The sequence below is a fragment of the Mytilus galloprovincialis genome, chromosome 3 (assembly GCF_965363235.1).
Source record: "Mytilus galloprovincialis chromosome 3, xbMytGall1.hap1.1, whole genome shotgun sequence".
NCBI lineage: Eukaryota > Metazoa > Mollusca > Bivalvia > Mytilida > Mytilidae > Mytilus > Mytilus galloprovincialis.
Window position 1 is genome coordinate 29,498,853 of NC_134840.1, and position 54,849 is coordinate 29,553,701.

The 54,849-nt window shown below is 31.4% G+C and overlaps 3 protein-coding genes across 8 annotated transcripts; 1 reads left to right on the plus strand and 2 right to left on the minus strand.

Moving 5' to 3' along the window:
• Positions 1 to 1,662: 1,662 nt before the first annotated feature.
• LOC143067644 (complement factor H-like) lies at positions 1,663 to 20,804 on the minus strand. Its single transcript, XM_076241056.1, has 11 exons — positions 20,750 to 20,804; positions 16,027 to 16,129; positions 14,900 to 15,091; positions 14,238 to 14,392; positions 13,149 to 13,293; positions 10,078 to 10,290; positions 9,259 to 9,420; positions 8,387 to 8,593; positions 7,430 to 7,639; positions 6,384 to 7,037; positions 1,663 to 5,622 (listed from the first exon to the last, which is right to left on the minus strand). Exons 2-11 carry the CDS (start codon positions 16,109 to 16,111, stop codon positions 5,540 to 5,542), a joined length of 2,106 nt encoding a protein of 701 aa, XP_076097171.1. The 5' UTR covers positions 16,112 to 16,129; positions 20,750 to 20,804; the 3' UTR covers positions 1,663 to 5,539.
• LOC143067646 (beta-1,4-glucuronyltransferase 1-like) lies at positions 20,784 to 28,125 on the plus strand. The gene is made up of 3 exons (XM_076241061.1): positions 20,784 to 20,876; positions 23,510 to 24,594; positions 26,172 to 28,125. Exons 2-3 carry the CDS (start codon positions 23,575 to 23,577, stop codon positions 26,361 to 26,363), a joined length of 1,212 nt encoding a protein of 403 aa, XP_076097176.1. The 5' UTR covers positions 20,784 to 20,876; positions 23,510 to 23,574; the 3' UTR covers positions 26,364 to 28,125.
• Positions 28,126 to 34,059: 5,934 nt separating this feature from the next.
• Positions 34,060 to 53,508, minus strand: LOC143067647 (putative 2'-deoxynucleoside 5'-phosphate N-hydrolase 1). Of its 6 annotated transcripts, XM_076241063.1 has the most exons (8): positions 49,516 to 49,700; positions 45,578 to 45,700; positions 43,199 to 43,303; positions 38,716 to 38,829; positions 38,109 to 38,285; positions 37,197 to 37,262; positions 35,370 to 35,480; positions 34,060 to 34,509 (listed from the first exon to the last, which is right to left on the minus strand). In XM_076241063.1, the coding sequence occupies exons 5-8, from the start codon at positions 38,242 to 38,244 to the stop codon at positions 34,400 to 34,402; spliced, it is 423 nt and encodes a 140-aa protein (XP_076097178.1). In that variant the 5' UTR covers positions 38,245 to 38,285; positions 38,716 to 38,829; positions 43,199 to 43,303; positions 45,578 to 45,700; positions 49,516 to 49,700; the 3' UTR covers positions 34,060 to 34,399. The 6 variants fall into 6 exon arrangements, with proteins under 6 accessions (XP_076097178.1, XP_076097180.1, XP_076097183.1 ...); XM_076241065.1 differs by lacking the exons at positions 43,199 to 43,303; positions 49,516 to 49,700 and adding an exon at positions 53,456 to 53,508; XM_076241068.1 differs by lacking the exon at positions 43,199 to 43,303 and having other exon boundaries at positions 35,370 to 35,468; positions 49,516 to 49,704.
• Between the last annotated feature and the right edge of the window lie 1,341 nt (positions 53,509 to 54,849).

A 54,849-nucleotide genomic window follows, 5' to 3' on the forward strand; every position in this document is an offset into this window, starting at 1 on the left:
TGTTTAATAAATTGCTTCGCCCCCCTTTCCCGTATTCCAAAAAAAAAAAAAAAAAAAAAAATCATTCATAGTCATAATCTCAATTCAATTTTAATAAAGTTTGCAACCAAAATAACCCTTTTAAATACATGATACAAGTCTTAAAATATAAAATGACATACATAGTCATGGCTAAAATAAATATTAATTAACAGTTACTTTTAAAAATAAATTGACAGCTAATAACTTCAAGACAATCATCATTTCTTAATATATAATTTACAAGCAGTGTAAGGGAGGTAATCAAACATTGTTGTTTTAAATTGGGATTGGATTACCTCCCTTAGACTGCTTTTAAATTGTCTTAATAGATAACAGGATTTAAATTTTATATGCCAGACAAGCGTTTCGTCTACAAAAGACTCATCAGTGACGCTCGAATCAAAAAATGTTTAAAAGACCAAATAAGGTACGAAGTTGAAGAGTCCTTTAACCGAGAAAAAACCCTTGTTTTCCCCATTTTTGCCCATTATTCCTAAATGGTTTGAGGCATAACTCCCATAGTCAATCCTAACCATCCATCCATCTGTTGTATGGATCTTTGTGGTATAATGTGAGAGAGATTCATACACTCTAACACAAGTTATTGTCTAAAAACTACAAAAATGCTTATTTTGGTCCTTTTTTTGGCTTCTAATTCCTAAACAGTTGGGACCATGACCCCGAAAATCAATCCCAACCCTTCCCTAGTGGTTCTAAACCTTGTGTTAAAATTCTATTGATTTCTATTTACTTATATTAAAGTTATTATCCGGAAACCATCCGTCTTCTGACGCCGCTGACGACGACGTGAAACCAATATACGACCAATTTTTTTTTAATTTTTGTGGTCGCATAAAAACTGTATTATTCCTTTAGTAAATTAACTGGATACGCAAAGCAGGTTTTTGATATACAACTTCTTAATGGGATATTTTCAGTTTATGTAGACATACTCAGTGTAATGAAAATCGAACTGTATATAAACATTATTTATATAACATATAAATACCTATTAATTCGGTTACATTTACAATGTCAGACTACATGATTTTTTTCTCCAGGTTAGACATATTCCTAATACTGATCTCATCAAATTTTATCTTCTTCTTCCAGCACAGTGCATGATATCATACACTACAACTTTTACAACATACCTGGCACCATGTTACATGTATTTCACATACTACTTTATTTCCATGTCCTAAATTATGTTGAATGTCATTTGCTAACAGTATGATGAGAGTTTTATGCTTCGTTGTCATTATTTTTTTTAATTTTTCGTCATTGTGTAATATTAATGAAGCTAAAAGTGTATCAGCATCTGATTGAAATGAATTCTACAGCCATTTTCTGCATAGAAATAAATATATTTTTTAAATGAACTTCTGCTCTATGGTCGGGTTGGTGTCTCTTTGACACATTCCCCATTTCCATTCTCAATTTTATTCTGAGCTATATTTTGTAAATATATTTTGTAAAATATATATCAACTGCTCCAACAGATCATACCTCTTTCTACCGAAAATTAAATTCGATCCATTGTTTGTCTCAATCAGTGTACTCTGACAGCTTTTCAAAACTGGTGGGCCCAAAGGAGCTGTATTATGTGCAATAATATTACATTGAATGATAAAAAGATAATGAATATTTTATATTTTATTTACTTAATATTTGATCACAGTAACAATTGTACAAATGAAAGAACAGTGATCTAATGTCCACTACTGATGGACATTGGCAATAACTCTAATATTATTTTTGAGGGAGTTCTTTTTAACTTTAACATACATACCATATTAGAATTGAAATGCAATTTTCCATATAATTTCTAAATCTAAGGTGCATAACTCCTTTCATAATCATTGATTAATTCTATCCTAATCATTGCTGATATAAACCTCTTTAAATTTCATTACAATCTGACAAGGTGAGCTTAAGAGCATTTACAATGAAATTTCTTTTCCAAGGAGCATAACTCATTTTTATAAATAGCAAAACAGCACTGATTTGCTGATTAATCCGAGATATTGCAAATGTAAACCTCTGATGTAATGTGTCTCTTATAACGCTTACAAGACAGGACAGACCTATTACAAACATTTAAAGGAACACAAATTTTTCAAATATAATTGATCAGCACTGAACTCATTTCAGACATTGCTGGTATAAACCCTTTGTCACAAATTTCATAAAAATCAAGGAATTATTGAACCTGTGAGTGCTTAGAAGGCCAAGCAGACATGTGTACAGCATTTTTATGGACAAAACTCCTTTAAAATGCAAAATAATTTGGCACTGATTTTCAAACTCATCTGAGATACTGCTGTTATAAACTTTTTAAATAAATTTCATTAACAAAAAATAAATTGTAGATGTGAGAATGTTTACAATATAGGATGGATGGACAAACACAAGGACGTCGGCAATTCCATATCTATGGACAATCTTACAGACAGGGACAACTAACGTTGAAATAGACATTATTTAAAGATTAACATCACAATAAAATATGTCTCATAAAGCTGTATTTCTTACATCTGTCATAACATTGTATTTTTGTTATCCTTTCATTAAACTTAGGGGATCAACATATCAACATATTAATATTAATGACCAAGGTTTACTGAGTGAGAGTCAATCAAATCTAAATACTGGGCAATTAATATAAAATTGCAGCAATAACAAATTTTAATGATCTCAAATGAAATTGTTATACATGTATAGAGAACAGCAGATTTGCCATACCTTTTTTCTTCAGATAAAATTTAAGTAAGAAGATATTCTATAACAAAATACTGCCTTACAAATGTCTAATTTAAAGAAAACAAAATATTGTCCTCTCATGTCAGAAGGGATTCATCATTGACCTTTCTGTTATATTCTGTTCTGAAAGAAGGTGTGAAATTGTGACACCAAGTAAAATGTCCCAAAACTGATGCTTACAGCTTTTAATTTTTATTTTTGTATAAAAGTGAGGAGAAAGCTCTTTAATAAAAAAAAATCTATACAGATTTTATTATGTTTACATCGATGTTTTATTGAGATTCATAAAAATGATCAGTTCAAATGTAAGAAAATTATGCAAAAGGTAATACCCCTTCATTTCAAAGAAAAACTAGAAGAACTGAAGGACAGATCAATATGCACTGATAGATCATAAATGTATAATGTGACTTAAACCATTATGCAAACAAGTATAAATGTAGGTCAATATGACCAAAACATTTAGTAAGTGGAGAATTTAATAGGAACCTAGTGATTTAATCTCTTTGATGATACCTAAGCATGAAATGAAAATCAACAGTTGGTCCAATTGACATGAATGATGTTTGTACTCAATTTGAAAATTGATGCAGAGAAATTAAGATTGTTATCCCATTGTGAGTTTTGGAATGGATATACAACATATACATGATATACAACCACCATTGATTTTGAAGATGATCAACCAATATGCATTGTTGAGTCAACACCTGATAAATACAGTCAAATCCTTTTCTAAATTAGAAGACACTGATAAATCTTTGAAATTTCATCTAAGATGACAATTTTACACACCATACCAGTATTCAAAATATTAAAAAGGGTGTATAAGTATAAACAATTGCATTATATATAAAAAGATGATTAATATACTACTTATCTATAATTTACACAAAACATCAAATTCTATAGGAAATACCTGCAGTTTTACATTATAATTTAGACTGCCAAGATCAATTAAAACCTCATACATATTTGTCACTACTCCCAATCTTCTCAAACAATTCTTTTGCAACTTCTCTTACAACACAGATACATACACACACAAAAAAAAAATAACTGATAAACAATTATTGCTTCTATATGTAAGATAGGGATTCCTTAATTTAAGTTGTTGTAACAATTGATTAAACTTTCAGTGAATTCAAAAGCTGCTATTAAAGCAATTTTTTTTATGAACCCAGCATTCTACATGCAAATTAAGCATTTAAAAACATTGAAAAGACGTTTTATTCTTCTCTTTCTGTTAAATGGAATATAAAAGCTGGAAAATATAAGGTGGGAATGTTACTTTTTCCTGGAATACTGAAAGTCCATGTACAAAATGATGTAACTAACCCTATAAATGTGACTTCTGATGGGACCCTGAATGAGTATTGGAAGACTTCTGAGAAAAAAATTGTCATTTGTCAATAAATGAACAGGGTGTACAAATCCAATTTCTTGGAATGTTGAAAAAATATACCAAATAGAAAGAAACAAGCATCAATAATTTATTTAATTTTCGATCTTTTATGCATATCTAATCACCTGTTGGATTTTAATTTCACTTGAATGAGGATTTGTCACAGAATTTCAATGATGGCTATTTATAGTTGCAAACATGTTTAATTTATTATGAAATATATAATATAATCTACAACTTTTCTATTATTTGTAGTCTATTTTTACAAATTAACTGGTACAACCAAGCATGCCACCTAACATATTGATATACAGCTGGTTATCAAGTAGAATACCATGTAGTTGAAATAAATTCATGTTTTTTTTATATAGAATGAAGGCAGTGATAAATTAAAGTTTACAGTTTTTTCAATATATATGATTATTCTAAATATTTTAAAATGTTACCAATTTTCCCTTTGCTGAAATTTAAGGTGGTACCAAACACCTTGAATATAATCAATTTAGCTCTTTTAATTTTCATAGAATTTTGACAAAATGTTTACTTTGACCATTTGACAAAAATATAAAAATTTCAAAAAACTTAAACCACACAATTTATCGGAAATATTTCATTGGATGAATAGCAGTTTGACAAACACCAATTTTGATAATTGAGAAGCTTAATATTTCCTAAATAAAATGTTCAGCTGATTTTTACAGATTTATCCCCCTATAGTGTTATGTACCACAGATGGTCAGTTTAATGTGAAATTTATCATGGTTTATCTAAACATTAAAAAGAAATCAATATCTCCTGCTACTGGTGACTTTAAGTTTGGTGAACCATATATGATCATATAAAATATGCCAATGAAATTAAGAATACATGATTACAAAATTATTTTATTAAAAAAAAAAAAAACCCCAACAACCCCAGGATGTGTCTATAGCACACCATGCTCAGCTCACTACATAAATTTCCATGTTGATTGAATTGCAGAATATGAGTAATTATTTGGCAAATATTTAAAAAAAAAAATAAAAAAAATATCACATTATAATGAAGAAGTGAACCGGTAATATAGATTCAAGTTGATAAGATCACAATTTCATGAGAAGACTATCTTAAAATTACACTTTAACCTGATGACCTTACAGATGAACAGGTGAACAAACAGATGGATGCAAAGACTAACAAATTTAACATCCTCCATATTTCAAATGCAGGGCATTACCAATAACAATAGCTAGCCTTTTTTTCTATTTTCTAGTTTTCAAAAATCTAATGAAATATGTAATGATATCTTGGGGTTAAACATGATACAAAATTGGAACATACAAAACATTAACTAATACATATAAACAATGATCAATTCTTGTCTTCATCTTTGATCTCCATATCTTCACCTTTGTCTTCAGATTCTTCTATCTCAGGAACTAATAATGGTGCTTCTGAAATTACAAAAAAATGAAAATCGTCTGAAACAGCATACTTATGATGATATTTTGGGATTTACACTTAATGAATAATTTAAAGTTAAGGTAGCACAAAACAAAATACAAGGAGTTTAAAATACATCACTATAAGAAATACAGTTATGATGTCATTTAAAAGCAACTCCTTCTTTTGATGAAAAGAATACAAAATTTGGTCATTTTTCAAATTGTTTATCCCCAAACAAATATAAAGCACATCTTGGTCCTTGCAAGTAGTTGCAAAAATCATTAAAAGTTACTTTTGTGTTATCCTTCCACTTTTTAAATTCAGTTAGGATATCTGAAACCGTTACAATGTAAACTTCCCACATTACAACCCATGCTTTTAGGCAAAAAGGACAAGATTTATATTACTGGTACTAATCTATAATTTAATTTTGGATGTAACGCTTCTTCTGATTGGCTGACGTTGTGTTATTTATCAGCTTATAGACATCATTTTGTCATGTGACTGTGACATCATCAATGTTTTTTCATGGTTTACTCCGGTTTAAAATGGAATTTAGAATTAAATTATAAGAAATGACTCATATTTTTTCTGTCTATTCGAAATAACATAAAAAATGTGGTGCACACTTCAAATAAAAAGGTTATTCAGTGTGCACCACATTTTTGATGTAATTTCTTCATAGACAGAAAAAATATTAGAGTCATTCCTTAAATACATTCAAAATATGGTGTCTTAACTTTTTCTTGTTTGGGTCTTTATGACTTACCTTCAGTGACTATATTTTCTTGTGAGGTATTGACACTGCCAGCAGTGGCTGTACCTGACCCATGAGATGGCCGTGATGCAGAACTGTCAAATGTATCCACTGTGACAGAAGTAGACGCATCACTCATACTATAATTGACTGTATCAATGGAACCAAACACTTCAGATATACCGTCTCTGTTTACAGTACTCATCGTTGTAATAGAATGTCGATTCGAGTGCACAGATTGAATGTCACTATTTTGAGTATTACTGCCTCGGACAACATGTGGAATGCTTGGCAATGGCCTGAATTCACCATTAACTGAAACTTCTGACAACCCTTGTCCCCTCTGAGGAACAGATGAAGAGGAATTATTGCGCACAGCCTCTTCATAAGTTGGTAATCTAGCAGCATCATACCCAATTAATGCAACTCTGTCTAGCTCATCAAATGAGCTACTGTGTACTCTAGTGTATGGTGGCGGCACACCAACTTGGTGATAATGACGGGGACGAGGCTTACGTCTGCGTATGATCATCACAACCATGACTAGTAAGAGAATGCCTAGGACACTACATGCTGTTGCTATGACAACTGCAAGTGTATTCATTCTTGTTGTAGATCCATTAGATTCACTGTTATATCCTGCAGTATCTATGGAAATAGCGTCAACTAAAAATCAAGCAGAAATTGTAAAACATTTACTGGTTCCATGTTATGAACTCCTCTTGAATTGAGAAAAATGTGACTTGAGACTACACAAGATGGTATAATAAAAAAGAAAACAATTATAGAACACTTTATGAGTTTTAAAATAAGCCAATCAAGAAAAAAAATGCAGAAGTTGTTTTTGTCTTTAACTAGAAATTGCAACAGCCTAAAAACAAAAAATAAAAAAGGTAACCGTTATTGTCTCTATTTTCACTTAAATGTGCAACATTTGTCTTTTATGAATTTATAGAACATCTTACAAATACAAGTACTTTTTAAGTCAATTATACATGAATTTCTACACCTTGAGAAACATTATTTCCTTATCCATCTGTTTTCATAGATATACATACCTTTAACACAGGTAGGTTGATCATAATTCCATAATCCTTTGTCAGTACATGTCAATGTCCTTTGTCCCACAAGTCTGTAGCCTTCATTACACGAACATTGTATTTTCATCGTAAGATAGAATGGCTCACAGAAATTGATGTCCTTTTTAGGATTACAGTAACATTTACCATTTGGTATTGGAGGTATTGCAGGACAAAACCAGTCTTCATCTGGAAATATATTATATTTTTCTATTATGCTATTATTTTTTTTTAAATCTTATTTTCTAAGCTAGAAGGCAACATTTAGATGGACATATAAATATAACTTATGCTTGTATGTTATTTTGATAGTACAATGCAAATGTTGAAATTAAAAAAGAAAAATACTTTAACATGTAAAATATGCAAAACATAGTCAATGAACCATGCCTGGCCCACTCTTTTGTGGAAAATTTGGTTGATTATATAGGGAAACATGAAGCATGACTTAAGAACATTTCTGAATTCGCCACTAAATAAGTTATTGAAATCATTTCAATTTTAAAGTGTTTCATTTCGGAAATCATTCTCCAATGTTTTTATATAATCAGGTACAAAATTTCCCAGTACCCATACTGAACAAAACTGTTGATTTATGTCATAACTTATGAAGTCAAGTCCTCATGAAAATGACAAAAAATTGTGTCAAAATTTTGACCCTTGTTTGAAATGTATCAGTTATAGTTATAAAGGAGATAAATAAATCAAAAATGTTGATGTAGCTATTATTACCCAAGAAATTGATGAAGGATTTTTGCAGAATCTGGTGAACCATTTTAGAGCTCATGTGCATGTACTATATTATTATGAAATTTCTGTGATGGACTTTCAATAAAAATAACCAGTTTGATATTTTGTACTGGATATAACATTAACTTAAGATTTAACAATGAAGTTTGACCATATATTTTTTTTTCTATTACATTCAATACATACTAATTAAGCTGGAAGACAAGATACATGTAGGCTGGTATCTAGACCATGTGAAGTCATCCAAACACTCCATAACTGGATTCCCCAATAACTGGTATGCCCTTGTATTACATTTATATGTTATTTTTGATCCAACATTGTAAGAATCTTGTAGATATATTTCACCATTATCTATTGATGGAGGAGCTGGACACTTATAGTCTTCAAGTTCTGAAAAGATAAACAGTAATCACAGCATTCCAATCTTTTAAAGATAAACACATATTTAAAGTTAACAGTCTTTCGAGCCCTCAATAATAAAGGAGGAGCAATAAGAGGTTCACAGTCTCAAAGGCCTGAGAGGGTCACAAAGAGTTGATTTCCCCCCAGCTAATTAAATGTGGCGTCAGAAATAACTTTAAACATATCTTTTTGTCAAAAATGCCAATAATATCACAAAATTTAAACGAAGTCTTCTCCAATACAATTAAATCTTACATTGGACAATATATTACATAGCATGCTTGACACAGAAATATATGATATTTGATTATACAATAGCACAAAATGAGTTTGATATAGGAGAATTTTGCTGCAATCTGAGAAAATGCAGAATTTACTTACACAAATCGCTTAGTTGATTCATATACATGCAATTTTATACAGCTGTAAATAACATACTGATTGTCCTTGGCAATAATCCAGACGTATACATTTTTAAAGAAGGGTGATTTATTCTCAATTGAATCTATGTAAATGAATGAAAACAATGATTTCTTTTCATTTCCTCCCCAAACTTGATATGAACTGATTGCTTTAGTTTCTATAAGTGTACACCTTATTCATCTGTTATATCTTAAATATTAAAACTAATTTGATATCAAGAAAATACTTACTACATTTAGGTGTGCTACCTATCCAACTGGTTCCTTCACAAAGTAAAATGGCAAATGGTTCTTCTGTATAATATCCAGCATCACATTTGTATTTCACTTGGGTTCTACCAGTAAGACTGTATGTCCCATGGAGTATTGATGGAGGATCACCACAATCAGCATCTACAAACATGTCAAACAGGACATTTATTTACCCAGAAGTCATCATTTTGTTTAAGAACCTTGACCAAACAAACAGTTATCTGTAAGCAGTACCGGAAATGTTCAAATCAGGACAACAGAAGATAATTTTCTATTAAAGACACACAGGCTTTAATATCTGATAGATTTGGCAAGGGTTAAATATGAGTATGCTCTTCTTATAAAAAGGATTTTTTTATATAAGGCCTAGAGCAAACATCATCAATGAATCAGAAACAGTCAGTTACCAGGACATTCATATTCAATATGTGTTCTACAAGGAACACCACTCCTGCAAGGAACTATTTTGTTTTAAATATGTAATACTTAAATTTTCAGTATACCGGTATTCTTTTTTTTAATGATTTGGTGGTGTTACATCTTAAAAAGTCTAACCAAATTATTCTTGCAACGAGTTACGCTCCAGCCAGTGCTAGGAACTGTTTTAAATTTGAAGTGAGGTGAAAGTTTTTTGCTCCGTGTTGAAGGTATCATTGTGACATTGAGACGAAGAACAGAAATAAAAGCACCGTTCCTTTGCCATGTGTTTTTTTTGTTGTTGCTATGCATGACCTGATTTTGTGTTATGGATAGATACCCATATCCTTTGTTTATCTAGTACATATACATATTTTGTACCTGTATCTCTAACACACTCTGGTAAATTTTTAATTCCATCTGCCGACATCCACTCTCCATTCTGACATTTGATGCTTATGCTATGAAAGGCTATCCCATTGACATGGATAAATTTTCCAGGTTCACACTCTACTAATGCAGCTCTAAAAGATTTTTCCCATCGAACTGTTGAATGTGGTATGTCTGGATACTCTAAACATTCTTCAGTACTTCCTACAAAATATCACAAATTTATGTCTTTGTATTAAATATGTATTACAATGAACTATCCTGCACAGACTAAGGATAAATTAAGGATCAAAATAGCCATTTGTGAACATTAAATTTACTATCTTGAAACAATTGTAAAAAGAACTACAGTGAGCTAATGCTGGCTTATAGTTTATAATACCCTCCATTCAAATGGCATTTGAAAACACTATACGTTGTTAGTAAGATGCAACATAACTGAATAAAATTTAGGGTGATTTTCTTTGAAATTTCCTCAATGTTGTTGCATCAAGATGAAGCTTCTTGTTCACCAAAAATTTCCTACATGGCCATTTTGAATGTTTGTATGAATTTATAAATATCATTTAACATAAAGTTGGGGTAAAATGCATAGTAACAGCAGTGTTCTCCCCAGGGCCTTTTACCATCATGGTAATGTGATGCTATAATCTTAAATGTGATGCTATCTGAATTAGTTTTCCTATAGTTTGTGTTATGAATGTGATGCTATAATTTTAAGAAACAAGATGGTTTTTCAAATCTTCTTCTTTACCAGGATGCTATATGAAATGTCTGGGGAGAACACTGAACAGGAATATGGATAGCTAATTTGTAGTTGTTTAGAAAAAATTGACAAAAAATTTCATACTTGACCATTATTTGTAAAGATGTGCATAGAAACATGAAGTTCACAAGTTTTGAGTGTAAAAATGCTTGACATTGTAACAAATGATAATGTGAAGCTGGCTTGCAAATTTGAGGTAGCTATGCAGTTTTTTTTGGGAAAAAATATGAAGAAAGTATCATACATGTACCTGGTCATTATGTGTATGAGCATGGGTATAGTATACATGTACCTACGTATGGATGACCTCTTACAGTCGCACTGTGAGCAATTTTTTCTTGTTTAGGTCACTGACTTCGTAACCTATAATTCATGTCTAAGCATTAGATAATTTAGATTTAGTTTCATTCATACACAATTAATGAGTGGGTTTGTTAACAGTAACTGTAACACTATCTGTAGCTTGTTCAAACCTGGTTTAACAGTTGTTGTAACACTAGCTGTAGCTTGTTACTAACCTGGTTTAACATTAACTGTCACACTATCTATAGCTTGTTACTAAACTGGTTTAACAGTTGTTGTAACACTTTGTTTTACATTAACTGTCACACTATCTGTAGCTTGTTACTAACCTGGTTTAACAGTTGTTGTAAATCTTTGTTTAACAGTAACTGTCACACTATCTATAGCTTGTTACTAACCTTGTTTAACGGTTGTTGTAACACTTTGTTTAACAGTAACTGTAACACTATCTGTAGATTGTTACTAACCTTGTTTGACAGTTGTTGTAACACTTTGTTTAACAGTAGCTGTAACACTATCTGTAGATTGTTACTAACCTTGTTTGACAGTTGTTGTAACACTTTGTTTAACAGTAGCTGTAACACTATCTGTAGATTGTTACTAACCTTGTTTGACAGTTGTTGTAACACTTTGTTTAACATTAACTGTCACACTATCTATGGCTTGTTACTAACCTGGTTTAACAGTTGTTGTAACACTTTGTTTAACATTAACTGTCACACTATCTGTAGCTTGTTACTAACCTGGTTTAACAGTTGTTTTAACACTTTGTTTAACATTAACTGTCACACTATCTATAGCTTGTTACTAACCTGGTTTAACAGTTGTTGTAACACTTTGTTTAACAGTAACTGTAACACTATCTATAGCTTGTTACTAACCTTGTTTAACAGTTGTTGTAACACTTTGTTTAACAGTAGCTGTAACACTATCTGTAGCTTGTTACTAACCTGGTTTAACATTAACTGTCACACTATCTATAGCTTGTTACGAACCTGGTTTTACAGTTGTTGTAACACTTTATTTAACAGTAACTGTAACACTATCTGTAGCTTGTTACTAACCTGGTTTAACAGTTGATGTAACACTTTGTTTAACATTAACTGTCACACTATCTGTAGCTTGTTACTAACCTGGTTTAACAGTTGTTGTAACACATTGTTTAACAGTAACTGTAACACTATCTATAGCTTGTTACTAACCTGGTTTAACAGTTGTTGTAACACTTTGTTTAACAGTAACTGTAACACTATCTATAGCTTGTTACTAACCTGGTTTAACAGTTGTTGTAACACTTTGTTTAACATTAACTGTCACACTATCTGTAGATTGTTACTAACCTTGTTTGACAGTTGTTGTAACACTTTGTTTAACATTAACTGTCACACTATCTGTAGATTGTTACTAACCTTGTTTGACAGTTGTTGTTAAACTTTGTTTAACAGTAGCTGTAACACTATCTGTAGCTTGTTACTAACCTGGTTTAACATTAACTGTCACACTATCTATAGCTTGTTACTAACCTGGTTTAACAGTTGTTGTAACACTTTGTTTAACATTAACTGTCACACTATCTGTAGCTTGTTACTAACCTGGTTTAACAGTTGTTGTAACACTTTGTTTAACAGTAACTGTAACACTATCTATAGCTTGTTACTCACCTGGTTTAACAGTTGTTGTAAAACTTTGTTTAACAGTAACTGTCACACTATCTATAGCTTGTTACTAACCTTGTTTAACAGTTGTTGTAAAACTTTGTTTAACAGTAACTGTAACACTACTGTGGATTCATTAACTTTCGTTGGATACCGATTTTCGTGGATTTCGTGGGTACAGGTGAACCACGAAATTAAATGTTCCACGAATGACAAATTTGCTATAGGCTTGTATGTAGACTGCATCAAAACCACGAAATTAAATATCCACGAACATGCAAGTTTTCCCTTATCCACGAAAATAAATGAATCCACAGTATCTGTAAATTGTTACTAACCTGGTTTAACAGTTGTAACACTTTGTTTAACAGTTACTGTAACACTATCTGTAGATTGTTGTCCAACTGAATTTATCACCTTCAGTATAAATGTATATATTCCTTCCTGCAGATTATATACCTGTAAATATGGTGTTCTTCTACCCTGGAAATTAAAAGGTGATTCATTTAATGGTGCCAAAATACATATTATTATTACAGTTAAAAAAGTTATGGATGTGTAGTATAATCAATTCTATTATCTATCAACTGATTAGGAAATCAGGTAATGTATACTTCACTTAAATCTTCAGTTTAAAACAAGAGACAACTTTTGAGTTTGATGCATTGCTGTCAAAAACTTTGGTTTTAGTGAAGGTCACTTCCGTTTCAATGTTGAGCAAGTGATTGGAAAACTATATTGCTATACATGTATTGTCCGAATTCTGAAAATTGAATTCTGAAAATTGACAATCAGCACTGCTGTCATTAGGGAATTGTGATTAAGTACCTACATAACAACCCCTATTTCTAGTTTATCCTGCACAATGACGATCACTAAGCGCTTGATGAATGTTAATAGTGCAGGGATACAGGCGATCCCCATTATCTGGTAAATGACATCAGAAAGATGCGCATAGTTAATGAGTTTTTTCCAGTGAAGGACAAACTCGAAAGTGGTCTTCTCCATTTCCAGTAAAACCAAGGGCAATAACTTTTAAAATAAGAATGGAAAATCACTTAAAGTTTAGCTAGTGATCCTAAGACTTACCCAAATAAAGGTCAGTTTTCATATCACAGAAAAAACTACTAAATCACATGAAAGTCTTCGCTAATACCTTAACACTGCAGCAACATACAAGTGTAAAATGTATAAAACAATTACACTGCTGGATTGAGGATTACTACACAGTAATGCATTATTCTTTAATTTGCATATACATAGAATGATAAAACTAATAATAATAGGTAGCATAATAACAAGTTAACATTCTTTTAGAAATATCATATAATTTCCTTCAAAAGATATGGAGCTTTATAACAATACTGACCATTGAACAGCCCTTTACTTGGTATCAAAGATTCAAACAACATTACATTATAACATACCCTTAAATCAAGAGTACGCTGTGGATCTTTATTCCACCAATGGTAAGTGATCGTATCATCATTATCGTCATAACTACCATTACCATTTAAAATAATGTAATTTTTAGGTAAATGTATCACAACATCATTACCAGCATCAGCATGAGGTTGGTTATCTATAGAAAAAAAGATGAAAAACAATTCAATCTTTCATTTAAAAACAAGGGACACAGGCCATTCATTAGGAGGCGGTACCTGGTACTTTACCCTCCTATGCTATTGACAAGTACCGCCTAAATATAGGAATTTTTATATAAGATATTCATGGAATAAATTGAAAAGTACCACCTAGAAACCTGGAAAGTACCAGTCAACATGAAAGATAATGAAATCCCTGGTCTCAGACACTAACTGATGATACCCCTGCTCAAATACTTGACAGCAAACAGGAAGTTGTATAGTAATGAATCTGGAAACACATCACATGGCAAAGCTGACTCATATAAACACTGAAACCAAGTTTCAGAAATCCTTTTAATGTACTTCCTGAGAAATATGCGGTGAAAAAATTCATGCAACGGACGGACAGAGGTAAAACAGTAATAGCTGGTGTATAATAAAAGAAATATCAAGAAATACATGTTAAGAATATACATGTAGGAGAAAATAATGTAACAACTTACCTATTATTTTACAATATGGCAGCTTGACAGGACTCCATTTTGAATTATTACAAGTAAGCTTCATATTCCCTATAAGCTGGTAACCATCGTCACATATAACTTGTGCTATTGATGGTTTATAATGGAATCTCTGAACATGTCCATGTTCTATAATTGGTAAAGAGGAACACCACTTCAAATACAGAGGTTTTTCTGAAATAAAGGACACATTTCTATATTGGTGATAGGTACATGAATGTACGGTATATCATTCAATCAATCTACTCTGTCTGTCCCTTACTTCAAGTATAATTAAAACATAAATGTCTAAGTCTATAAAAACATACGAAAAAGAGGGAAACTGAACAAAAAACACTGTTACAGTCTGAATAAGACCAATGAGTCTCCTTACACTTGTAGAACAGAACAAATTTTACTTGATGAACATCCTTATGGTAATAAAGTGTAATCTATTTATTGCCAACCAAATGACTCTTTTCCACACATTCAACTCCTATTGTTCAATCTATATAAACTTTTGTCAGCTCTATTGTCCCATTGAATAAATACAATACTGAATAGCTATTGTTATCAGTGTAGTTTATTCAATAAGACCTTTAATTTTCTTCTAAGAGAAATTTATCACCCAATGATTAATTTGCCTAAGTAAAACAATCATTTTTAAAACGGTATGTGATCTACGTTGTATTTATTCAATATCAATAATATATTTTCAGTCTGTTCAATCATATGTAAACACAGTTTCATTTTGTTTGCAATAGGTCTAGCTGTTCTGAATGAGTTGGTCTTACAAAATACTATTAGAACAAATTGCAGTACTGAAGGAGGTAAATTTAATTATACCCCTTTTAACAAATGCACTGGTTTACAAAAAAAAAAAAGTAAAAAAAAAAAATCTTCTAGAAGACAAGAGTTCCTTTAAACATGTTTGAAAGGAGAATTCTTTGTCTATATTCTTAATTAGTGTTCTACAAATTTGGTAAGTTTTGTCTAGTCTTATTTAGCAAGAGTTTCTTAAAATTCTTAATTAGTGTTCCATTTTTTTATATGTCAAGATCTTAAACTGTCTAAAAGTGTGTGTTCATATTTTAGTAAAATATGTTAATTCTATCATAAATATATCATACCATTAAAATTAACTGCATCCGCAAGATAATCCATGAACTGCAGCCATATCAACAAAGCAGTGTAGATCCATTCCTTACAAATCATCTTTTTAAACTATACAATCTGCAATTATAAATTAGAAGCTAAGCAGATACATTATATATCAATGTAACAAGAGATGGCACTCAAAAATTCTGAGTGATGAAATATTAATTTTATTTTTATTTTTAAGGTAAAATGTCTGCAGAACCCTGTATTTCACCATTTTTTGCTATGGTCAGTGCTATTTAATGTGACTGTACAGCTTAGCAGTGTTATTTAAAGCGACTGGTAGGAGTAAGTGATTTAGTCAATTTATCAGTGAAATACAGAATTAAAAAAAAACAATAGATGTGATTTAATGACATGAATGATCAGAAAGATTTGCTTAACTCATAGTTTCATAACAATCCTTTTAGGTCACAGGCATTTGTCTCAAAGACATAATACTGTTTATTATAAGTGTTATATTAAGCAATACAAGTATTTTTTTCCTGAGACAAATGCCTATGATGAATCAAAGATTTTCAAACTTACACAATGTATCAAGTGAAAAATGTAATCCCAGAATGTCTGTTAACATGGTTAATGTAATATATATTTTCAACAATTTGCTTCAAACTGTATCTATTCTATTTATCATTGTTAATCATAGAAAAACTTCATAAAACTCCATGAAGGTTTGACGAAGTTACTGATGTGTAAAGCAAACTTTAAGACTGCCTGTACACTGTATCTGTATTTTCTAAATTATTTTATATCAGAACAAGAACAATGTCTAAATTTGCTAATTTCACATTTTTGTGCTGATATTTAGAGTAAAAGGCCCCTTCACAGTTAGTTTGGTCATATTGGATAGGAGGATTTTTTTGAAGAGGTGGAAACTATATATACATGTATTGTATGAAAGTATGGGAAATCCTATGCACGTTTCCAAGCAACTGCAGCTGTAATTAATTATGTTTTCCCGTATTTTTCACACCATATTTATCTCCATTGTGAAATCTATCCCCCTATCATATATGGCTGAACTAACCCTGAAGGGGCCTATTATGAATCAAATATGTTTTCAGCTGACTATCACCTACTGACACGGGTGATCCAATGTACAGATGTTGTAGAGCTGTCACTTATTTAGACATATTTAATAACTTGATTTATATCAGGTTAATTAGTGTAAATGTGTATTCATGTGGTTTTTTGTTTAAATGTACTTTAATCATTCTAATCATTTTCTGTGCTTTATTTTGTAATTCATTTGATTGTATAGCTCAAATTTTGGGCACCATAATTGGTTAATAAAATTATCTTATCTTATCTTATTTATACATGTACACAATATATATGGAAGTCTATAAAAAGGACCAACCAGCAAATTTAAATGTTCTGGATCATCTAGAATAAAGGATACTGTGCCGATAAGGAAAAATTATGGGTCTAACAATTTGAATCGCAGGACTAATAAATGTCTAAAGATTTGCTTTACGGGACTAATATAAGATGGTTATATATGAAGATGCATGTTGTTATAAAATAGTATTGACAAATATTTCAGATTTAAGGAATAACAGTACTGTAGTTGAAGAGTTGCCACCGTCAATTGTAGATTTGACGGACGCAAATGCAGTTTTACTGGCGACGCGTAGCAGAGACAGTAAAACGGAGATTTGCGACCGTCAAATCAAAATTGACGGTGGCAACTCTTCAACTACAGTACTGTTATTCTGATTCTGATGCATTTCAAAAAGAAAAAATACGATAAAACTTGAAAAATTGTCTTAATTTGACAAATAGAAAAAAATCAGTGAAACTTCATGAATGCTTTTGGCACAAAGACGTCATGGCTAAACGTGACGTCATACAAATGAAAACTTACAAACTGGAGGTTATTACATTTGTACATTACCTGTACACTTCAAATTCGGATAGAATTACATTAAAACGGCGAATTCGAGGTAGGTGTTGTTTTATTTTCGATTATATAGTAGTAATCAAACATTTGTTGATTCAACCAATTCAAAATGGCGGGTCCCTCCTTAGATATGCCTGGTCAACTGTGGATTTGACGGCAACTTTAAGCCAATGAAAAAAATTGTTACATGTACATCCAAATTGCATTAGAATAACAAATAGCCTTTGTCAGTGTCACCTCATGGTTTCCAAAACAGACATATATTCCGGACAGTTACATTTTTACCGGACTTGTCCGCCTAGGATAAGCATGATCCAGACATCTACTTTTTAGTGGTCAATGCTTTCCTAAAAGAGACTTTTTGCCTTAAACAATCACACATTTCCGGTCATAAAAGTGACACGATAAAGAATTATTATCAAAACAACCCCTACTTTAATACCTTCTCCTTTTAATCAAACCTAATTAGTTGAAATGTACCTGTTCAAGTGACAGTGTACCAGAAATTGATCGATCTGTTCATTATTTAAGTTATTTTCTTACATTTCAATGTTTTGCATATTATTAAATTAGTCCAACAAATTAAAATTATAAGAAATACGTTTATAACAATGATTTTATGAAAAATTCAAAAAGGTTTTAAATGAAAAATCATTAAAACCACATGGTTTGAACAAATACCTTTGTGGGCAGGTGGGAAATTTAGCTATGCACCCTAATTTCTTCAAAAATGTTAAAATTATACATGTATATGATTGATACCTGTACATGCATCTTGTGATCATTTCGAGTATTTTGTTGAAGAACTAATGTGGAAAGAGCTATTCACACACTGTCGTGCTTTGAAAACATACACAGATTTTACATATATGTCTCTGGTCCATGTTTTACCATTGTCAAGTCAACATCTGGTACATGTTACTGTATCATGTTGTGCTTTTTAAAACGAAAGTCAAGTTTTTGACAATTTTATTTTGCACAAATAAAGAGTCTAAGGCATATATTAGTAAGCTGATGTTGCACACTACGAATGGAAGCAAGTTAACTCGTACCAACGGAAACTCGTACCATGTTAACTCGTACCAAAAAAGTTAACTCGTACCAACGTAAAGTCGTACCACTGGGAAGTCGTACCATTAAAAATATATTCAAAAATACGAATGTTTTATGGTGTTTTTTCTTTGTAAACTTAATAAAAAAAAAAGTTGAATTACTGGAATTTTAAACTGGATTTTAATGAAAACTTAGACAAAAATACGATATTTTCTTAATTACCCTGCTAATTAATATTAACAACTTTGATTGTGTGATTAAATTAATACATTCCTTTGATTGTGTGATTATTAACTAATCAACTTGTTTAATCATATTATTACATTTTGATTGTTGTTATATACTTTAAAAAAAAGTTGAATCACAAAAATACTGAACTCAGAGGAAAATAAATTCGGAAAGTCTATAATCACATGGCAAAATCAAATAACAAAACGCATCAAAAACGAATGGACTAGAACTGTCATATTCCTGACTTGGTACAGGCATTTTCAAATGTAGAAAACAGCTTGGAATTAATTATATAATGTTTATTATTAAATGAAATTCCTGATTATCAAAACACAAGCTGATATGAGTTTACTTCATATTTTAAAAGAATTGTCATATTTTGATAACATGATGTCGACTATTTCACAACCTTGTGCTGAATATTATATATAATAGATTTCATACTTTTAACTGTTGGTCATAAACAATTTACAACCTTTAAAACACAATAAATTAATTCTTTCAATGAATAAAATTCCTTTGAGAAACAAAAGAAAAGTACCCAAATCTATTCAATGTAACTACTTTGGAATGATTAAAAATTAAATCCAATAGTTATCAGTAAAAGTTTAAAAAAGAGTGTATTCAAGGGAGACAACAAAGCAAATCTGCCACCGCATTGTTTATCCAATACACAAGGAACATTAGCTACAAATTGTTCATTGTACTTTCAAATTATATACATTTTACAGACTTAAGAGGTATTGAGTGAAATAACATTATATATTCATCATTAAACACCAATCAAATGCATTTAAATAAGTTAGTACGAGTTAGCAGTGGTACGAGTTTGCATTGGTACGAGCTTTTTTTTAGTGGTACGAGTTGACGTTGGTACGAGTTAACAATGGTACGGGTTAACTATAATTCCTACGAATGATGTACTACCAATTTAACAGTTTGCGTCAGAACATCAAATTTATATCAAAGTAAAGTTTAATATTGGTTTTTTTTATATTGTCAATCATTGGGATGGCTAACTGATTACCTTTTGTTAATTAGTCTTACAAAATGTCTTAAGGGATTAAAATCAGGATTAAAATATATAATGTCCAGCTGGCTCAAATATGTTTTGAAAGCCCTGGTCCATCATCCCATGGATAGAAACAAGTGCCTGTGATTGAATGTATTTTTTTGCAGTAGACTAATCTGCTAATTGCTTGACATCAATTTGCCAAATTTTGGTCTCTGGTAGGATCTTTTATTTTTGACAATCATACAACATCTCCTTATGGTATTTACGTTATATTTAACGTTAAAAGCATGACTGTCACTATGTCTATGTTGTGTTGATCTATGTTGTCATTTTTTATTTATCGAGTTGAAGTTAATTGAATTATTTTGAGTCAGATACTCATCTTTATAATTCAAGATTTGGTGAAGTGTTGACTAGGGACACTTCTTCTATTGTATTCATGAATAAAAACTACAAGCCACCTCAATATTGAAAGTACAAGATATTTCTTTACCTTGCTCATTGTTTGTCAATTTTTTTCTTATTGTTACGCATGCCCAAGAAGGCGGAAATTGGAATTGTAAACAATGGAATCATTCGGAACGGACACCTGCATTTTACCCTGTTTCTAAGGGAATATGGTTAGTTTTATTGCATAATCGCATTTACTGCATCATACCAGAGACCATTTTCATGTATCTACTCTTACCAATGTATACAGCTTACCAATAAGCATAATATTTTCCAAAAATCGGTTTATTCTCTGTTGGTTAAAACATAGTAGCTTTTAAAAAAAGCTTGTCTGAGATTATCATCAAATGTGAAAAGTGGTAACTGGGAGGTAGTGGAAGTTCTTGTATAGGTTTAAGCTCGTTATATCCTCAGGGTGATATGTCAAATTTTAACCGAATCAATTTGTAGACTATGACATTATTTCCCCTTTTGAATTTGACATAAATGAAGTATCACATGAATGGTAAGTAATACAGAAGGTACTTGTATTTGAGTAGCCTGTGTTCATAAAATTAAATTTGTGGTCAAAGGTCAAGGTCATTTTCTTAGTTTTGACCTTTCATTCCGATATCTCCTTCATAACCATGATAACCGTAAAAGAAAGCGACAAATTTGTTTTACTAAATTGGTCGTTATAGATCCTAAGGATGATTTGTCAAATTTAACAGAATCAATTTGTAGACTCTGTATGACAGTTATTTCCCCTTTTGAATTTGACATAAGTGATATGTCAATGTATTACATGATTGATAAGTAATACAGATCTAAGGTACATGTACATGTATTTGAGGTCCTGGGTTCATAAAAATCATAATTTGAGGTCAAGGTCAAAGGTCAAGGTCATGTTTTAAATTTTGACTTTTCATTGTTTCTTGATCTCCCCTGTTACTTTTAAAGATATTTAAAAATAAAACTAGTGCAAAATATTTGCCAAATTGTGATTAAGATATGACAAATTTGTTCTGCAACAATCCAATGACATCTTGTAAGAGTTATGGGAGCTGAAATGATTCAATTTAAGGTTAATTGATTATCACTCCAACTTGGTACATAATAAAGCCGTAGGGTCTTTTGCAAATTGTTGATTGACATATGACCTTGGAAAAAAATCAACCTGAAGTGATCTAGAGTAAACAGGAAATAAACTTTTTTTGCACTTATTTCATGAAAAGTACCTACACAAACCTATAATTTGAAACTGGAAGTGAACTTCACTAAACTGGCTGTACCTAATATCTCCCGTTTTACAGGAAAAAGTTAATAAAAACCATATTTTTTTTTAATCAGTGTAAATAAAGTTATCATGTGTTACACTTACATTTAGATTATGGAAATGAAGATAAGAACATAATTATTGAAAGTATGGTCAGAAAATGTGTCTTACTAGCCACAAAATTTGCTGAATCACAGAATCCATGATGCTTGATTGTATACATGTACATGTAATACATCACTCTGCAAAAATATGGCTTCAAAAAATTTAATCAGTCAACACATGAATTCTCCTTCCTGAAGCTGATGTTTGCAAATTGAATATAAATTAACATATGTTGGGTTTTGTGATTTCAGCCTTGTTGAAGCTTCAATTCCCCCCCCCCCCAAAAAAAAAAGACAAGTATTTAAATCAACAACTTTGAGATGGTAAGCTTTTGAATTTTAACATTGATCATGTTGATCAACAAAATATACGCCCAAATTCACTGCTGATGTATTGTTTAGTTGCAATTCAAGCCAAATACAAAATGCCAATGGAAATTCTGTAAAAAAAGTAAACCATTTAAGATCACAGAGCCTTAGCTCACACGAAACAGCAAGCTATAAAGGGCTCCAAAATGACTAGTGTAAAATAATAAAAGCAAGAAAACCAATGGTCTAATCTATATAAAAAACAAGAAACACTTATGAACCGGATCAACAAACGACAACCATTAGGCTCCTGACTTAGAGCAGGTGCAATGATTGCAGTCAGGGGTACTTCTTGTACAAGTTATTTTTATTTACTTGGAGAAGTAAATAAAAATATACTCATATAAGTTAATTTGTAGGGTACTTATACAAGTGAATTTTATTTACTTGTATAGGTAAAAAAGTCATCCTTATCTTCATTTCTTAAATTCTTAGGATTTCTTTGCTCTACTAGAATTTTAATTTGTCTGTCCATTGCAGATGTCTATACTAATCATTTAAATGTAATTTCATGGACAATGAAAATCCCATTTGTCTGTTATCATCAGAACACCGAAGGAGCAATTTTTGAAGGCTTTGCACAAATACTTAAGATCTTTGCGCAATCAGTTTAATTAATGAGATGAAACATTGATCTCTAAGAAAAAAAATTACGAGCTAACCTGGGAAAAATCATTAAAGGCATGAATTTTCATCTCAAAACTTGAGAATTTTGGTGGGATTGTAAAAAAATTTACTTATATTATAATTTACTTAATATGTAAGTATATTTTTTTTCCTTTTTCAAGTGAATAAAATAACTTGTACAAGTAGTACCCCTGACTGTCAGTGATTGAAAAGAATGTTAGCTGAAAAAAACAACTTTGGAAGGTGGCAGCGAGAAAATCTGGTGCAACACAGTGCTATTCCAAAACAACTACTGTCTGATACCATGCCAGCCAGAAGGAGGGGGAGATTATATATGCCTTTTTTTAGAATATCACATAGGAAAGAAGTGTTCAAATTTGATTATTTCGTTAAGTTTAAATTTATATACACAATGTGCATAATTATATTTCATTTTATTGTTTGGTAGATATGTCTCAAGACACCCCAACAAAATACAACTATATAGTATGATGAATATAAAAGGATGCTAACATGGTATTTGGTTTTGGAAAGATTGGCATCGGAAAAGTCATAGCGTTCTTGATTTTAATTATAGTTCTTATTCAAATCTGGCACATAGGCATGTTGACAAAACATGAAAGGATGACATTACCAAACAACCAGAAAAACGAAGGACAGCATGGAAAAGTTCGATTGCTGATATCAAAAATTGAAAACGCACATGTACTTGATAGCAGTGGTTCTTATAATATTATAACCGATATTTTCTGCCATGAGGATTCAAGTCCCACTCTACATAATGATGTTACGCTGGTTTCTCAGACATCAAGCAATAATTTAGATGATGTGATTGCCCTCAGTGAAAGATGGGATGGTGCAATCTCAATATCCGTTTTTACTCACTTTAAAGATTTACAATTTGCTATGGACAAGCTGTTACATCTGCATCTATGCTTTCCCAAAATACAAAATCGTGTTCATTTTCATCTCGTATATCCTTTAGATAATGACATTTCGCTAGACGAATTAAAACATAATTTTGTTAGCTCTAATTGTGAGAATTCAATGAACACTTTTCACCATCAAAATTATGAAATTGAAGGAATAGAATACCCACATAATCTTTTGAGGAACACGGCAGTGAAATTTTGTAAAACAAACTATGTGTTTCTCATTGACATAGACATGCTTCCAAATAAATATTTGCGAAGAGAATTTAATGCGTTTGTGCAATCTTTTAAAAATGATTCTGTTGTGTTTGTTGTACCGTCCTTCGAATCAAAAGACGATACCGTAATTCCAACAGATAGGACACAACTTTTAAGAAATTGGAGATTAAAGAAAATCAGACCATTTTATTTTGATGTTTGCCAAAAGTGTCAAAGGCCTACAGACTATGACCAGTGGCAATTTCTACCAGACTCTAGTCATTTGAATATAGCTTACTTTGTACAACGGGAGGATGCTTACGAGCCATTTTATATCGCCAAGAAAGATTTCCCATTGTACGACGAGCGGTTCAAACAGTATGGATACAATAGAATAAGTCAGGTATGATGCACATGCATGCACAGGTGCGAGAAGCGTTTTTTTTCCCTTAGAGATGTATTTACACTGAATACACCAACAAGGTCGACAACCTACTTCTTTATGAAAATTTACCAGCTATAGTGTATTCATTATAGGAACATATATATATATATATATATATATATATATATATATATATATAAATCTTTTATACACGTGAAAGTTAGAATTAGTTTATGTTTTTGAAAAACGAACTACTTCTACTACGGAAAGTCCATGCAACTTATGAAGATCTAAGAACAGAACTTGGAAATATTTTTTAGTCTATAACTGTTTACCAACAACAAACAAATGCACCACGTCCAGTTTAGTTTTCTATGAATTACAAGAGCCGCGTGGAGAAAGCTATGTCACGCTTTGACACTACAAACTTATTGAAAAAAAAACACACCACATATATACACAGTACATTGCATATATACGGCAGTTTGTACGATCTATATTTCCATGTGAATACATGGACGAAAATCCTGTAATTCAGGTATAACAGTAAACATGTTTAATTGAGGTAGCACAATACAAAGATTTTTTCACTCCCAATCAGACAACTTTAAACTGATGTAATTCATTTCATCCTTCTTTATATTTTATAAATGAGGTACCAAAAGAAAGAAGAAAGATTAATCTTATTATGTAATTAGTTGCTATATTGTGATGTCCACACTTGAATGAATTTAGCATCTTTGCTCTTCATAGCATCCCAAAATATTTTATAGATTCTTGTACAACACAGCTTGACCTCCAAAACCGTGTCTTAGATTTCCAAAAACATCAATAGAACAAATTTTATACCCAATTGAATTTAGTGGTCTCTTATGAATTGATGTTGCAAACTTTATTGAAGATTTATGAGAGAATGAAATACCATAGGAAAAATCTGAGACACAATTTTGGAGGTCAAACAGTGTTGTACAAAAATCTATAAAATATTTTGGGATGCTATGAATAACAAAGAAGCTAAATTCATTCAAGTATGGACATCACACTGTGGCAACTTATTACATAACATAACAATCAATTATGTAATAATTATGTCATAATTACATTACGTAACAATCAATTATGTAATAATTATGTCATAATGAAATTATCACAATTTGAAAGACTAATCCTTCTTCTTTCTTTTGGTGCCTCATTTATAAAATTTAAAGAAAGATGAGTGGAATGACATCAGTTTAAAGATGTCTGATTGGGGATGAAAAATCTTTGTATTGTGCTACCTTAAGGAAGATACCAGGATTAAACTTGTGTACAAAAGACTCATTAGTGACGCTAGAATAAAAAAAAAAAAAAATAATTACGAAATTGAGGAGCTTTAAGTGGTGGTATACAGTAATTTAAACGATAGTGAGCATGGTCATATCTGCTTGAAGATATAAACATCTGAAATAAATTGTTTTTATTAATTGTTTGCAACACTGACATAGCAATAAACTTGGCGATTCCGTATTAACCATTTTATGTGATGTAAAATGTATCGTTGGTAGACATTAAACATGTTATGTATATTTTTAAGATTATTTTTAATTGTTTTGTAGGTATGTGAAATGAACATTGCAGGCTACAATTTTGGAGTTTTAAACAACGCTTTTCTTATACATAAAGGATTCAAATACAGAGACGGCTTCCATAAAAACAAAGAAATAGAGAATAACAGAAATAGAGACTTATTTCAACAGTTGAAAAGAGAACTCAGAACAAAATATCCAAATTCAAAACGTTCTTGTTAATATTTAACATGAATTTACACACCTGTTTATGAAATATCAAGGAAGACATAAAAAGGATTTTATAGTTTATAGTTACATAAAATACTTAACTGACCAACGATTTTATTTCAATATAAGATTTCAAACTTGTGTCAGAGAAAATTTGAACAACCAAATTAACTATAGAACTTCGAATCTCAGAAGCGTTGATTTGTATGAATTGGTAACAGAATGTCCAATGTCAGGAACATGTCAAATGTCAAGAGATCCACCTGATTTTAAAAAAGTATCGACAGCCACAGTTTTATCCTGAACGAAAATACTCTTCTCGTCATACGACATTTCAAATTCTAATTGATTTTCAACAAGCAGGTTCATCTTTGATTTCATTATGTTCTTTCTTTTATTGGAGACACAATTAAACCAGGTATTTTTCTAAGAATTGTATTGGAATTTCGAATAGCCGGAACATTAATTTAGTCAACTATTGACTATCAGCTTGATTCAAACAATGCGATATATAATGCACACAGCCTTTTCCATTGGACAACACCTCAGTAAATACGATTTATGACTCTCTCTAGAAATTTTACCAGACATCAATGAACAAGTATTATATCCTTTCCCGCTTAAGTTGGTCCGATCGAACCCCATACAAATTATAACGAAGGCTTGCCAGCAAACTATGCAAAATTGTTTCTGAACTCTGCGTACAAGTTAAACGAATCTATGTCGAACCTTTTGTCACTTGACAAATTTTCCGAACAATAGCTTTGTAATATATCGAACACAAATCGAAAGCGCAGATTGATGAAAATAATCTATACACTCATCTCGGTCATATAGTCCAGTCGATTTTTGCAGAATTTTGACAAAATTCCTCAGATTGTGGTAAAAGCATGAAACTTGGCATAGTAATAGTATATGTCATGGACAACATTTTAAGCTATGGACCCACTCTGAAAGTCGAAATTGGCGGAAGAGGCGGCCATTTGTAAAATGGCAGACGTTTGATTTCTGTAAAATAAATGAAAAAGCAGAAAAATTATATTAGAGAAGATATTGACATGAAACCTGGTAAATAGAATAGCAGTGCTGATTCCAATTGTCTCTCTGAACAAAATGTTTGAAAATATTACCCATATTGAATGGCGGCCAGTAACAGTAGAATTTTATTTTACAAGTACAAATAAAGCAAACAAAATATTTGTATATCTGTCATTTATAATAGTTGGTAGATTTCATGATAGTTCGTTTTGTTGATATTGTTCATTTGAAACAACTTTTTTTTATTGCAGACATAATGAGTTTCATATCATACAAGTAATGTTATAAGAAAATCAACAGCTCAAATGATCTCAATTGACGTTAAAAATATCTCACAATAAATGAAATGTACATGTTTTGTCAAACCACACTCTGTCTGTCATACTCTATCACATTATCCACATTTACACAGAGTAGTACAACTTTATACTGGATTTATTCCTTGGTAACCGTGTTCACTAAGACTAATTAGTGAAACGCTTGCTGCAGAAAGGTTCCTATATGGTATATTCACCACATATGACAAGGACTGTCATCTGAGGACTTCAGATATTGTTTTTTGGTAGCCATCTTGAACGATGACCATTTTGGAAACATTTATTTCCAATATATCATTATTAGATATTTTTTATTAATTCACTATTTGCATCTATACTTTTATTGCTAATTTATGTTGGATTTTCACAATGAGGTCAGATATGCATATATTTACGAAATAAAGATATCAGTATCAGAATTTTTGTTACTTACTCGTTTGCCTAAGTAACTTTTTAAAACAGAATTTCCATATATATGATATAGTTTATGACCGCAAGTTGTTGTTGGAAAGGATCAAAATTGTAGATTTCCAAAAACACTGGAGCCAGGTATCAGAAAAACCTAATGGAGGAATAGACTGGAAGGAATGTGTGAAACGGCAAGAGAGGAGATGTGAGGGTTTGCAAGGCCAAGCAGATACAAACAGAACAGACACATACATTTGAACTGACAGCAATCACTCCTTTGATGCAAGCATACAGAGATGTTGGGGCTTGAATTGGTTTTCTTTTCGCTCAATTTGAAACAGTTGAATGAAGGCTATAGAACTGCAGTAGCTTTCCAGAATCACAAGGCAAAATGGTACTAATACTGTCAAACACATTTTCCGATCTCAAAATATGTCATCAGTAAAAGTTAAAACATACTTCTGATGTTGAAGATAAGTTGCCAATTAAAAGAAAACAATAAGCAACCAGACACTGTAGAGTGGTACTGGATCAACAAAAACAATGAATGCAGTGTATTTTTTCTGTGGTGATGTAAATGAAGATCTCCATGATGCATCGACATTTTTATATAGGGCATGGCTGTGCACCTGTACTAGAAGTCAATGTTTTCTTACCCAAAGTAAGTGCTGGAGAAGTCAAAACACTAGTATCTTGCTTAATGATTGATAAAACTTGACAACATAGCAAATAGGCAGGACAGAAGAAACAGAAAAAAGGCAGGAATTTTTTATCCTTGGAGTTGTGTTTTCCGAAGTAATAAAATACATTGACGGCATACAGTCTAGAAGAGATATAATACCAAGCTCCAAGCTGGCAGGTCACGAAAAATTGTACAGTTTAGTAAAAACGCATTGGACAACATGGAGTTATTATGGAAGGAAGAACTGATACAACGCATCTAACAAAATTGAAATGTAGCTGCCATAATATCTGCAAGCATACAAGCAAGGTATTCGTGAAACTCTGAAACAAACCTCATAATAAAAGGGTGAAAATGAAATCATCGGCATAGCCATAGCAGGCCAAATATATATGCTTGATACTAAGAATAACGTAACAGGGACACTCAATAACAGCTGTTAACATTAATCAGTTCAACATACATTTCCTTAGTAAGAATGATACAGGGTTGCCAAACATCGAGACAGTCCTGTATTGTCTTTGAGTGGCAGACACCACTCATCATTTCTCAGCTATAATAGTTCAATTTGTTAAAACTCGTTGTCGAAAGGATACAATTGCAACTTATCAGTCCTCAGATAGAGAGTTACATGTCTCAATGTTTGTGGAACTGATTCATTTTGAAAGCCTACATTGATTGCCCTTGTAAACCTTTTTATAGTAGCAAGCCTATCTCTTCAAACTATTCTAGTTACTTTGACTATGATGAGGCCTTCACCATCACGACTATAAGACATGGCCTGTTTCAGAACTTTCCAAATAAATTCGTTGAAAATCAGGAGAAAAACTCAACCTTTCAAGTGTGCTTGCATATCATCTATGGCAGCTAGTATTATTTTTTTCAGAAGTGTTGTATTAATCATTCCTTCCATGACAACTCATATTTCTAAGAACGCTTACTCTACAATTAACCGATATCAGCAATTTCAAATATGAAAACAATATCTGTTCCAGACTATGAGCCGTCACTGTTTTCTATTATTTTGGAAAGCCCCATTTCATGGATAACAGATTCCTTACTTTCCTTCTGTGTCTTTGAATTCTGTCTTATTGCCGTGTCGTGCAGTTTTAACAAACATTTAGCATGATATCTGCTCCTGAAATACTAGTATAAATCTCCAGCACTGGGTCTGGCTAAAAGAACAATGGTTAGTAGTTTAAGTAACAGTCACCTTTTCTATTGTCGATGCTTCATGATGATAGTCAGATACCTCATCACAAAAAAAAGAGGAAAAAAACCCTCCCTGTAATCATTGTTCTTGTTGATTCATCACAACGGTGTCTGATTATTTTACTGGTATTGTCAATCAGTGACTCATCTCAAAAATTTTTCGTTTTTCCTGACAAAATATATTTTGATCTGAAGATTTGCTTTGACTGAATTAGTACCTTTTGCCTTGTGATTCTGGAGGGTTTCTCCCATTACTTGGGCTTCATCAACTTCGAACAGTTGTATGCTTACAAAACAATTACTGATTACCAGCTCAAATGTGTCCACGTCTGCTCTTTTTGTATTTGCTTGGCATTGATTATCCTCACGTGTCCTCTCTTTTCGAAATTCTTTCCAGTCTAATTGTTTATTAGGTTTTTCAGCTCCAGTGATTTCAATACCTACCTATTTTTCCTTTTCAACATAGAGTGGACATAGCTCATATTGTATATATGCATTTTTGTGTGGTAAAAAGTAACTTAACCGTACATGCTTAACTGCAAGAAAAAGAATTTATGTATTTCTTTAGATACATTTATTTTGTCAACATATACATGACATGCCTTATTTGAGCATATGGTGAATATATCCTATATGAATTGCATCAGTCATAAAAAGATGATTAGCAAAACTAGTTGTAAATGCAAATGCTAAAAAAAAAATACTAAAAAAAATAGTATCAATTCAAATAACAATATAGGATAGTAAATAATAATATATTGGAAATTTATGTTTTCAAAATGGCCACCATCCAAGATGGCCACTAATACTTCAATTGTCCTCAGTTGATAGTCTGTCATTAGAATATACGAAAGGTTATTAAAATAGGTAAAATAATGTATTTTTCATATTTTTCTATTTATTTTTATACGACCGCAAAAATTTTTTTTTTTTTGGGTCGTATATTGGTATCATGTCGTTGTCGTCTGCGTCGTCGTCCGAAGATGGATGGTTTCCGGATAATACCTTTAGTATAAGTAAATAGAAATCATTAAAATTTAAACAAAATGTTTGTAACCACAAAAGGATGGTTGGGATTGATTTTGGGGGTTATGGTCCCAACGGTTTAGAAATTAGGGGCCCAAAGGGCCCCAAAACAAGTAATTATCTAGTTTTAGGACAATGAGTTGTGTATAAGTATTTCAATTGCTCTAATATTGTACATTTTGTACCACAAAGTTTATACCATAAAGTAGAAGGTTGAGATTTATTTTAAGGGTTATGGGGCAAACAGGAATAATATCCCTGAACATTTAGGAATAAGGGGCCAAAAAAGGGCCAAAAAGAAGCATTTTTCTAGATTACAGACAATAACTTGGGTTTAAGTGAATGGATCTCTCTGAAATTATGCTACAAGGTTTCTTACTACAAAGGAAAGCTGGGATTGAGTTTTGGGGTTCTTGCTCCAAGGTTGGAGAGGGGTTTCAATAAGTGAGGGGTAAAACAAGGGGCCCAAATAAGCATTTTTGTAGTTTTCAGTCAATAACTTGTGTTTAAGTGTATAATTCTCCCTGAAATTATACCACAAGTTTCCATACTACAAAGGGATGGTTATGGAGGGTTATGGCTTAAATCATTAGGCAATTAGGGGCAAAAAAGGGGGAAAACAAGGGTTTTTCTTGTTAATGGACAATTTAGACAATTTAAAAGCAGTGTAAGGGAGGTAATGCAATTAAAATTTAAAGAATACTGTTATATATATGTTTGATTACTTGATTATCTCCTTTACACTGCTTGTTTTCAAAAGTTTAAAGAAGAAATCTTCCAATTGCACAGTATTGTGAAATAGATTTGTTAGATCTTTGACCACATTAATATTGTGACAAAAACCTATATTACGTCAAATTTTTCAAATTGGGTCCATAGCTATAAATGTTAGTTATGACCTGAGCTAACACTCTGCAAAGTTTGATGCTTTTACCACAATCTGAACAATTGTTTCACAAATCGACCTGACTAATAACACTGAAAAACGGAAATTGGTTGCAATGATTTAAAAAATTGTTTTCTCCGATCTCATGCTCAAAACAAAGTTGAAACTCATTCTGTGTTCTTGGGATAAGTAATTTTATGTACGGTTTTTATTTCGACATATCACATTTTAATGTTTGAACTTTCGTTAAACGTGGCTTTCCAATTACAAAATAAGTAAAATATCCGACAAGTCTTCTGATAGTTCCTTCTTTCACTGAGTATTCTCAGAATTTAATGTTTCTTGTTTTTTTAACTAGAGTAATGACATCATAATATAGATTATAAGTAAAAAATAAACTCATCATAGATACCAGGATATATATTCGCCAGACGCGCGTTTTATCTACAAAAGATCGTCATCGGTGACGCCCGAAAAAGGCCGACACATTTTTTTCTTCACATGGTTTACTCAGACTTTGAGTGACAGGTTTCTGCAGACTCAAAACACAAATAAGAAATTGTCTTATTTCGAACGCCTTTAAATGTCTCTCACTTTGAGCACGTATTTTCAATCGGCCTCGTTTATTTATTGTCAATGACGTTCTCCCAGTCGCGGACAGAAGGCACTCACACAATTTAAGGGATCTGTTTTGCTTTAAATAGATGTGTGAAAACAATTATGAAAAACGCATAATAAGCTCCATCTCCAGACACTGAAAAAATAAGCAAAGGAATTATGTCGTCCCATGACCTGTTATAGCGGCGGTCATGTTTATTTCTTAGATATTTAAGACATTGTCAGTTTTCTGTCGGGTCAAAGAATATTGAAAACGTTCTTGTTAATATTTTGCATGAATTTACACACCTCTATATGAAATATCAAGGAAGACATAAAAAGGATTTTATAGTTTATAGATAAATAAAATACTTAACTGACCAACGATTTCATTTCAATATAAGATTGCAACTGATTTTTACAGTTTTGTTGTTGTTGTACTGTTGCATCACTGTTCTATAGTTTTATATAAAACGTACGTTTTAACTTTTTTTTTAATTCGGAAAACTTTGTCGGTGCACTTTTCCCTATTTAAAAAAGGCGGCACCATGATATTCGTTTTGTATATAAACATTATTTTAAATTTACGTCAACTTGAAATTGTGTCCTTCATGAAATTATTGTTCTACGTCTTAAAATGTTGGCCTTACATAAGGTAAACTTTATCAAATCCGTTTTTTCTCCCTTGTGTATACGTTTGGACCTCTAAATACAGAAAAAGCACCAAAAAACGAGCACAACTTTTGTTAGATACATTTTATACTATTTTTCCGAAACATGATGTTCAAATAACGTCGATCTGTATGCTTTAAAGAATCATTGAGAACAAAAGGGATACATCCCTTGTGCTTATTAGTGCCTATATTTTTCTTTGTATGTTCATGAAAATTTATTTATATGAATTTTCGAGTTCATCTTCTGTTTATACATATCTATTGCAGGAATCAAACATACTACGTTAGTTTTATCGTATGAGTTATTTTACATTGGTCTTTTCGGGGTCTTTTATAGCTGATTATGTGGTATGGGTTTGCTCACTGTTGAAGGTTATATAGTAACCTATAGTTGTTAAATTCCATATCATTGGGGGTCTGGCAGAGAGTTGTCTAATTTGCAATCATACCACATGTTCTTATTTTATACACAGAATATATATAGAATAGAATAGAATATTTGTATTTCCCAAAATACAGGGCCCATAAAGGTATAAAAGGGATAAAATCATAATTAAAACAATACACATCAAAGTGTACATGTATGTAAATGTATATTTAGTCATTTAGCATTCAATGGTCAGAACATGAGCCAACAATATACATTATGAACGCAGAGTTAAATAATAATATAACATCATATGAGTTCGTATATAAAACGAACCAAATTATCTCTATCCTTAAAATGATACTCATTTAAAGGGTTGTGCATACTGATAATTTCTCAAAATTTTAATGGAATTAATGTTTAAACAAACCAAGTAAAAGTCAAACTGGTCAAAGACAAAAAGGTACAATAGGACTTTTATAAAAGGAAAAAAGTACTGTCTGGTCGTCTTAATATTTTATTTTTTGAAAGTTGCTATATGGTGAATACAATAGCGGAAAAATATAAAGTTAACAAGTTGCTTTAGTAAATATCCTGCACATATATGTATATGTAGATATTATGTATGTGGTTAATTACAGGATGTGACCTTTACCAAAATACATATGGTCCAATGTTTGGTTTTTTTTACAATTTCATATAATTAAACAGCAACTATGCCCAACATTGAACCAAAACATAAGCTCATAGTATTTGCTGTAGTCACTTTCAACACAATTTCAAATTGAATGAAAATATCAAACTTCCGTCCTGTATATGTGGCTGGCATTTATGATATATATCATGACTTTGTAAAGAAGACTTTTAGAATGTCTTTAAAGTCTTGTCCGTCATAGTTTTTTACCGTTACATTATGGCTATCATGCAGACCTGCTATCATACTGGACAGCTCTAAAAAAAGAAAAATAACCTTTAGTCTAGAATTTTACAAATACAACAAAATGAAGAACAGAATATAAATGAGTAACCAATAGATTATCTAGTTGGATATATATCAGTATTAACAACGTATTTCCATTTACTGAGGAAAGTTTCAATATTGTTTGTTTTTTACTTTCAATTTTGTCTGTCGATATCAACAATAATCGCGTTAGGTTTTTTAAAAATAATGTACTCATAGAATGACCTAAACCATCTGACTTTATTTTTTACAGACTTCGATATTCTATTTCCCCACTTTGTAAAACATGGATCCAGTTTTTGAAGAAATTTTTCATAACAGCGTACAAAATATATCTTTGATATAATTATAAAACATAACAGTCTATTAATGAAAGGGTTAATAAATATTTGCCACATGGTCTCAGATTTATAAAGACAAACGTCCTGTGATATGCATTTGAATTGGTAAGAAAACATAATCTGTAGATTTAAATTTGCGTACTAAACTGAATAATCGGATCGAATTTTGATATCAGCTATCATGGGTTTGGTCTGATTCCAATATAGAAAGTTTTCTAATCACTCCATCATAATATGTGAAAGATTATCTAGAGCATCAACTCAAACCGTAGAATGTTGTGTCTTTCCAAACATTTTAGTGTTTTGAATGAGGTGGAAAGCTGCATTATTGAAGAGCTCACGATACAATCCGGGATATTGGTGCCCTAGAGTATTTTACACGTATTTGATTGGTTAAACGTATGTGTCCTCTTTGAAATGCATGGTGTTTAATGTCTTATCTTAATCTATTTTCTGCACATGTTTTTGCTTTTTTAAAAGTAGAAAAAAATATAGACTAAACAACACACTTCTTCCTGAGTTTGGTCTGAAAAGGCACAGTATTTTCTTATCCATTCCAACTGCTCTCCCGATTTCATAACCAACACCAAGCGATGGTTGTGTTACTTCTGCAATTAAAACTAAAATGGAAAATCAGTTTTATTATGAAATAAAAGAAGTTATTTCTGCTTTTCAAATTGGTATTCCATTTAATAACAAAAAAATGTCGATGCATAATTTCGATCATCGGGGCTATATCGAGAGAGAGACCGATACCAAACCTTAGTTCTAGTCTGATATGGCAGTAAGCAAATGCTACGAACCACACTACAAAGCAGGACACTTACTCTTTCGTAGCATTTCCCAGCATCGGTCTGAAAGCTTTTCATTTGACTATTTTATGTATTGCTTTGAGGATCTCGATTTTCAACCATTCCTATTTTAACTTGTATCATGTTTATTATGACGCTGTGATTGGTTTAACGACGTCACGTGCTGACCACTTATGGATCCGTTGGGGGTTAGTAAATTCAAAGGGATTCAAGACGTCACGTTTACTGTCTAATTGCAACAAAAAGAAATATATATATATTATATTTAGATATTTATCAAATTGTTTTTTTGCGCATCTGGCCAGAAACATTGGTATCGTTAACATTACATTTGTATTTCACAATTTGTGAACTAAATGAACCATTTGTGGATTCTTATAAATTCTGTATAACTTTTGGACTATTTTAAATTTCGGTCTATTTCTGAAATTAATTCTTAAAATAAAATTGAGAAAGGAAATGGGGAATGTGTCAAAGCGACAACAACCCGACCATAGAGCAGACAACAACTGAAGGCCACCAATGGGTCTTCAATGTAGCGAGAAACTCCCGCACCCGTAGGCGTCCTTCAGCTGGCCCCTTAAAAAATATGTATACTAGTACCGTGATAATGGACGTCATACTAAACTCCGAATTATGCACAAGAAACTAAAATTAAAAATCATACAAGACTAACAAAGGCCAGAGGCTCCTGACTTGGGACAGGCGCAAAATTGCGGCGGGGTTAAACATGTTAATGAGATCTCAACCCTCCCCCTATACAAATCTTACATATTTTTGATTTTTTTAACCCTGTATGCTAACATTGCCCATGTGAAATTTTAAAATTGTTTGTATATACATTGAACAACAAATAAATGTGACGTATAAAATTTTATGACGCCAGACACGCGAATCAATGAATGTGTTTGTAGATAGATGTTTTTGTGTTCTGTTAAATTGTTCCTTTTAAAATTGTTACACGATGATAACTGCTGTACCCATATTTTGACCAATTTATTTATTATGTCCGTTTAGTTCACGCATCATTGTAAATATAACAGAGTTTGATGAGACTGTAATCAAAGTGAGAGGTTTAGCACTTTAAAACCAGGTTTAATCCACCATTTTCTACATTTGAAAATGCCTGTTCCAAGTCAGGAATATGACAGTTCTTGTCCATTCGTTTTTGATGTGTTTTGTCATTTGATTTTGCCATGTGATTATGGACTTTCCGATTAGATTTTCCTCTGAGTTTTTTTGTGATTTTACTTTTTACAACACATTTACACAACTGTGTTTGAAAATTTGTAAAAATGAATAAGCGTGCAAGATATATGCAAAATCCGTCACACAGAGTTGAGTAGTAACGACTACCTTCAAAAGCCTAAATGACATGATTTTAACATCTTTTAGCAAAAATTCGGTTGGTAAATTTAAGGCATATTTTTTTTCAGATACAAAGTTTCTTTTATTTCGCTTGTCAAAGCTGAAGTTGAACTGAAACACCTGATCTTCCATACACATATAGTTATGCTTACTTACCATCGGCACTTTTTAATTTGGTCAAACACAACTGATGAACTTCTTTACTCCCCAATTCGATTTCATCTGTAAAATTACACAAAAGTTTTTCATTAATCACCTTTGCTGATATTAATCGCTGTGTTACATTTTTTGTTTTATTAATATGAACTTGCAAATACCATTTTTCCTTATACTATTTATGATATTATTTATAGTACAGTAACAAGTATAGCATTATAAAAATGTCAACAAGATAATCAAAAGTATATATATTTTTTTATCTCGAGTTTAAAAAAAAATTGAACCCGATTACGCTTAAACCTGTGTCTTATTGATGACTACGATTAAAAATGAAAACAACATGTAATAAATTTGATGCTTCCGAAGTGCATTTCTGGATTTACCTTCATCAGGAACGTTCAAAGCCGAATATTTGAAAGCCGAGGATGTAAATGGACGAGCTTTAAACCAAAAAGGTTCTACAGAAATAGCCAAATCAACCTAAGGTCAACTTTGCCTGAAGAAGTTGAAACCTTAGTTTGTAAACGGGCAATTTTAAATACTTTGTTATAAAAGTACCGAAGTTCTGACTAATGAATTGATGATACCCTCGGGGACTGATAGTCCACCACCAGAGTTGTCGACTCAGTGCTGTAAAAAATACTCAAAAACAACGCTTAATAGATTTTAAAAACAGTAATAAAAAAATCAACCTTACAGTGTTATGCTAGTTATTTTTCTGGAACTAATATGTGAATGGAGTAAAATTACTTTTTCTAATTTCTTAAAATAAGATACAACGTCAAGCTTCGTGCAAGCGAAAGTGGAATACAGACAGTATTCGACTATCACAGACTCTCTTTATTTGTATCGTCTTAGCTTTCCACATTTGCACGTTCGACATGACGGAATTTATTATGTTGGCCTTACCTTGTTCAACTGTTGGCGATCCAACAAATTCCGTCAATACTTCACCATACTTGGATTTTAATTCATCAATTATAGTAGCGTACAGTTCAGCGTCTTGTCTACCACCTTGAATACTTCCACAGAAGTATATCTTCATTTTCACAAAGGCACAGTGTTGCGATTTTTAATTTGTGACCACTAACACATAGAACAGGAAAAAATAAGAAAAAAAATGTAGAGTGATTATGTTGTTGTTTGTTTGACATCTATTGGTAAAGGTTTCATGTATACTATATTCTGAACGACAATTAATTATTTATAAAAGAAAAATACTAAATATTAATATACAGAAAAGCAACTTTGATCTTGAACAATGAACTTACATCTAATGATCGATAAGAAGTAAACAATGCAAATGTTATAATATCACAGTCATCTTAATAAATAAAAGAACAAAAGTACACAACAATGCTGTACATCGTCATATTGTAAATGCGAACATTTCAAAAGTGCTTCTTTAACTCTTTCATTAGAAGTTGAAGTTGATGTTTTAATTATTATACGCTTTTTGATTTACAATCAAAAAAGAAAACAATAAAGAAAACATTATAAGAAGATAAGATCTTACCTGATGGCGATGTTGTCGCAGTTAATGTGATGTCTTCAGTGTGGAATCATCATTGATTTTCATACATAAAAATTGTACAATATGAAAATACCTTGCATATAACTTCGTCTTGATCTGTAAAAAGGAATTAAGATTTACATAACAAAAACCGGAAAAAAATATCATGTAAAGAATCTTGTTTCCTCGTCTTTTAAATACAAAGACACACAACCGCACAATGTTAAGATTAACATATTGTTCATGATATAATGACCAATTTAATAATAATTATTATATTTTCTTTAATTGATGGATTATTCAAGTGTTTCTGTTGTATTTATACGACAAGGTTTGGTCTCCTTCCTTAATTCAGGCAACTGACTGACTTGTTTTTGTACTCATATGAAGCAAAATTTCAAACTAGAATCTATGACTAACGTGATGAATTCTCTTTCTTATTGCTAACTTCCCATTTCTCAACAGCAAACTACCATCTGTATCATCGTATGGCATAACTATATTAAACTGGTACATTACGCTCGTGCATACTCACACTATACGTACTTCATTAACAAGAACATATCGCCAAGTGAAAAATAATTTTGAATTAGAAAAGTATCTCCTACTGGACCTTAACAAAAGTGTTATTTCTAAAATGGTAAATATTAGAATTGGTAATAGATAATTACTATAGATAATATGTATGATTCGAACATTCATTTAAAGCAAACCTAATGTTGTTAAGGTGGTATGGGAGTCTAAAATAAAAATGATAGAATTTGTTCATACTTTGCCAAAACGTTGTATCTATTGATACATGTTGAAAAATATAATAAAAATGATAGGTCACCGCGCATTTTCTCAAGCTACAGGACGGGACAAAATGACACATTTTGTATGGATTATACAGGAAAAAACACCATTTTGTGATTAGAAACTAAACAGAATGATAGAATTGTTAAATACTTCAGGAAAAGATAGCTTTCAGACACTGCTTTGAGAATAAAATTTACTATAAAAACAAAAAACAAAAATGCTTTTTGATCAATATCTCGATTTACATATATTATGATATGTGTGATCAATAGTTAATTCAACCCTCAAAAAGGATGAAAGTCCAATATGCGGATTTTCGGTGTTTTTAGGTGGAAAAAACAGGGAATCCCCCCAGAAGGACATTTCAAACCAAAAATAAGATATGCTTTTTATTACTGTTGTTATTCATACTACTTTTCTCCTCAAAAATGAAATTGGTTTAGTGTGTCCTTATTACATAAAAACAAATTTTTAAAGACAAAATTGTAACATCGATAAATTGTACCGATATAGCTACTTAATAAGAGATATAATGATAAACATCGCCGTAGCTCCATCAGTAGAGCACAGAACTACTAATAAATGATGGTTTTGAAGAAAGGGTTCTTTCTTGCATTTTTTGTGTTGTTATATTAAATTTTAATGTTTCTATCATATTTTTTCGGATGTTTGCTCTTCAACTTCGTACTATATTTGGCTTTTTTTTTTTTTTTTTTTTTTTTTTTAACTTTTTTGGATTCGAGCGTCACTGATGAGTCTTTTGTAGACGAAACACGCGTCTGGCGTATATATAAAATTTAGTCCTGGTATCTATGATGAGTTTATTTGCTTAATTCATAGAGTCATGCTGTTTTTTTGACTATATAGTTTAAATTACTAGTATATCATTTTACATGTATCAAAGAAAAAAAACAAGAGAAACTGCGAGCTACTGCTCACTGATGATACCCCAGCCGCAAGTGGATAATATTAATTGTGTAAAAATATGCAAGTGTTCGGTAAACAGGAAGTTGTCGAGTGATGAATCTGAAAACGCATCACACGGTAAAGCTGACTTATATTAACCCTTAAACCAAATTTCAGAAATCCTTGTATTGTAGTTCCTGAGAAAAATGTGACGAAAAATTTTCAACTTGGCTATCATGTGTAAAATCAAACAAGTGTTCGGTAAACAGGAAGTTGTTGAGTGATGAATCTGAAAACGCATCACACGGTATAGCTGACTTATATCAAGCCTGAAACCAAATTTCAGAAATCCTGGTAGTGTAGTTCCTGAGAAAAATGTCTCGAAAAATATTCATGGGACGGACGGACTGACTGACTGACAGACTGACGGACTGACGGACTGATGGACTGATGGACTGACGGACTGACGGAAGGACAGACAGAGGTAAAACAGTATACCCCCCCTTTTTTTCAAAGCGGGGGTATAATAATGTATCGCTTATTGTGTCCAATAATACAAACTGAAATATATTGAATTGATACATTTTTTAATTATTCAAAATTATATCAGAAACCTAAACTTAATTATAAAATAATGAACCTGTTAAAGGGAGACAATACTCGCTAACCCACTGTAATAATATTTCTTTGCAATTTTTTAAAACTTCCTCAGAAAAATACTCGAGCCACTTGACTTTCATAGCTCATAATTAACGTTTTTACACAATATTTAGTAAAGTAGTTAAAGATTATTCGCTTCTCAAAGTGTAAGACGCAATAAAAATCGTATGCTTGCACCATCTTACCGAAATTCGGATTTAATAAAGTCCTGAACATTTCGACATTTCTTCGTCTATTTTTATCAAAACCGGTTTTATTAAACAAATCACAAGTACGTGTTAAAATCCGACTAAATACCTATTTCCCGATATGGTCAGGTAAATTTGCTATGTTAGTATTAAAGCTTATTGTTATAGCTTGAATTGAAATAGTATGAATAACACCTCCACGCAATGTAGATATAAAATATGTGTCTCTTATCATGAAGAAAATATGTCTCTGTATATATATATATATTTTGCATTTGTATTTTGTAAATGTCAGCTGGTATCATATCTGTATTGGAATTTACACCAATGACATTATTTGATAACACAATCCTTTGTTATGTATTGTCTGTTATTTTTCATCGGATGACACGCATCAAGCGGGAAAGTAATTTAGATCACGGGTCAGTTCAAACCATTCATTCAGTAACAAACGTTTTAAAAAAGACAAGCGCAGGATACAAAAAAAGGATGCTCATCAATCGATAACATACTCAGTCTATGGAAGAAGCGTATCGATAAAAACTTTTCTTATATCACATAGCGATATTGTCTAATATCAATTGTAAATATGCAGACTTCCATGCGGAAAATATTGTTTTCGGCAACGAAAAATGAAGAAAATACTTATTTTAAAACTTATTGTTCAAATATAAACAACAATTGAGTCTAAATATACATGCAGAAGTTAGTTAGAAGCTTAAGTTTATGTCAGTGTAAAATTTGAAGTGCTGTGTTTTTCTTATATACATAAATAAACAATGCGATACTTTTAAAATATCATAGCGTTGTTTTTGTTATATCAATATTAGTACCGATTAGTATTAATATTAGACTGTTGTACCCATATTTTGACAATTTTACCTATTATGTCTGTTTTGTTCACGCATCGTTGTAAATATGACAGAATTTGATGAGACTGTCATACACGTGAGAGGTGAAGTGCTATAAAACCAGGTTCAATCCACCATTTTCAAAATTTGAAAATGCCAGTACCGAGTCAGAAATATGACAGTTGTTATCCATTCGTTTGGTGTGTTTTATCATTTGATTATACCATTTGATAAGGGACTTTCTGATTTGAAGTTTCCTCGGAGTTCAGTATTTTTTTTAAATTTTACTTCTTAGTAGTATTGTATGTAAATAAGCAGTTTTAAGACCATTGCTTAAATTCAAATTGTTTTTGGTAACATCTTACAAATTTCTCAATTGGTTTTGGAAGCAAATCTAATCAAATAAGAGTTTAATAAACAATGCCGTAATCAAATAATCAAATAGCTAAGTATCAAAATGATTGACCTGTACTTTTAAATCTCCTTATTTTTTTTAAATAAGACCGTTGGTTTTTCTGTTTGAATGGTTTAACACTAGCAATGTTCTTGTTCCTATATAGCGTGGTGTTCGCTGTGAGCCAAGGCTCCGTGTTTAAGGACCTACTTTGATCTATAATGGTTTACTTTAAACAAATTATTACTTCGATGGAAAGTTGTCTCATTCGAACTCATGCACCATCTTCTTATATCTATAAATCTTTAAAATTTCCCCTTATAAATAACTGCTTTCCAGTCCTCCAACTGAACAATATAAATTTATGAACATAGAAAAGATATTTGTTTTTTGTCCATGGATTTATGAGTTTTGAACAGCGGTATACTACTGTTGCCTTTATTTATATAGATATAGGAAGATGTGGTGTGAGTGCCAATGAGACAACTCTCCATCCAAATAACAATTTAAAAAAAAAAGTAAACCATGATTATAGGTCAATGTACGGCCTTCAACACGGAGCCTTGGCTCACACCGAACAACAAGCTATAAAGGGCCCCAAAATTACTAGTGTAAAATCATTCAAACGGGAAAACCAACGGTCTAATCTATATAAAAAAAACGAGAAACGAGAAACACGTATGTATTACCTAAACAAACGACAACTACTGTACATCAGATTCCTGACTTTGGACAGTTGCAAACATTTGCAGCGGGATTAAACGTTTTAATGGATCCAAACCTGCTCCCTTTTTCTGAAACAATAGCATAAAATATCAATTGGCAGACTTAACTCAATCAAAAAACGTAAATTAATACACAATGAACGAATGAACGAATATACACATTTCTAACGTCAAAAGACATTTACATCTTATTTATTTGTGTTCTAAACATTTTTTTTAGTACTCATTGAAGAAATGAAATTATAACAAGCGATACGGATTGTTATTTTGCACTAAGAAAAGCCCATACCGCATAGTCAGCTATAAAAGGCCCCGATAAGACAATGTAAAACAATTCAAACGAGAAAATAACGGCCTTATTATATAAAAGAAAAATGAACGAAAAACAAATATGTAACACATAACCAAACGACAACCACTGAATTACAGGCTCCTGACTTGGGAAAGGCACATACATAAATAATGTGGCGGGGTTAAACATGTTAGTTAGTTGGTTAATTCATGTGATTGAAAACAATAGACTGAACAGGTTGTTAACACTTTCAACTATCAATAGGATCAAGCAACATTTTCGGAATGATAAGTTCATGTAAGCGTTAATTCTGTTACAATTACGAAATTTTAGTGATGTTGATCCTAAAACATTGAACTGGTCATGATCTAAGTTTGTGAATTATGTTTGCAGTTTTCTTGACATGCATTGTCACGTGTCATCGTATTAATTCTATATAAGAAAACTAAAGCAGTTCTATTAGAAAAGTATCGCATTCATAAATTTTTGATATTAAAAAATCATCGGTATGATATTAGACAAATATCGCATTGATATTTTAAAATATAGCAGTATCGTTGACTTATAGGTGATTTTGGCGTAGCAAACAATTGAATTCATCTCAATTGCATTCCACTAAATTTGCTACATGATATTTATACAATGTGTACATCTACAAATGGTAAATCGTGCATTTATGTTTCATTTATTCAATAATTCAATTTTCTCGTTTAAATACACCTTGCTTGTTATTACATAAAATAACTCATGAAAATTATACACCAGACGTATGTCATGTTAAATGTCACCCTGTTTTAAGAAAAGAGTCATTACTTTATACCGAGAAATCTGCCTTTCTTCGTACAAATGCTAACATTCGTATGAAATTTCCCACAATGCAACTCGTTGATATAAGACAATATCGCTCGTTGATATAAGAAAAGCTTTTATCGAATCGCTTCTTCCATAGACTGATACTGACATTTCCATGACTTCAAAATCGAAAAAAAACCCGTTCAAAAGACAAACAAAAGTGTATAAGACACAATATAGAAAACTGAAGACTGCGTAAAAATAAACCTAAGAACAAACTGGAGTGAAGTTGATCGAGATGCTCCTGTTTAAATCATGAACAATTATAACGGAGTATATAACAGCCATGCAGTTGCTGCGAATCGAATGGAGAAATAAGGAAACAAAATATGTCAATGTGGAAACCAATCGCCATTCTTTATTCTTTTGGTAAAATCTGTTCTATGAAGATAAAAAATTCCATAATTTGTTTTTACAATGAGTAGTGTCAATACCTTCCAGTAAAATAATCCAGGTATATCAAATTGAGGTGAAACAGTTAAGTCTTTCCTATTAAGGCTAAACAAAACAAGTGAAAAGTTTTTCAATTTCACAAAGACATTGTAAAATAAATGGAAAATGTGTTCAATAGGACACAGATAATGCCCCCACTTACATATAACGTTATAAAGGGTCATAACTCAAGAAATGAAAAATGTGACGCTACCCAAATTTGTACTCGATCTGAGTTTTGTGGTAATTAATGTTGTGTACAGTTATGCGTCTTGTAACCGACATTGAACACTTTCACAGAGGTATATCTTCATTTTCACACCGGGACTATGTTGTAATTTATAATATGAGTCAGATATCACATAGGACAGGAAAAAAATAAGAAAGATACTGAAGAATGATTTTGTTGTTGTTATTGACATCTATATGCAACGGTTTTATGAATATTCAGAACAGCAAATGAGCAAAAAAGGAAATATTAAAAATAAATATACAGGAAAGCAACTTTGATCCTGTCCAAAAAAAAACTTATATCAAATGCATGATTATTTAAAAAAAATTTGCTCATAGTCTAATATAATGTAACAATATGATAGCCATCTACAAATAAATATTAGAACAAATATCTTCTACAATTTAAAAAAAAAGTGTTTCTTTAACTTTGTCATTTGAAGTAAAGTTGATGTTTTAATAATACCTTTTTTTATTATTAGCAAACAAAAGGGAAATCAAAACTGAGAAAACATCATTAGGAGATAAGATCTTACCTGATGGCGATGTTGTCGTATTTAATGTGATGTCTTCAGGATAATAAGTCTCGAATCATCATTGATTTTCATTAATAAAAATTGCCCCATATGAATACTCCTTGCATATAACTCCGTCTTGATCTGTTAAAAAATAAGATTAACATAACACAAACCGGAAAAGATAATTCGCTTACCAAAGATTTGAATTTCTCATGTTAAGAATCATGTTTCATCGTCTTTAAAATACAAAAACACACAACAGAATAATGTAAAGATTGCTATATTCTGCATGCTATGATGACACATTTAATAGTAATTATCATATTTTCTTGAGATGATGCAGTATTTAAATATTTCTGTTGTATTTATACGATAAAGCTTAAATTCACTACTCGATATAAGCAACTGGCTGACTTTATTTTTTTGTTATAACCATATAGAGCAGAATTAGTTCAATAGTTATCAAAGGTACCAGGATTATAATTTAGTACGCCAGACGCGCGTTTCGTCTACATAAGACTCATCAGTGACGCTCATATCAAAATATTTATAAAGCCAAACAAGTGCAAAATTGAAGAAAACCTTTCCACAGAAAGAAAAGGAATCTTTCAAAGTTCTTTAATTTCATTATTGATGATGTCATGTCTCTCAATAATCATACGTCAGTAAGTGTTTGCATCTCATATATCCCAGTGAATTAAAGATTTGGGATACTACAGACACGAGAAAGTCTTCTTCATATCCTAATCTTTTTCCTCTAAATTGACACAGATGGACGATTTCAAACTAGAAGCTTTGACAAACGTAGTGATTTAACTTTCTAATTATCAACTTCTTATTTCTCAACAGTAAACCACCCTCTGTACCATGGTATGGCGTACTCATATAAACTAATAAATTTTATGTTCGTGCATATTCACACTATAATGACTCCATTAACATGGGTCTGTTTCTGGTACGGAAAGAATGTTCCAATAGAGGTATGAGATAGAACGACTGAAATCGTCTCTACATCATTTCTACGGTCACCATCACGAATCAGTTGAACGGTACGATGTATTTGTATCTCAATGCGTTAGGGGCATGCTTTTGCGGTCTTAAGATACTACAATCAAAGTTTTATTGTAAGTTTATCGATTGTGTATCCTTTTCCCAATTAAAATATTTTGACTGAACGAGACTCTAATAACGGGTGATGTATACATAAAGGCAACAATAGTATACCGCTGTTCAAAACTCATAAATCCATGAACAAAAAACTAAATCGGGGTAACAAACTAAAACCGAGGGAAACACATTAAATATAAGAGGAGAACAACGACACAATACAAGTAGGAAAAGGTTCACCTTTTGACACAATAAGTTTCACTCCTTTTTTGATGTCATGCGAACCTTATTTTTTTTTTATTTTGATATATTTTAAGTTATAGATATTTTATATATCTTGGATAGTTTTAAGGTGTTTCGTAAATTATACCATAGCGTTTGTAAATATTTACCAAAGGTACCAGTCGTTTAATCTAATACGCCAGATCGTCTCTACATCATTTCCACGGTCACCATCACGAATCAGTTGAACGGTACGATGTATTTGTATCTCAATGCGTTAGGGGCATGCTTTTGCGGTCTTAAGATACTACAATCAAAGTTTTATTGTAAGTTTATCGATTGTGTATCCTTTTCCCAATTAAAATATTTTGACTGAACGAGGACTCTAATAACGGGTGATGTATACATAAAGGCAACAGTAGTATACCGCTGTTCAAAACTCATAAATCCATGGACAAAAAACTAAATCGGGGTAACAAACTAAAACCGAGGGAAACACATTAAATATAAGAGGAGAACAACGACACAATACAAGTAGGAAAAGGTTCACCTTTTGACACAATAAGTTTCACTCCTTTTTTGATGTCATGCGAACCTTATTTTTTTTTTATTTTGATATATTTTAAGTTATAGATATTTTATATATCTTGGATAGTTTTAAGGTGTTTCGTAAATTATACCATAGCGTTTGTAAATATTTACCAAAGGTACCAGTCGTTTAATCTAATACGCCAGACGCGCATTTCGTCTACATGAGACTCTTTAGTAACGCTCATATCAAAAGCCAAACAAGTACAAAGTTGAAGAGCATTGATGACCTTTGTAACTACATGTATATATGTTAACTTGGGACGAGAACATCGGTAAACTACAACTGGCTCTAATTTAACCAGTGGCAGTTTTCAAACATACTCGAGGAACAACTTAATACCCATTGAAGAAATTATGTCATTATTTAAAAAACTTGTTTCAAAATGCGATATAGTTATAGCTTATACTGTATTGTACGATCCTGGTAAAATGTGGAACGAAAACAAATTTGTTTATGAAACAATAAAATAGCATATTAATCTATTGTAAGAAAAAATCATAATATCTAATAAAATTTCAAGATCTAGCTAACAAAGTCCTTATATTTGTATAAAGTAACATTCGTTTATAGTGGAAAATTAATTCAACGTTGAATAAGCTACAACTAAAAATTGCTTGCTAGTAACTCTCTGTGATTACCATTAGATAACTCTGGTTCATTTCCAAATCAATCTATCACCAAGGGAAGATAAATAATTTGACTTTCATTCATAGTCTTTTTCAAAAATGATGAACGGTTCTTTATATTGGGATGCAATCATTTTGAACGTTTCAAATTTATAAAATTATATTCGTACATCAATGTTTTTGATACACCAATAACACAAACTGAAATATATTGAATTGATACATTTTTTAATTATTCAAAATTATTGTCCGAGACCACAATTGTCGTCCCTTGATTTTCGTTGTCCAGAAATATAGTCCCTAGTGTTGACAGTGGGTTACTTGCAAATATTTTTTATACCCCTTCCAAATTTATTTATTTTGTTTTATGCCTCAAATTGTAAGCAGGGGGTGAAAAAACGCTTTTTATATTATTATAATTCTTCAATGTATCAATATGGTTACTACTCACTGTCGTTTTTCTTCAGGTGCAATAATTTAGTAAAAATAAGTACATGATATCAAACATGTTGTTTTATAAATGAGTTATTAAATTTATTATTTCATATAGCTGACTGGAGACCATTTAATTTAATGTGAGACCTCTAAATCAATGCTGGAGCTTATCACCTAGAATATTAAAACTTTTTTCATAATTTATTTTTGTGAGTTAACTATTTGAAACATCCTTCCAGTCAACTAAGAGCATGAAGAGGTATTTTTGAAAAAAATAATTCTGTTTTGTCATTATGTTTGTGTATGTGTTGCTTTGTTTTGAATGTAATATATTGTACATTGTTTTGTGGAGAGGGCTTACATAGGCTATGCCTGTTGCCCAATCCAATTCAATTTATTTGAATAAAATATTGTTTAAACTAAAAAAAATGCTGTAAAAAAAGTTGGGTTCAGAATTTTAAAGGAAAGTAGTGATTTTGGTCCAGCTGAAAAAAGGTTAAAAATTAGCACTTATGAAGCTGTCAAAAGATTTCAAGACGCCCGAAACATAAAATTGTCCATATTTTGAGTTAGAGCCGATGAAGTTTTCTATAATTTTGATATAATTTTTCCCAAAAGTAGTACAACACACTGTTAACATTTCATTGAGAAAGCACAACCGTCAGGTGGGATTTTTTTAATTTTCATTTATGTTCTAAAAGAAATGCACTACGAATTAATTGTGGTCTCGGACCTTATATCAGAAACATACACTTAATTGCAAAATAATGAACCTGTTAAAGGGAGACAATACTCGCATAACTTTTCGAATTGGCACATAATACAACGGCATGCCACTCTTGCATACAAATTGAACATCAATATAATTAATTAACTGTGCAAGCGTACTCCACCTTAAATGATGATTCTTAATTATAGATATAACCAAAAGTTGTTAATCTATAGATAGTGAAGACTAATGAAAGCTAACTTACTGTAAAAATATTCCTTTGCAATTTTTTAAAACTTCCTCAGAAAAATGCTCGAGCCACTTGACTTCCATAGCTATGTTTGCACCATCTTACCATAATACGGATTTAATTAAGTCCTGAACATTTCGACATTTCTTCGTTTGTTTTTATGAAAACCAGTTTTAACAAATCACAAGTACTGTTAAGATCCGACTAAATACCTATTTCCCTATATGGTAAGGTAAATTTGTTAAATAAAACAGAGCTTAATAGATTAATAGAGCATGCAACAACGATTAAATCCAATATCAAAATACGGTAAATGAGTATGATCAAGTTTATAACTATCATATATGTAATATAAAATAAGCATATCTAACTTTTTAACAATGTGTTATTATAAAATTTAACATTAATACATGTATTATAAATTATATATGTAATTATGTATCCCAATGCTTGGTAGTTTTTTTCCAAATAAGATAAAATAAAATTACAAAAAAAAGTACTAGTAAGGTAATTTTTTGTAGTTCTGACGAAATGAAATTTTTAAAATGATAAAAATGTTTGTTTAAACTTCATCGACCATGCATTGTATGACAGCTTTGCTTTTTAGTATTTAATATTTAGTCTGCATAATTGCATTCAGAATTCGTATACTTAAAGCTAACTAACATTTTTTAGCATACAAACAAAAGGAGTTGACAACATTTTCCCAACTTAATTGATTGCAATCCTGACATTGTTTACACATAAACTTCACGAAAGCAGACAAAACATTACATTAAAAAATTATAAAACATAACTCATTTAATATAGTGACATTACGTAAGGTCATTTAAGTGTGAAATGGTATGTACATAAAAAGGAAAACAAATTGAGAACAGATATGTACCCTGTAAATAAATCTATTTTTGTTTTATTTACTTGAGCCCTAACTTTGTTGAATTTTAGAGTCCATTTGATATCGTCCTCCTTTGATTTGTCTTGCAGTAAAACTACTAAGTAATAGGTATTATATATCATTTCGTTTAACATCTGAAAATGAAGTTTTTCTTTGGTTTTGGTTATAACTTGACTCCTGTGATCTGCACCTACTGTGTTGATCCTTTATAACATTACTTGTTGTTATATGTGCGTTCAATGAGGCTATATACTTGTAATGATCTGTAATAGAAGGAACTTTTACTGCTTCACTAAAGTTTGGTATATGCATTTTAAATTGATTTGACAAAAACAGTCATTAATCGTTTTTTGTAAAATATATCAAAATGTATCACTTCCTTCTGTTGTGAGAAAAGGTTCAACAAATTGGGGAAAAACCCTTCAATTAAGGGATTACCTCACAAGGTAATGCCTTTCCCTTTGTAAAATAAGGGATAAATTTCAAGTAAAAAAAATGTTTTAAAAAGGATTTCTACGTACACATGGGCACATATTTTTATCATTTGCCGAATCCTTTCACAGATAATTATTCGTCTATCTGGTATATAATGACAACATGTCCATGAATTTTGGAATATATCAATAGACTTCTTTTTAAATAAAAATAAGAGGACCTATCTTTCAAATAAGTTATTCAAAATTTAACGATTTTCCCCCTTTAAAGTCAAAAAATGCTTAATTTTTCCATTTTTTTTCTACAACACCAAAATACCCCTTGTTTGCGGAACTGTCCCTGATGTAAAAGGAAATCAACGATTTGATGGTTGTCCCTCATACCTTTTAAATAACTTCTGTTTAACAGATTAATCATAACACTGAGCTCAATATAAAATTACTTTTAGTTTATCCAAATTGTACTTACATTTTCTCCGCCTCACATTTTTAGAGATAGTCGTCGATACAATTTATGTGGATTAATATATATATATATATATATATATATAGCATTTGTGAAATAGTATATACGTGTGATGTAAATCATGAGTCAGTCAAAACCATTCATTCAATTCAAACATATATATATAAAAAGACAAGCGAAGGATATCATAAAAAAGGGATACCCATCAGTCGAAAACAAACTGATATTTCCAAGGCGTCAAAATCGAAAAAAAAAACAGTTAAAAGAAAAACAAAGTGTATAGGACGAATCAATATAGAAAACTGAAGACTGCATAAATAAACTCATCATAGATACCAGGACTACATTTTGTACATACGCCAGACAAAAATAATCTAGCAACAAACCGGAATGAAGTTCAGGTGCTCCTGTTTAAATCATGAACATGGATGCATAAGCAGGAAAGGCTAACCCTGCTAGCGCAACCTGTCTCCTTTTTTTTTAATTCATGCATCCCTCCAATTTTTGGTTGTCTTTATTTCTGACCTTAAAGATCTCAATGAGACCATAACATCGGTAAACTACAGTTATCTCTAATTTTACCAGCAGCAGTAAAAAAAGTTCCCTGAGAAACAATTTAATACCCAGAAGTAATTATGTCAAAATTGAAAAAAAAAACATGTTCCAGAATGTGATAAAGTTGTAACTGCTACTGTATTGTACGATTCTGGTAATGTGTGGAACAAAAACCAAATTCGTATACTTTAAGTTTAAAATATACATAAAAAAAAAGATGTCGTATGATTGCCAATGAGACAACTATCCACAAAAGACCAAATTGACACAGACATTAACAACTATAGGTCACCGTACGGCCTTCAACAATGAGCAAAGCCCATACCGCATAGTCAGCTATAATAGGCCCCGATAAGACAATGTAAAACAATTCAAACGAGAAAACTATTGGCAGCATGTTATAGAATATAAACAAAAGGAGTGGACGACATTTTTTTACAACTAAAATGCAACAAATCCTTGCAATGTTTAAACATAAACTACATGACAGCAAACATCAATATAATGGAATTTGATGCGACTGTCATACAGATGGGAGTTTTAGCGCTATAAATCCAGGTTCAATCCACCATTTTCTACATTTGAAAATGTCTTAAATAAGTCACGAATATAACAGTTGTTTTCCATTGTATTGATGTGTTTTATCGTTTGATTTTGCTATTTGATTAGGGAATTTCCAATTGAATTTTCTTCGGAGTTCAGTATTTATGTAATTTTACTTTTAGGTATCTTCATCCTTTGCTTTGTCTATTAGTAAAATTATCGTTACTGAGTGTACATCATTGCGTTTGATATCTGAAAATTAAGGTTTTTTTTTTGGTCTTGGTAAAAATGACATTCAAGAAAATAGTGGAAAGTGCCTTAGTAAGTGAACCATATACCTACTGTGTAGATAGTTTATAATATTAGCTCTTGTTATATATGCGTTCAATGAGGTTATTTACTTGTATACTGATACACTATGAAAGTTTGCCATATGCATTTGAAATTAATTTGGCATAACTAGTAATCGGTGTCCATTTTATGTGTAAGATCTCAAAGGAATTGGGTATTACTCGTTTGTTGTAAAACATATCAAAATGTATCCTTTCCTTCTGTTGTTGACAAAATGTTGAATAAGTTGGGGAAAACCCTTCAAATGAAGAATATTTAAATAAGGGGTAAATTTCATGTGAAAAAAAATTGTTTTTAAAACGACTTCTACGTACAAATGGACATATGTAAAAAAAATATCATTTGCAGAATTTTTCCAAATGAATTATACATCTATCTTGTAAAATAATTACAAAACATGTAGAAATGTATATGAATTTTGGAATATTCATGAACTTCTTTCTTCTTTATGATTCAAAATAAGATAACCCATCTTTCAAATAAGTTGTTCCAAATATAATGAATTTTACACCTTTAAAATCAAAAAGGTTAAGTTTTTCATTTTTATTTTCTACAACGGCAAACCCCTTGTTTGAGGCACATTTCATCATTTAGAAGGAAATCCCTCATTAAGGGTTGCTACCCATCTGTTAAATAACTTATGTTTAACAGATGAATAATGTCAATGAGCTCAATATAAGATTATTTTTAGTTTATCCATATTGTACTTACATTTCTCCGCCTCACATTTTTGGGGATAGACGTAGATACAATTTATAAGGATTATCAGCATTTATGAAAGAAAATATCCTAGTATTTGTCAATAACACAATCCTATGTTATGTACAGTTTATATTTCAACGAATTACACACACCAACAGGTCTAGTATATGTAATTTATATCATCGGTCAGTTTAAACCATTCATTTCATTTCAAACATTAAAAAAGGACCGGCGACAGATTAAAAAGGGAAACTTAGTAGTTATCAAAGCTACCAGGATTATAATTTAGTACGCGCGTTTCGTCTACATAAGACTCATCAGTGACACTCAAATCAATATATTTATAAAGCCAAACAAGTATAAAGTTGAAGAGCATTGAGGATCCAAAATTCCAAAAAGTTGTGCCAAATACGGCTAAGGTAATCTATACCTGGGATAAGAAAATCCTTAGTTTTTCGAAAATTCTAAGTTTTGCAAACAGGAAATTTATAAAAATGACCCCATTATTGATATTCATGTCGACTACTGGGCTGGTGATACTCTCGGGGACAAAACGTCCACCAGCAGTGGCATCGACCCAGTGGTGTTAATATTTATCAAAGGTATCAGGATAGGTCGATAAAACCTGACATTTGCATGGCGTAATAATAATAATTAAAAAAAAACGTAGAAGGACAAATAAAAGTGTATAAGACAAAATATAGAAAACTGAAGACTACGCGTCGATAAACCTAGCAAATAACCGAAGTGAAGTTTAGGTGCTCCTGTTATCATTTTAAAACAATTATGGTGGAATACAATAGCCGTACAGTTGCTTGCTCAGCTGGGTATCGAATGGAGAAATAAGGAGGCCAAATATGCTTGAGCCAGAATCAATCGCCATTCTTTCCTCTGAAAATCAAATATTTCATCGGCAAAATAACAAAAATACAGAACTACAAGGCGAATTCAAAACTGAAAGTCGTCCCTAACACAATGGCAGAAAAAAAAGCTTAAACACATCAAACGAATGAATAACAACTGTCGTATTCCTGAATTGGTACATGCATTTCCTTATGTCGAAAATTGTGTTTTAAACCTGGTTTTATAGTTAGCTGAATCTCTCACTTGTATGACATAAAATGCCATTATATTGACAACGATGTCTGAACAAAACAAACAGACACTATAAGTAAAACTGTCAAAAATAGGGATACAGCAGTCAGCATTGTGTTATAATCTTAATTGTTATACAAAACAAATAAATATGCAAACAAAAAAATTAACTTCTCATAGATAACAGAACAAAAGTTCATGTTTAATTTTCTTAAAATAAAATCTTTATTTTTCATCTTTTAACATTCTGTTTACTCTTACGGAACACGAGATTACATCCGGTTTTTGCACAATGTCGTTCGTCTTAT

What these genes read in the sequence shown, in the direction of transcription:
- LOC143067644 (XM_076241056.1), bottom strand. Translation starts at nt 16,111, where the DNA reads ATGATTTGTAAGGAATGGATCTACACTGCTTTGTTGATATGGCTGCAG. An exon ending in GCCATATTGTAAAATAATAG is followed by an intron (nt 14,393 to 14,899) that starts GTAAGTTGTTAC and finishes TTTTTTCTATAG; the next exon opens with ATAACCAACCTCATGCTGAT. An exon ending in CTTGTCTTCCAGCTTAATTA is followed by an intron (nt 7,640 to 8,386) that starts GTATGTATTGAA and finishes ATATATTTCCAG; the next exon opens with ATGAAGACTGGTTTTGTCCT.
- LOC143067646 (XM_076241061.1), top strand. Translation starts at nt 23,575, where the DNA reads ATGGTATTTGGTTTTGGAAAGATTGGCATCGGAAAAGTCATAGCGTTC. An exon ending in GATACAATAGAATAAGTCAG is followed by an intron (nt 24,595 to 26,171) that starts GTATGATGCACA and finishes ATTGTTTTGTAG; the next exon opens with GTATGTGAAATGAACATTGC.
- LOC143067647 (XM_076241065.1), bottom strand. Translation starts at nt 38,244, where the DNA reads ATGAAGATATACTTCTGTGGAAGTATTCAAGGTGGTAGACAAGACGCT. An exon ending in ATCGCCAACAGTTGAACAAG is followed by an intron (nt 37,263 to 38,108) that starts GTAAGGCCAACA and finishes GTAATTTTACAG; the next exon opens with ATGAAATCGAATTGGGGAGT. An exon ending in CAGACCAAACTCAGGAAGAA is followed by an intron (nt 34,510 to 35,369) that starts GTGTGTTGTTTA and finishes TTCTTTTTTTAG; the next exon opens with AGCTGTCCAGTATGATAGCA.